General features: G+C 38.5%; 2 protein-coding genes across 7 annotated transcripts; one reads left to right on the forward strand and one right to left on the reverse strand.

Annotated features, from left to right (window-relative positions):
• Window positions 1-7,619: 7,619 nt before the first annotated feature.
• On the reverse strand, window positions 7,620-26,791 carry C4H9orf85 (chromosome 4 C9orf85 homolog). Of its 3 annotated transcripts, none has more exons than XM_014259120.2 (5): window positions 26,680-26,791; window positions 16,713-16,819; window positions 14,384-14,497; window positions 13,436-13,584; window positions 7,620-9,076 (listed from the first exon to the last, which is right to left on the reverse strand). In XM_014259120.2, exons 1-5 carry the CDS (start codon window positions 26,779-26,781, stop codon window positions 9,018-9,020), a joined length of 531 nt encoding a protein of 176 aa, XP_014114595.1. In that variant the 5' UTR covers window positions 26,782-26,791; the 3' UTR covers window positions 7,620-9,017. The 3 variants fall into 3 exon arrangements, with proteins under 3 accessions (XP_014114595.1, XP_087910685.1, XP_005530416.1); XM_088054559.1 differs by lacking the exon at window positions 26,680-26,791 and adding an exon at window positions 26,349-26,648; XM_005530359.3 differs by lacking the exon at window positions 7,620-9,076 and having other exon boundaries at window positions 13,145-13,584.
• A 250-nt stretch (window positions 26,792-27,041) lies between these two features.
• On the forward strand, window positions 27,042-46,358 carry ABHD17B (abhydrolase domain containing 17B, depalmitoylase). Of its 4 annotated transcripts, XM_088054267.1 has the most exons (5): window positions 27,123-27,139; window positions 27,611-27,763; window positions 32,699-33,173; window positions 44,211-44,390; window positions 44,854-46,358. In XM_088054267.1, the coding sequence occupies exons 3-5, from the start codon at window positions 32,707-32,709 to the stop codon at window positions 45,071-45,073; spliced, it is 867 nt and encodes a 288-aa protein (XP_087910393.1). In that variant the 5' UTR covers window positions 27,123-27,139; window positions 27,611-27,763; window positions 32,699-32,706; the 3' UTR covers window positions 45,074-46,358. The 4 variants fall into 4 exon arrangements, with proteins under 4 accessions (XP_014114585.1, XP_087910393.1, XP_014114584.1 ...); XM_014259110.2 differs by lacking the exon at window positions 27,611-27,763 and having other exon boundaries at window positions 27,042-27,139; XM_014259109.2 differs by lacking the exon at window positions 27,123-27,139 and having other exon boundaries at window positions 27,161-27,695.
• Window positions 46,359-62,506: the final 16,148 nt, after the last annotated feature.

The raw sequence follows: 62,506 nt of genomic DNA on the forward strand, positions 1-62,506 counted from the left end.
TCTCAAAGGCTGATCTCAGCCCTCATAATGATCCAAGACCAGCTAATCAGGTGGAACTCTTGCTGCTCCAGTTTTCTCAGACAGAGCTCCATGAAGTGATCTATCTCAGTGCACTTCCTGCAAGCAGAGCACCTCACTAGCAGAAATACCTTTATGGTAAGAATGATCTATGGACATACTCATTTTAAGCTAACACAGGTCATCTACTGATGAGATCTACCTGTCTTTATGAGTTTATAGTGAGATGGAAGATGTGGAGATCAGGCCATGATATTTCATGGCGGGACCATGCACAGTCCAGGTTGTTGTACATGCTGTAAATATCAGTCCTACAGAAGAACAATTCTTGGGGGATTATTTCTCAGTGTTAGGGTGACAGCTGATGGTGTTAGGGTGTTGGGGTGAAGACAGCTCATGGTGCAGCCCCAGACAAAATGAGATTCTGCCCCTCACTGAGCAGGGGCTGCTCAGGGTGGCTGGTGGTGCTGGCAGTGTTACAGCTTGATAGGGCTGGGGGAAAGGGGCTCCTTGCACCACCATTCTGTCTCCTCTGGGCACTGACTCCCTCCTGGCCTTTCCAAGCTGTGGTGATCCTGGAGACACTTCTCAGGTTGGGTACAGCCTTGCTGAGCTCTGGCTGATCCTGTGCCAGCTGGGTGAGCTGCACAGGCAACAACACTAAGCTTCACGTGTCAAGGAGTCAGCACAGACCAGGCTCCCCAGGCACAGGGGTGTTTTTGAAAGTCTTATCGTACATATGGAGAATGTCCTTTGGACTTCTTTGGTCAGCTTTTTTTCCCCAGTTTGTCATCAGAGCTGCCCTGTAGACAGGAGATTAGAGATAACCTGCTGTGTGATACAACAGCAGCAGTTTGGAGTTAGGCTGAACTGCAAGCTTTTCTATTGGCATCACTTTATGAAGCAATGAAGTTATTTTGGCAAGGTAATTCTTTTTGGGGGTTAAGAAGGGAATAAAGCTGTGAAAGGTGACAATCTCAGAATCTGTGCAGAAGTTAAGCTTTTCCAGTCACCATGGTAACTTGCTTCTAAGCCAGAAACAGGGAGGGAATGTATAATTTATATCTTCAAACTGGCCTGCCTTGTTGAAACTATATTGTGTGTTGAGTTGGACCCACTTCAGTAAAACTGTTCAAAGAAACAGGCCTGCATTTGATGTGAAATACCATAGACATTAATCAGAGTAATTAATTTCTGCACTCTGCAATTGTAAAAAATAAACTGACCAAGTCAGAGTCAAAGTGAGTTTGTTGGGGGTTTTTTAAGGTGGCACAAAAGATGGATTTGATATTTTTTCAGAAGGTGAATTAAGACTCCAGTTGTTTGCTAGTACAAGGCCATAAGGACTACTTACCTCTTAAAGCAAGTGTTTTGTGGTGCAAGGAATATTTTCTAGGCCTTCTGCATTGATCTGTTTGACCTTGTAACTGTTTTTGCATCAGGGAAAGAAATTGCTAATAATGAAGGCAGTGTCTGAAAAATATGATTAGGAAAATGTTATTGAAAACAGTAGGAAAGAACATGATTTCTCTCTTCTTGTCCATTGTCACTGTCCACTGTCTCATCCACTCACCCCTAATTAGGAAGAAAAAGAGCTGGTAGTTCTGGGAGAGGAAGGTGTCCCAGCCCACATTAGAGGGGTTGTAACTAGATGTTTTTTAAGGTCCCTTCCAACCCAAATCATTCTATCTGTGTAACTTTATGTATACCAGTAAGCGTTTCAGAAAGAGATTTTCCAGTGTAACATACAACTCCTAAAATGTTATATTAGACCTCTTTACAAAACATGTCTTGTTCCATATCTACCCACTTTACTTTGTTCCATATATAATTTACTTTACATGATGGCCTGTACCTTTTACTGCAGACTCTCTTGCAATTCAGGAAACACTGTGGGTCAAATTCAAATATTCTTCAGAAAAAAACCTGCTTTCAACTTTTAACAGAGATCTAGTCACTACCTTATCCATTTCAGAAAGCACTGGGGATATGCCTACTTAGATTAGGTGCCAAGAACGCTTAGATTTTTTTCTGCTATAACGAATATTAATTTTACCTCATTTAATTCAATATTGGTACTATTACTGAGAACAGTATTGTGAAAGTTGTGTCTTTCAAGTGTGTTTTCATTTCATGCTCTTGATTTGGTCTTTAATTATAAATGCTCACATTGTAATTCATGATTAAACTATGGTGAAGTCATCAGTTGTGATTGTGACCAGACATTTGATTTTGACACTTCTATGATTTACATTATTTAAAGGAAGAGTTCTTGACACCTGAACACTGCTGGTGCAGCTAATCCAGTCACCACATTTACTGCAGCCAAGGCAAGTGATTCGTGAGCTAAATTGTGAACAAAAATTAACTTTTTGACTGTTGTATCTGCCCTAAAAAGTAAAACAATAAAACAAAACATCATTTGTTTTAAGCAAATCTTAGACTTTACCTATAATGGTTCAATTGCAAATATCTTTCAGCAGAGAAGAGCACTGATGCCCACCCACAATGTGATGTTTTAAATTTAGAAACACTCTTCTTCTGTTACCATAGAAATCATTTAAGTTTCCAACAAAAAAATTATGGGGGAATTTAGGGAAGATTTAACAGATGCTGTTAAATTTCATCTATTTTGTTTTCAATGCACAAAATACCCTCAGAGTCAAAAAACAGTCAAGTTAGCAGAGGAAGGATGTTTTTGAAATCTTTAGCTCTGCCTGAGAAAAGTCTAGAAAAACAGAATTGCTGGTAGCTGTCTTATCCAACTCCTCTGTGTCCACCTGTCTTACACCATTGGAAGATGAATCATTCAGCTCCCAAGATTTGGGTTAGAGAATTCACTTTTGGGATGAACAGGGTAGAATTGGCCTGAAAAGAGTTTTACCCCCAAATCTACCTTATTTGATACCTTAAGACCTCTTTAAGTACAATGGCCTTTCCAGCAAGAAAAATTCACATCAGAAATATACACGGCTATAATAGCTTTTCAAAACAGCCTCTGTGTGACTAATTTGGATAAATAAGCATTTGTGGATATGCTTGTGATTCATCTCATTATAGTGAGATTCCATGTGAACCACAAGGTCTTCTCAGCAGGAGCAAGTTTTGATCTGAGTGCCTACAATGCAGAAGGCTTTGTATTCAAAATCACCTTTAGCACAGTAGAAATTTGAAAATGTCAGGTCCAGGCACCATTTTATCTAGTGCTAAGATTCCCACTGATTTTTGTACAGTCTGGATTTGATGCAGTACTTACATAGGACCAGGCTCTTTTCTGTTTCTCACCCCACCCAGCCAGAGAGGAGGCTGGGGAAAGGACACCACCAGGACAGCTGACCCCAGCTGACCCAAGAGATATTCCAGACCACATCAGTATGTGAAGTGGAGGCAGAAAGAGGAAGTGAGGGACATTTGGAGTGATGGAATTTGTCTTTCCAAGTCACCATCACCTGTAATAGGGCCCTGGTCTGCTGGAGAGGGATGAACACCTGCCTGCCCATGGGAAGCAGTAAACTAATTCCTTGTTTTTCTTTCCTTGTGTATGTGGCTTTTGCTTTACCTTTCTCTTTACCTTTTGCTGTACATTTTACATGGTCTTTATCTCTACCCATGCATTTATTTTTAACTCTGATTTCCTCCCTTATGCCACCAGAAAGTCAGGAAGGAAGAGGAGAAATGGGAAGAGCAGAATGAGCCAGTGGCTGTTGGGAGCTTCATTTCTGGCTGATTTGAAACCATTTAAACCCTTCTTTCTTTCAAAAGCATAAATCCAAACCACTGCACTGTACTAATAGCTAGGAAGAAAACTAACATTAATGCAGCCAAAAAAACAGGGCACCTGAGATAAATGAACAATTTCATATGCCTCAGAAAGTCCTTTAGTACTTCAGAAAGAAATCTGGTGCAGTGCTGCTCTATAAAGCTGCTCTACAGTAATAGAGATCTTTAATACTAAATAAAACAACATGCTGGCATGGATTTGAATGCTCTCATGCACATGGTTATCTGCTAGAGATCACCAGTCAAAGTCAGAAATCAATTGTGAAAGAAATAAGGAGCTCTGAAAACCTCTGAGGAGTAGTGGCTAATTAGTAGTTTTCAGGTCTCTATTCCTAAGCACTTATGATTGTACCTTGTCCCTCTCATGACCACTCTCAAACTCAACATTCTCCAGAACACACACACACACACACACACACACACATTCATTAAGTGAAAGGACTCAGAACCTCCCAAAGAGAAAGAGACAAACCACAAACTCAGATGCTGCTGCTGTTCTGAAACTTAAATTATTCTAAATAACCCAATCCTAAATATTCAGCACCTTACAGGTATTTTTTTGTTGACAGTCTTCCAATTACTGACTAACGAAGAAGGCATTCTTTTTAAAATACTTGTTCAAATCTGTCTTTCAAGGAAAGAACTGATTATCATGCATAATACCCCTTAGTGAACACAGCGATTTACTTTTAATGGGAGGCAAACATTTAATTAGATTGGTATATATGGATCCTCAGGTGTATAGTTGATACAGTTTCTTACAAACTTGTTCAGTGTGTGTCAACAAAGGTCTGCACTGAAAGTTTTACAATAATTTATATTTTTGGCACTCAGAGCTGAGTTTGCAGTGACATGGAAACAATTCAGAAAGCACAATCAGTATGTGAATGCATTGGGTCTGGTTGACATGGAGCTGACCTTCTTCACAGCAGCCCACAAGTATTACTCATGACAAAGCCCTGCTTTTCTGGAAGCAGCTAAACAGCTCCTGGAAGTCGCAAGTGAATTCCTCTTTTTGATTTGCACTGCCCCAACATCTGTTTTTTACTTAATATTTTACTTTAAGGCTTAGGTTTAGATTTATGGTTGGGTCACAATTTGCTGTCTCTATTAAGCTGTAATTATCTCACAAGTCTCCTTGCCTTTCTTCTTCCTCTTCCCATACTGCAGAGCAAGCAGCTAGCAAGCAGCTGTGTGAGCATTTGGTTCTTAGTTATAGCTGGTCCACCATGGTAAATGAGCAGGTGACTTTTGAGAAGGAATTCATTAGAGGAAGGCAGACTTTTCTTTTTTACCTACACCTTTTTTTTTTCTTTTTTTTTTTTTTTCCCTTTTTTGCTCACTAAAGAGAAAACTAAAAATTGTGTTGGTCATGACACACATCTCCATGTCCTCTCAACTAGCAGCAGGGGTGCAGGTGTGCTCCTGGGAAGCTGCTGTGGAAAATGAGAGCTCTCAGTTAAATGTCATTTGCTGGCAGTACTTTTTCATTTTCGGGCTTCTTTCTCTCTCAGCAACCCTACACCAGATTCTCCAAGATTTCTGGGGAAATTAATGAGTTGACCTTATTCTAACTAAATGTAATAATTTGATTTGTATAACTTATTGTTTGTGCAGTGTTCAGTTGGTTGGTTTGGGTTTTATTTTATTTGTGTGCACATGTTCTAATTAATAAAATATTCACATTACAAGAGGTCAACATACAGTATGAGGTCAGTAGCTCTGACTTTTGGAGACTCAGCACTTACCTACTTGTGTTACTGAAGCTGCAGGTGGGTTAGCCATGTTGGCAAGTACAGCCTTTTAAGCTTTTCCTAAAAACGGACTTCACATAAAAAAGCAGGATTTCCAGCTCAGGTATCTGTCCTTGATTCCAACCTCCTTCCCTCAGGAGCTCGCTAGAAGTGTAGATGGTCTGGGTGGCAGCTCAGTGCACAGATCAAGGGGAGCCTCATCCCTGTGAAATAAAAGCTGGGCAGACAGCTCTGGGGGCTGAAAGCAAAGCCCTTTCGAGATACCCAGCCTGGTGTATCACCGAGCAGTGTGAAGCTAACTTGCAAGCGAACTTTTTCACTTTGTTAGAGTGACACCTGGTGTTGCAAGGTAGCTTTTTCGAGAGAGAAACGTGAGGACGTCGGTACAAGCAGCAATAGAAAGGCCTGTACTTTGGCTCTGACAAACAAATGTTCCAGTTTGCAAACACAGGGGGTTTGCAAACACAGTACTGCTTTCTTCGTTCTACACTTAGTAAGTGAGAAAAAAAAAAAAAGTTCTGTGACTACGTGCATCTCTAGATGATTTATGATTGCATTATACTCTGGAGCAAAAACTATCACATAGATTTGGGGGCCTTCTCTACAATGAAACAGCAAAGCAGTCCTCTAAATGTAAATGAAAAAATTCAAACCTAATTCTTCATTAAAGTGTGTCAAACATGAAGACCATAGGGCTATCTTGATGTCAAATCAATCAGGGAAGATATATTTAACTACCAGTATAGTATACTCAAGATCAGTAAATCAAGCTCCCTTGTAACATCATTTACCTTTAAGAAGGAGCACAGCATTCTGTCCTAGTTTCAGCTGGGGTAGAATTAATTTTCTTTACAGTGGCTGTCATGGGGCTGATTTGGGTTTGTACTGAACATAGGGTTGATAACACAGAGATGATTGTCATTTCTGAGCAGAGGTTACACAGAGTCAAGGCCCCTTCTGCTCTTCATTCTGCCACAGTGGTAAGGTAGGGGTGCATGGAAGACTGGGAGGAAACATAGCCAGAACAGGTGGCACAAACTGACATCCCCAAAAGGGATGTTCCAGACCATCATCCTCAGTACATAAAGTAGGAGGAAGAAGGAGAAAGGCAGGATATTTGGATTGATGGTGTTTGTCTTCCTAAATCATCATCATAGGTGATGGGACCCTGCTCTCCTGGAGATGGCTGAACACTGGCCTGCCTGTGGGGAGCAGTCAAGTCATTCCTCACTTGGCTTTGCCTGTGTGTGTGAGTTTTGCTTTCCCTATCAAGCTGTCTTTATCTCACCCCACGAGTTTCCTAGCCTTTTGCCTTCTGTTTCTCTCCCCAGTCCTGTGGGTGGGGCAGTGAGTAAGCAGCTGCCTGGGGCTTGACTGCTGGCTCAGGTTGAGCCACAACACATTCCCCTGATGCAGACAAACAAAACACAGAGCTACGGCTATTAAGCAGTAGCTCTGTGCAGAACAACACTCAACGGGATAGCTAATGTTAAAATGCTTTAATATAAAGAAAACCAAAACACTTCCTGAACCCCCTGAAAAATCCCAAACAAAATCTCACTAAAAGGTTTATCAAATTACAAAGGTAAAGCAGTGATAATTGTGTTTTGTCACTGTGAAGGTCTAGCTTCAGTTCTACGAGTGGGTTTCTTAATCTGAATCACTCTTTTTTAGGAAGGAACAAGTACCAAATGGTAATTACCGTCCTTTGTAATGTCTCCTTTAAATTGCTTTCATTTCTACAAAAATTAAGCTATTTCAAACAGCAACAAGGTATTTAATTCCTTGGAACCTGCTGAAAACCACATTTGACATGCTGGGAGGCAAGAAACACCAACATGTTTTCAGGCTAATTATGATAAAGCTCTAGGTTTATTATACGGAATAATTTCCATGCACATTACAGTGGCAGCTGAAGACTACAGAGATGAAGAGAGGCAGGTGCAGGCTGTGTGAACTTCTGTACTTTCACACTTACAAAAAGTTGTTTTCTGCCACACCCTCTTCCCCTTCTTCCCACCTTCCCCCCACCCTCTGCCCCTAAATGGCATTTTGGACAAACTTGGCTGCACAGCCCTGCTTGACACCATCAGATATTTGACAGAGGCCCTTTTCTCCATTTAAAGACTAAACCATATGTATTACCATTCCTCTAGAACCACACACTGTTCTCATTAATGGCACACATTAGTGGCAAGGGAAAAGAATGCACAACAGGATTCATTCTGAGTGTCCTGGGTAAGTGCTACAGCAGGGGAGGGGGGGATGTTATTGTTTTGATTGCTTGTTTTTGGGTTTGTTTGGTTTTGTTTGGATTTTTTGTTTTGGTTTTGGTTTTGTTTGTTTGTTGTTTGTTTTGGGTTTCATTTTGTTTCATTTCAGGTATTGTTTTTTGGTTTTTTGGGTTTGTTTTTTTGGGGGGAGTGTGTATGATGTGATTTTTTTGAAGTAACATAGACAGCCTCTACCTGTACTTGGTCCTGTAGACCTTAGGTGCAATCATGAGGATGAGAAAGAAGCAACTAGTTAGATGTGGTGACCCAAAATGCAATTCTTTCTTGAAAGGAGAAGTCATAGTTTCAGAACTACTAATACCCAAATGCAACTCATATAGTTACAGAGTAACTATAGCAGTTAATAGTACAAAAACTGGAAATTGAGGAAAACTTCCTGCTGAAACACAGTAAAAAATCATAGCTCAGAGGTTCTGGTCACTGCACAGTTTTGTGATGGCTTAAACCTTAAGGTAACAATTTCCTAAAATGGGTAGATTATGGCAGTAGCTTTTTAGTCTTTCTAGACATTCTCTAGACAAATTTCTTGTAATCTTTTTAAAGCATAAGTTTTATAACATAAAGATTGTATTATGACTTTTCTCTAATTAATGCAGGTACAAGCTTGTTCCATTCTGGAAGGTTCCATCACTAACTCATTGTCAGAAAGACTAAGCTGCAACTTAAAGAGTTATTTTCTTTGGAGAATGAGATATTAGCTATTTTCAGAGAGATTTAAAAAATCTTTGTCATGTAGGCAATAGTAAATCTGCTGTTGCTTAAAAGAATAGAAGTTGTCTGGTTTCATGGGGCTTGTTTTTCCTTGGATACAGAAGGCTTGGGATTATTCCACCTTTCTCCAGTACTATAAAAATACATTGTAGGGCCTTTTCATCTTTTCTCACAAGACCCACGGCTTTATTTCATTTCACACACATCTCACAAGCATTACCACTTTGTGTTGGGTTTTCATGGCAGGGTTTTAGTAGTGGGGGTGTTATGGGGTTGTTGTTTCTGAGAAGCTGATCTACCAGCTTCCCCTGTGTCTGATGAAGCCCGTGCAGTCCAACCTCAAGGAGGACCCACAAAGCAGAGCAGTTTGTTTTACGGTTCTGGCATTGATTCTGTTCCTTCTACTGGGAATAACCTGGAGTAGTATCTTGTTGCTGACAGTCAGAGGCTGTATCAGCTCTCACGATGGCAAGGAACATCCACAGAGCTGTGGCTGTTGGAAGATGATATAAAATAACCCTAAAAGGAACAAAATAATCAAGAAGATTAAAAAAAATGGGGAAAAAAATTCAAACTGTTACACATGTAGCTTTGCCACTACATATTATTCAATAAATGCTACAAGTTTACATGCTGATACATTTTATAATAATTAAACTTTGGATACTTTTCATATTTAGTTTTGATACGTGTCATATTTGCTCACATAAATTAAGGAAACTCCCAGTCGAGTGCAAGAATTAGAGATAATACAATCTTGAGGCCCAGAAATGCAAGACGTGCTAAAAAGAGAGATTTCAAGTGAGTGCTGCCATTGTGTAACAGGCATAAACCCTTTTTTTTGCTTTGTTTTTGTATAAAACACGGTCTTCTCTGTTGCAGTTTGAAAACAAATTATTAAACTAAGTATTTGGTGCTGTTTCCAAAGCACTTACAAGAACACATCTGATCCCTTCAATCTGGGTTTCTGAAGTTATGTCAGAGGCAAATGCAAGGAGAGATCCAGGTAAAACCTTAATGCTTTTGTCTCCTGTTTTTATGTCCTCAATTCAAGTTTATCATTGATGACTGAATTAGGAGTATTGCCCCTATTATTACAAATTGGTGTTTTCTCATTGACTTCAGAAAAAAAAAATAAAAATCATGTTTATGTGATTTCATCTTGACTATTTTAGGGGCTCCAACAGAAAAGTCCGCTACCTGAAATAAGCCAAATATTTTATTTCTAGTCTGTTACAGGTAATTTGTCTGTGAATGTGTCACCAAGCCATAGAAAGAGCTCACTTCAGCCGTTTCAAAGTTCAGGAATCCTACTTTACAAACTCACTGTATGTGATGAGCAGAGTTCATACCTTCTTTTTTCACGAGGAGTTTTAAATTTTATTAGCTTTCAGATGCAAGGTAGGCAGGAGAATTAAGTGAAAGGCTGGCAGTTTTCGTGAGCAGCTCCCTAAAGAGCTGATAATGAAAAGCATCTCTCCGTGTCACTTACAAAGCTTTCCTCATTAACCCTCTAACTCAGACTGACGCTTCCAATAAACACTTAATTTTGCATTTTCTACCGGCATACATTTACTTACGAGAACTCCTAAACAAAGAAAACATACATAATTATAGGGCTAGAGGTTTACAAGGTGGCTCACATTCGATGACCTGCTACATTTTCTTCTATTTTCTTTGCTAATGCTATGATTTACATCTCAACATCCAAGTACATGCCCATTATAGGGAGAAAGCAAGCTGTATTTTTCTTAATTAACCGGTAGTCCTTTAAACCTTTAGAGGCTGGTATTATTAGAGTATTATAGAGGAATACAGATTAATCAGTAGCCAAGACAAGAAGAGCTCAACCCATGCAAAACTGGAAGTAAATCATGGGGCAAATGTTTTTTGCATTACCTGATCCTTCAAAACATTTGATGATAGGATGTCTCAGAGATGCCTGTGAACTTTGAGAGATCATTAAGGAATTGTGCTAGGATGTAACACTGTGTCCATATCAGACTCTTCTCATAATGCAATGAATCCAGGTTGTCTTAAGGAATTCTACTATGTGGCAATTTGATTTCCAGAAACGTGTACGAGTCAACCATGTTGAGTTCTGGCAGCACCAGCCCATGATGAGCATTTCCCTTTGTGGATTAAGAATCATCTGGCATGCTACCTCACACATACCGGCAGTCCACTATCTAACTAATTACTTCAGTGTTGAGTCATGACAAATGACACTCCTAAGGGCAATCTGGTAACAGGAACTCAACTGTCAGCAACATCACTGCATCACTAGTGATGCACCAAGTATTCTTCAGATGACTAATTAATATCTACCATTTTCTTCTTCAGTAATGTATTTGGTGAGGCACTGCAAGGTCTGGACAAACCCTCAACCATTCATACTGTTTAAACTGCAGCTCAGTACCCCACAGGCACTGTGGTATTTTTATTTCCTCTAATATTTAGACATCAATTCATTACAATTTGTGAAGGAAGAGGTAGAATGGTTTCAAAATCTCAATTAAAAATCTCTGAAAATTATTCCATTTATATGACTACCCTGAAGATCTAAAAAAACTTTGCTGACTTTTGATCTCCTTTCTTTTTAAAAAATATTCTCATTTTTTTATTTTACTGAAGATCAGCATTTAAAGAGGTCCCACTCCTGCATTATCCTCTGTTCAGTAAGTTCCCCAAAAAGATACAAGAAAACCAAACCCTGGCTATTCAGAACTCTTACGAGTTATAATAGCTTAATGCAGTTCCAAATATATCCTAATTTTCAATTGAAATTAAACAAGAAAATTACAATTGTTCCTTTTACTCATGTTAGAAGTGTCTTCAGTAAAATGCAAACTCCTTTTCCCTTGTGACGCTGCCATTTTGTAAGCTGACTCACAACCACCATGTTAAACGGTGTTTAACATGGAACAGAAATGACTTCCAGCAGTATATCCTTTAACCACAGTTACAAATAAAAACAGAAGGCTTGCCAGAACCAAAACCAGATAGTTCTTCAGAAGAAGATATAGCCTATCTTCAGATAGGCTGGACTAACACCAGCCAGCCACCTCTGTAATTGTGCTCACGCACAGCGAAGTGTCATCAGCTCTAGTACCAGCTCCAAACAGAGCAGCAGGAGTGTGGCACGAAGACCAGAGGACTTTCCCTCTGTACAAACATTTTTGCACTGTGTTGCAACACATCGTTTATCTCTGTTGCTCTGCTCACTCCTGGTACTGACAGGTTGTGTCATCACTATGAGAATTCTTCCCCTTATTTTTTCATTGTACAGCTCCTGCCAGCTCCCTCTTATTTTCCTACCATTCCAGGATTTCCTTTCACCTTCTGACAAAGGACAAGGCTGTTATAAATTTTTCCAAGTGGAAGAACACTTCCCATATATATGTAATTTTTAAAAGCCGAGTTCATTTTTGGTGACAGTCATGCTTTCCCCTTCAGAGAGACCCTTTCTGAAGCTAAATCCAGATTACTTATTAACTGCCTTCTACCCAGCCTCCTACCTGGTCATCTGCAGCATGTGTGTGCATGGGATATTCCTTGTTTACTCTGCCCTTGTTGACGTCAGCTGGCAGGACAACAGATGTGACACTAAGTCAGATGTCACTGCTGTCCTGTTGGGAGGACTTATCTGTCAGTGAAACATGACCTTCAGATTCAACACTTCTGAACACACCTGACAACCTCTTTTTCTGCCACTGAACCCCTCTAGGTGTTTTCCAGCTTCACAGGACAGACATGGGGTGCCTATCTGCACTTAAAGGATTAAGTTTCAGTATTTCTTTAATTCCAGTCCAGGGATGGGTAACAATCTCAGAGCTGAATTTCCTCACAGAGCACTTGAAAAACATAGTTTGAGAAACAAGTTTTTCCATGCTCACTACTGCAAATGAGGCAAAGTACCAAAGCATACGTGGCATAGCATACTGTCACAGGTTAATGTCTATATATACTGTCAGTTAGGTATAAAGAGCAAGAAGACAATATAGAAGGAATCAAACCATCCTGAACCCAGTAAAGACAGTTACTGCAACTTCAGTTAAGTTGTTTGTACAGCTTAATCAACAATGGAATAGAAACTGGGAAGGGAGTAATATAAACTCTATAAGCCATACTCCACTATGCAAGTCTTTTTATATCAGAGGAAACTACATCAGATCCAGGTGGATCTTGGAATTCTGAAAATGAAAAGAAAGCATGAGACCAGTTATGAGAAATTCTAAAGTCTGCAGGTTTTTTCTTTACAAAACATTGGTAGCAACAAGGTCACAAATCTGGAATGCATACTTATACATGGTAAATAAGCGTTAATTGTTCATGAACTGTATTGGTGATGGCATTTATGCACTCATTTCTTTTTCACAGAAAAAAAAAATGAAAACAACGAAACATCCCAGGCATAAGGGAAAGACCCCATTTGGAAACTCATTGACAGAATGTTGCAAGTTCTTCCTTCAGAAAACCATTACAGCTGCTTTAGCTCTTCCTACCTGTGTTTATTCTGGAATTCCATGTAGATTTCCAGGTAGCAATAGTATTTCCAATGGTCATATAATACTGAACTTCAAGCAATTACACAAAGAGGCTTTATTCCATAAAAACAGGAAGTTGTTACATGTATGAAATAAATAACTATGCTTACAAATTTCTGAATATTTTCAAAGAAATTCTGTTCCTAATACACAGAAATGTGTATTAATACAAATCCCCACATGCATCATCATCATACACAGTGCCAACATTTTCATACAAGGACCTTAGATGTCAAATCAGGGCTTGGAGCAGTTTAAGGCAGGCATTGGTTGCATATAATCTCTTGTATAAACACAACCTCTTAGATCTCTGTCGTTTCAAAATTCATACTTTTTAATTGTTCTTCAAGCACATCAGAATCTTCATCACTGTCTGCACTACTGAAATTTGTATCGAAATCCAGCTCATCCTTCAATTTACTGGTCTCCTGGCCATTTTTAGAAGTCTCACTCTCAGTTCTGTCTTGTCCTTTATCAATCCTGTAGAAAACAAAAGGGATGTTATCACCACCCACTTCTGGAATTAAAACAGAAATGGGACAGGGGATAGAATATCCTCCTGGCATTCCATCCCAATGTAGAATGGAAGATGGCAGGAGGTGGGAAGAAGGAAGAGAGGGGCAATAAAAGTCCGTAAAGTTACTTCACACTAAATAGGAAGGACACAAAACACAATAAAGTATGCATTAAAAACTACTGAGTACAGAAGAGACTGTAAAGAAAGAAAAATAAAATTTGAACAGCTTGACCAAGTAAGCAACTGCTGGACTGTTGTCACAAACTAGTGAATTAATGTTTTGTGTATCATGCTCAATAAAGAGAGAATGCCAGTAAAAAAAAGTCAAAAAGCCAGCTAAATATACTGTGGTAACTGTGCTCAATAGCAGTCCTTGTTTAGTCCTTCCGTTCACTAGTAACTGAATTATCAAGTGGCAGACAAAATGCAAACAGCTAAGTGGCTTGTGTATATTTTACGATGCTCTACACCAAGACCTGTTTTGAAGTGTTTTTTTCTTAAGAAGATACACAATTTACCCGTTGGTGTTAAAAAGTCTTATCCAAGTGGGATGTTTTTTGGCTCAGCCCCACTAACATCAATAAACATTTCACCCCTAGTTTCATCTGAACAAAGCAAAGCAAACAACTCCTACTGACTTACGCTGGGATTATTGAGAATGTGCATAAAGTACAACAACTTCTTGGCAGTTTCCAAACAAGGCTTATTACAAGGGGAATTATCAGTACAGGACTGAAATGATGTCCCCTATGAGCTACTTACGGAATTACTATTTCTTCTTGTTTCCCACACTTAGCACAAATTTCTAGTTTACCAGCACATGGTCGACAAATGATATGATAAGGATCTTTTACAGTCTTCTGGAGGCACTTCACACTGTGAAAAGAAAGAAAACATGAGTAAAAAAATATCGTGAACACTTACTAAACATTCTGTGTTCAAATACAATACACAAATATACAAAAGAGGAACAAATACTCCACGAAAGAGGAACAACACATTTTAGGCTGGTTTCAAATGAAACAGTATTTTATCAAGTAGCATTATCAAAATCATTGCAGTTCACCCTTCCCCCATACTTTTCTCAGGAAGAATCACTAAAACAAGTACCAAAAAAGAAACATTAAATTAAGAGTTTTATATTTAAGTTGACAAAAGAAACATTTCCATTCATTTTGCTAGGTAGTTTTTATTTTAAAAGTTGCATAACCTCTGGTTTAATGATAAAAGCAGCATATGGCATAAAAAAGTACATGAACTTCACAAATAAAAAGCTTTCAGTTCAAACACTGTAATGACTCCCTCTTGAACTTCTCAGAGTATAAACTAGTCGGTGCTAGACTTTGTTTTCTGTGAACACAAGTCTGCATGGAACAGGCTTCTCAACAAATAAATTCTCAATCTAATAAGGCAGAGGGCATGGGCTAGTCTTTTTCAAAATAAGATAAAATTCTGTAAACTTAGCAGTTTCCAAAATTCTGTGGATTAACATTCAGCTGACATTTCTAAAGCTTTGTATATCTGGAGAACATAACCCAGAACAATATACCCCATGTAATGCTGCTGTCTTGAAAGTAGTTTTCTTGGTTGTCATGCCCTCAAAATTCTTCCCAAACTTTTCATACCAAACAGGGGGACTACCAATGTGAGGCAAATTTATATATTTTTTAAAAAATAGTTTACCTTCTAATAATTAAATGCTCAAATTACAAGTAAGGTATGGAAAAATTGTGGTTGTACTAACACTGAATCTTAAAGATGTTTAAAAACTAAAAATAAGTTGAGGTACAGAGAAGTTCTCCATTCCCATCTTTTGTGATATAAAGAATTATTTTTCTTTCTTTTTTTTTTCTTTTTTTTTAATTGTCACATTTTTAATGTTTATTAAGCTTTTCCTTCATCCAGAAGCTTCATCTGCTGAAAATTTTCACAATCTTGTCATCTCAGAACAGTGGCTCACCCAGCCATTGTACTGATGGCCTAGAAATCATCACCTGTAAAGCTAGAATACTCTGAAGCACAGCTTCCTCATTTAAAAATATGAGGGAGAATATCACATATTCTGTTACAAGCTGCTGCTCTACAGTGCCACTTTTTCTACTTCCAGTGCTTCCATGATTTACATGGGAACTTTGCCTGCTTTCTTCCCTTTGGGAAAAAAAAAAACAGGATGCACACAGTAATTTGAGAAAGAGTTAAAAAACTACAAAATCCAACTTTGTCTGTGGTGCACAGAATGTGTATTTTTTATTCAGCAAGCCTTCTACACAATAAGGTACTTTTTACACAAAAGGGCGAAACACATCACTAATACCAAAATGAAAGCTACTGTGACAAACCTGGATGTATTGTGCACCACAACCCAGTTGTGAGTTTCTCTGAGTTCAATTTCTCTGTTTCATTGCTGAAGCACTGGCTGTGTCTGCTAGCACAAGAGGGTAAGGACTCCTGCAACCAATCAAATAAGAAGGAAGCAGAGAGCATCTCCTTCAGAAAACTAAAATAATTTGTATGTTTGTGATACGTTGAAATATTTATCATCTTTGTTATACAGTTATACAAAACCAGATATACATATATATTCTGTATATACAATACAGAACTCTGTGCAAACAATGCCAACGTTTACTATTTAGGATCATAATTTCCTACAGAAAAGGAGCAAACATGCTAAGAGGTAATGAAACGCATGTATTGCAAACATTACCAAAGCACAGAAGTCGAGAGATGTACAGATCCCTCCAATACAGACATGAAACAAGACCTTAGAAAATTGTGTTACAACAGGGTCAGGTTTGACTTTTTGCTCAGGAGGACACACTGATGGTCTTGGAAACTTACAGGTCCACAGTTCAACCAGTTTTAACAGCAGAGGGAAGCAGTTGCTTTTCCTCTGTGTCTTCATCCCAAAAGCTTAAGATAAAAGACTTACGAATTAGAAAATTAACATTGCCTTTAAGTTGTCATTGCAGACTCCACATTTGAAAAATGTTGCATAATAGCAGCTTCTTCTTGTGAGTTTCCAAAGTCAGAATATTTTCCCAAAGCTCACAATCTACACAATCAAAAATTAAAAAGTATCTTCACTCACCATTTTTTAGGTTTTGTCAGTAGTTTGTACTTTCTGAATTTTACTCGCCACTCCAAGATACCTTTGCAATGCTGACACACTCCATCATGAAGCTTAGCATTTATTTTCTGAATAAGTAAAAAAAAAATAAATTGAAGATTGCCTGCAGTCAAGAGTAAAATCTTGCTTAGAAAGATTTATTATATAATTTATACAGTACTATAAATATGTTTGCTTGATATTAACATTAAGCCTTTCATATACATTTGTCTAGAAATTTTATTCAATAGAAAGAGTATCTTGAGGTTAAAGACTAGATGATGATAATTGACGATGATTTTAATGTTCTTAATAGTGGTACTTCTTTTTGTTATTATATTGTTGATAATTGATTACTGTAGGTATTTTATTCTTTTCATCTCTAGACATTTTACAAAATGGATTTAAGGAGAGATAAGCCCTGAAATACACAGGTTTTGTCTAAAGAACTTACAAGATTTAGCATTTAACTTACTATTGCTCAAGCTATCTCTACACTGCATAGTTTAAATAGTCTCAGGATTTCTCCTCAGAGAACAATAAAGTAGAATCCACACACTATATGCATTCAAATTATTCAGTCTCTCTTTAATCCTAGCCTTCCTTTAAGAGAAACATTTTTCTTCTCTGCACCTAAGATAAAATCTTTAAAATGGTAATTTAACCATGCTATATTTTTGAGACAATGAAAAATTTACCTTACTATCTCCTACAACATTTTGTGTTTAGCTTTCTCAGAAATATAAAATATCAATTGGCCAGCAGTATTTGCACAAGAGACATTATTCTGAGATGGGAAACAGTACCAAACCACACTCTTATTTTAAATAACAAGCTATAACCTTGTATGCTCAATCTAATTTTATTTCTTCTCTATTTAAGAATGCCAGCAGTACTGTTGTCTACCACATGGGTGTTCATATTCGTTCAGAAATTTAAAATCAGAAATTTAATGGTTTAAAAAGGCATATAATAAAAAATGTATTCTTTCAGATAGTTTAAAAATGGCTACCAAATCAACATTGCATTAATAAATCCACATCTACTTCTTAGCATACCTAGAAGGACTGATTCTGAATTAATTTGGATTAAAATTTATGTTATTCTTTCACAAGTGAACAGGACAAAAAAGTTATTCTACGAATACAGCATCTTCTGAAGTAATTTCCTGCTTTTGTGACCCCCCAAGAGCTTCTTACTATTCCACAAAGCTCGACTTCAATACACAAGACCAAAAACCCAAGCTTTAAAAGGACAACATCTTATTCTATTCCAAAAAATGTGTATGGCAGAGGAGATGCTACTTTCAAGTGAAACTATACTCTGGGACTAGTGTTCCATTGTCTCCTTTTTTATTAAACTTCCACATCCAGTATGAGGTTTTCTGTGGTGTGGTTAACTGAATGTGTGGTGCTTTCTGGCTGTTTCAGTTAAAAGAAAATTATTTTCTAAATTATCAAATACAGACTTGGCATATTAAGAAGCCAACCAAGCAATGTTTTGCAAACTGCTTGAATACTGAATACAGAAAGCTGTGGTTCTGACGCATCATGAATATATTTTCAAAAATATACAAACAATTGCTTAATGTGCAAAACTTCTCAGAGAAGAAAATCACCAGTAAGCTCCCATCAGATGTCTCTTAAAGGCAGTTCAGTACCCCACAATTCAGTATCTTGCAATTCAAATTGCTCTGAGCAGTACCTGTGTTCAGTCTTTCAAAATTCACGCAGTTCAAAGACAAGCCTTGTTTTCATCACTTGACCAGCACCAAGTAAGGCTCCAAGCACTTTAGCCCACATGAGCTTCCAACAACAACCTGCCTGAACTTCCCAGTGCTCCCCCTCGCTCCCCTTACTCGCACTGATTGGTAATGCAGGAGGGCAGTAAGATACAAACAGTGTAATTTATTTTTCCAGGTAGAGATACATTCATTGTTAACAGCTAGTTCTAGTGTTGCTAAGGCAGAAGCCAGAGAATGTAAAAAGGACTGCAGTAGCTTAAGCTGAAGGCGGATGGTTGTCTTTCCAAAGAAGTAGTTTGCTTCCTGGATGAAAAGGACAGTGTTTCCCTTAACACATCCTGACATCAGGCTGGAGCTGGGGTCAGGAGCCGTGCCACAGAGCGATGCAGAGGCAGGCTCAGCAAAGCCTAAGGCACCTGGGACACAAGAGCCTGTGCTCAGGACTGCACGCCCTGAAGAATGAAACAGAAACTACTTCAGAAACTTCTCATCTGAAGCAAATCCAAAGTTCATCAAACAGGCAGCCTATTACAAATTCTGCTAAATGTTTGCTATGGAACAAGGAAATATGCATCGTTATTATTTATGGAGCTTTATAAAGCTCTTCCCCACCCCAATACTCTTTTATCATCTGGCTCCTAAGAATACCACAATCACATAGTGATGCATTTCATTTTTATTTTTCTTTTTCCAATCAAACTGAAACACTGACCACCCCAAAAGCTGAAGATGCCAGAGAGGAAGGGGCAGTACAGCAGGGCACAGGAAATCCAGGAGCTTTCTAGCATGCACTGATGACAGCTGCCTTCTCTGAGTGATAGAAGAGCCAACAAGGAGAGGTGCCGTGCTGGATTTTGTTCTTACCAACAAGGAGGGGCTGGTGAATGTGAAGCTCAAGGGCAGCCTGGGCTGCAGTGATCATGAAGTGGTGGATTTTCAGGTCCTTGGGGCAGTGAGGAGTACGGGAAGAAGATCACTACCCTGGACTACAAAGACAGCAGACTTTGTCATCTTCAAGGAACTCCTTAGAAGAGTGCCATGGGATAGAACTGTGGAGGGAAGAGTGGCCTAAAAGAGCTGGACGATATTGAAGAGTAGTCTCCTTCAGGTTCAAGTGCAATGCATCCCTACAAAGAGAAAGAAAATTGAGAGGCCTGCATGGATGGACAAGGAGCTCCTGGAGAAACTTAAACAGGTAGCTTTCAGAGGGTATAAGCAGGGAAAAGCAGTCTGGGAGGAATACAGGGAAATTGTCCAAAAAGTCCAAAGGGAAATGGTTTCCAAAGGGAAAGCCAAAGTACAGGCAGAAATAAATCTGGCAAAAGACATCAAGGATAAGGAAGAAGAGGTTCATTAGGTATGGCAGCCATCAAAGACAGACTCGGGAAAATATGTATCCTTTCGAAGGGAGATACAGGATACAGAAGACCTGTTTACCCAGGACATGGAGAAGGCATTTAGACAGTGGGATTGAGCGTACCCTCAGAAAGGCTGCCAATGACACCAATCTGTATGATGTGATCAACACACTGGAGGGAAGAGATGCTGAAAAGAGGGACCTGGACAGGTTTGAGAGGTGAAACTGTACAAATCTCATGAAGTTCAACAAGGCCAAGAGCAAGGTCCTGAACCTGGGTTGTGGCAATCCCAAGCACAAATACAAGGTTGGTGGAGAATGGACAGAGTACTCTTAGGAAAAGGACTTTGTGTTTTGGTGGATGAGAAGCTCAACCTGAGCTGACAGTGTGTGCTTGCAGCCCACAAATCTGGCCAGCAGGGCAAGGGAGGTGATTCTGCCCCTTCACATTGCTCTTGTGAGACACCACACAAACATTCAGCTCTGAGACCCCCAACACAAGAAAGACATGGACTTGTTGGGACAAGTCCAAAGAAGGGCCACTAAGTAGATCACAGGACTAGAGCACCTCTCCTATGAAGGCAGGCTGAGAGTTGGAGCTGTTCAGCCTGGAGAAGAGAGGCTCTGGGGAGACCTTAGAACACCTCTCAGTACCAAAGGGCTACAAGAGAGCTGGAGAGGGAGTTTTACAACAGGATGTAGTCACAGGCCAAGGGGGAATGGCCTCAAACTGAAATATTGTAGGTTTAAATCAGATCTTAGGAGAAAAATTCTTTACTGTCAGAGTGGTGAGACACTGGAATAGGTTCCCCAGTAAAGCTGTGGATGTCCCACCATTGGCAGTGTTCAAGACCACTTGATGAGACTGTGAGCACCCTGGTCTAGAGGAAGGTGTCTCTGCTCCTGACTGGGGGTTTGGAACTAGATGGACTTTAAGGTCCCTTTCTTTTCAAGCCTTTATATGATTCTATCATCCCATTTATGTGTGTCAGAAATCACTTTAAGCATCCTGATCCAGGCATAAAGAAGCCTGGACTTTTCAACATGTTAAGACCACAAATCTTACACAGCTACTCAAAATGAAATCACATTGCATCTGCTCAGAAGGTCACAAAGTGGAAGAAAGACAACAGCTTTGAAGTTCTAGTTTCCTCCTTCTAAGATGCACATATACATCTTCCTCCTCTTCAGCAATTTTCTGTATTTTTTACTCCATTTTGATAACTCAAGTATGGGGCATTGTAATTAATCATTGGCTCAGCACATCTAATCAAAGAGATGCTAAAACTCTACAACCCTATCAGGCAGCTGGTTTAGAAAATCAACAGAGAATGATGGATTGATGTAAAGAAAGCAGAGAGTTTAATTTGTGTTTTAGATTTATTTTGCTCAGGAAAAAAAAAAAGTCATGATATTTAAATGCTGCTATTACTAAAACAGGTTGCTAATTCACTGTGTTCTTTTACACTTAATTCAGCATCTCCTCTGACCACAAAAACCCACAAAACACCTCTCTCAAAAGCAATGCAGACTTGAAGAAGTAAAGAAAGCTGTCCCTAATGAAAGATTTGAACAGTCTGTTTTTTCAGATTTTTGAAATTGCTAAAAAAACATGTGAAAGGAGTTCTGATAATAAATCAGAGACAAACTGTTTCTCAGTTCCCAGTCAAAATGGGGAAGTAATTATTAAAATCCAATAAATCCCTCTGGTGCTTACCTTTCCTATTAATATTTACTTTCTAATATATTTTGTATATTAATTAAACTTTCACAAATTGTATTTTCTTTCTTTTGCCCATTTAATAGCTTGCTTTCCCTTAAGGGTTTTAGAAAACCCAACAACCCACACGAAACCCTGAAAAAGGCTCGTAAACTTCATTATTCTTTTCCAACTTTTCTACACAGCTTTTACAGGTAGTCAGGCCGTCACACACAAATAGGAGGTAGTGCTTGAAATTAATTTCTCGGTGTCAAATCAATTTCTTGGTGTGAAAACTACTTCAACATGTTAGATTAAGTTTCCGTTGTGGTGGTTTCTCTGTGGTTTTCTTTATGCTCACTTCCACGTTTCAGTCAATAGCTCTCTCTTTAGCGTACTTTGCTCCAAGGACAAGTGCAACTCATCCAGTGCTTACATATGTCTATATATTCTGCAGGGAAATTACAGTTAAGCAATACAAACACACCTAAGCAGTCTTAGGGTATGAGGCCACAAAATATGCCATGTACATGCTATATGCACAGTCAGTGTACGTCAGTACATTAATGAACCAACATCCTCTGCTCATGTAACCTAATATTAGATCACCTAACAACTTGCCCAAAGCAGTTCAGAATGTATTAAACTAATGCACCTACACCTACTAACTTGGCACACAAAATAATCCCTAGCTAAAACTAGCATTAAAGTGTTCACAGGTAAGATGTAATGACAGGGCTTCAAAGAAGCTTCACCATCTGTTTGTAATCTTCTAATTATGAGTGAATCTATGGGTATTTTTATTTCCTCTACTAAAAGCAGATGCCTGCTACAGAGCACACATCAGTGGTCTATTCTGTTGTAAATGAGTGTAATGCTAATGCCACCCATAAACTTCCTTACCAGAAACACAGGTGATGCTGCTTCAATCAGTAAGGAAGGACCAATGCAGCACAAGGATGAATGCAGCACATGGATGAATGCAAGATTTTCTGAACTGAACTGAGAAAAACAAAACTCCACAGGACCTCCAGTGCATGACTGTAAAGCAGTTAGAGTAGTCAGAGCAGACTGACAAATGTAAAACTGATGCCAGATTTCAGGGTTCCAATATACATTACACAGGCTGAAACTGTCCCCCACAGTTATTGCATCAGCATTACTTGAAATTCCTTTCTCTACAGATATTTTCTCATCAAGTGTATTTCAAAATTTAAGCAACCTATGGAGATAGCATTTAAGCGAGCACTGAAGGACTCTCGCCATCTCCCCCAGAAAGAATGGAAAATACACAAAGACACATAAACACACACACACCAGAAACATTTCCTGCACTCACCCACACATTCTTTCTCTCACTCTCTGCCCCACCTCCAGAGATGGGTTAGTCCTGAGCAGATGTTATATTTGCTCCTGTCCTCCCTACATTAAGGGCTACAACCCAAGACTGAATGTACTTCTGAACCCAGAGTGACAGCAGTGGCTAGAGAGTAGACTTCAGCCTACCAAGCTACTCTACATTGCAGCAAGAACATTATCTAAAAAAACTGCAATACGGTTATCTAACATTTCCAGTCAGCCACTGGTTTATCTTTATCTCCCTTCTGCGCTTCAAAATATGATTACTGACTCAGCATTTAAGCTCTGTATTCAGTTGTTCCCTTTCTATTGCTCTCCCACAGTCTCAACCAGTGTTTCCACTAAAACAAGTGATTTATCCATGCACCTAGCTGAAAAAGTAACTGACATTAACACTGTGGTAAAGCTGAGGTTCAGAGGTAATAAAGTTTAGGGAAATGTGGATTATCATCTTAGATGTACTTAATGAAAGGAGAGAAATGTAGAAACTAATCAGTCATTCGAGTGTAAATATGAATCACTTTGTGGTTTACCATCTTACTACAATGGGATTCTAAATGTTCTCATTAAATTATATTTGCTTTCATTTCTAGAACTACTGCAGCTTCCATGAAGACTTATGTAATATACTTTACATAAAATGTATATTCATATAACATAATGTATATTCCTCAGCTTGGTGCTGCAAAGAGCTATTTTGGAATATACCGTGTAATGCAAACACCCATAAACAATTCCAAGATTCAATAACTAACAAGACAGTGTCTTACCCTGTCCTGGCTACTCCTTCTTCAGGTCATCCTAAGATGCAAACTCTTCCAGCACTGTTGTAGACTGTTCCCCAAATACAGTAGGGAGGCAGTGTATTTTGTTGCAAGGATATTTCACCACAACAAGCCTATCTCAGAGCAATGCTCTAGTAATGCTGTAGTAAAGACTGATCATTAGAGAAAAGACAGATGGATCTTCTAGCATGTTCTCAAGTAATCAGATCTGTGGCCTTTAAGATTAGAAAATGGATTACATGGTCAGTGTCAGACAAAGAGCACAAAACAATTCAAAAAAACAACAAACCAACTGGATAATGACTGCCAGCAGAGAAAACTCAAAATACTATAGATCGATTTCCTCTGCAGATACTGCTTCACTGAGAGAAACAGCAACAACACTATAATTAACTACCTCAACTCCACCCACTGTACAACCTCAATCTATTGTAGTAAATATTCAACGTTGCTAATGCAGTGCACAATCGCAGCAGGATTCAAATTTTCAGCTGATAAGCATTTTGCAGCCTTTCAAGATAATATTGCATTGGACAGTGTACAACAGTAGACAGGCCAAATACGAAACCTCCCATATGTTTAACAGTGATTTACAGGAGATCCACCCTGTTTGAGAAGCTTTAAGTATTCTTTTGATCTACTGAAGTAATGAGAGGTAGAAAAGAGTAAGCCCCACTCCTGTATCAGTCTCTGTGGTAGAATTTCGGATTTCTTCCTTTTCCTCATCACACATTGAACATCCGTGACACATCTGATCATCCAGGACTATAAAAGACAGAGATGCAAAACTGACAGTATTCAGCATAGTCCATATCTAAACTATGACATTATTCACCACTTAATCTTTGTTAGTCTAACTTCTTTAAAATTTCAAAAACAGCAGAAATGGGGCTAGTCATTATTATAATGACCCCTGTGTATTCCTGTTCCAGTTCTGGCGAAGCCAGGGTTAATTTTTCCAGGCTAGGACACTAAGGTTATTCTATACCACCTCACATAATTTTCCAAGAATGGGGGGAGGCATCCCTTCCAGGTCAAATAGCATGGTGTGGTCTGGTACTGCCAGGGGTCCCACAAAGTGAAGGCTTGTGTGTGAATCATCTCTTCTACACTACTGCTGTTACTGTTTGCTTTCTTATTTCATTTGCTGTTTCCAGTAAATTTTCCTTATCTGAACCTGTGATCTTTGCCTTTTGTGCCTCCAATTCTCTTCTCTGAGGCTGTACAGGCAGAGAGGTAGGGCGGGGGGTGGGTGAGTGAGTGAGGAGTGAGTGAGTGGTGCATGGTTTAGAGTGTTTCGTTTGGAACTGGGGAATGTAATTCCTAAAACATGGCAATACCTTAGGACTTGAATTTGTACATGACAGTATGCCCTAAGAAAAAGGAATGAATCCTTTGCACTTACCTAACATTACCTAACTTTATCTAAGCCCAGAACAGGAAATGTGTTCTTCAGGATGCTACTGCCACATGCTCAGCCCTCTCCATGAGCCAGCAGGTATAGAGATAAAAAAAAATAATTTGCTTGAAATAGAAATAAAATAAAACACAAGTTGATGTCCACAGGAAATCTTGGCTATATAGTAAAAATATATATATTTATTTGAGCGCATGATATTGTGTAGCCAGAGCTATAGGACATAAATTATTCTCAAAGGGAAGAAAAACAGAAAAACAGCCATGTGGGTATTAAAGCAATTATTTCCATTACAAAACTGATACCAGAATTCAGTTTCTCTTTGAAAACTTTTTTGATAGACCAGCTCTCTACTGGTTATTTTTCAGAGGTCATTCAGTGACTCACACAACAAATAATACTGCTTAGAATCCCAGGAAAGCAGCCTGTTCAACTTGCAGAACCAGTCCTTAAAAAAAATCTCAAAACCCAACAAAAACAAACTGACAAAAAACCCAAACTTCCCTCTTTGGCATCAAGGCTTTAACTTACTAGTTTTTCCCTTCCTCCCAGCTCTTTTTGACAACCCAGTCAGGGATACTGATATGACAGTCAATAGCACCACATGAACTCTCCTAGATTATTCATCCTCTGTTTTGCTTTAGTCACCTTCTTGGTTTAGCCTGCAAGATGAAACATCCCACTTTTATGTTGTTACTATTCAGACACACCGTGTGTTCTTCAGCCCCTTCCACATATTATGTTATCAAAGCTACAAGCACAGATCTTATTTCAAGAATATATTGTAGACCCTTTCCCTTTGCCCGCTTAGAATCAAAAAGAGACAAAACAGTCTTCTGAAACAGAGTGAAGATGATAACTTTTGTAGCAAAAGTGCTGATAGACTAGCTGAAGACACCTTTCTATCTAACTAACCAGAAGAGACCCCTTTTTTTTTTTAAAGAAATTAAAGTACACATGAAAGTTATCTCAAAAGTAGACAGATAAAAGCTGGTTATTTATGTGTGATGGGAGAAAATTGTTCAAACTAAGATCTCAAAACAGCAAGATTTCTGAGTTATGACCACATAATCACCAGCCTTGAGAAGGCTTTTCAAGAAGTCATAAGGGTAATGCGCCATAGAACATTTAATTACTGCACTTACTGCACAAATGCAAGCACTTTATTTCAGTTCTCCTCTTAATAATTTTTTGGCTTAACTTAGTTCCTTTTATGTCATAAGTATGATTGAAGTTTCACACTACGCATTTGCTTACAGTGACAACTGTCTGAAAGGTCGTGCTACGACTCTCTCTCAGCAGCGCTGTGCCTGGTGCGGGTGGACCCGGGCCAGAGCTGTCCCCATCGCTCAAACCGTGCCTCGGCATCCCCTCTGCCGCCTGACCTCATTTGCCATCCCGAAGGCTTTTAGGACCTCACAAGGACCAGGGCATGGCTTCAGAGCCAGAGGGGAACCTGCCCCTGCCTTCGGCAAGAAACCTTTCCCGCCGCTCCGGCCTCAGGCGCTGCGTGGCCCGTAGAGGGGCGGCCTCTGGCGCCGGGAGAGCTGCGCGCCCCCCGGGCCGGCCCGGGCCCGCTCCCGCCTACCTTTCGCCGGGCGCTGGTGTCGTACTTGTCGTTCTTGAAGGCGCGCGCGTTCTGGTGGCGCTGGGGCCGCGTGCGCGACACGTTCCCCCGCTCCGAGCTCATCGCCGCCCGGCGCCGCCTGCCCCGGAACCGCTCCCCGGGCCCGCCCGCGCTGGGCGGCGCCGCCGCTGCTGCTCCCCCATTGGCGCTGGGGCCCGCCGGACCCGCCCCGCCCCCCCCCGCCCGCCCCGGCAGCCGCCGCGCCGGTGCAGTCTGCGGGCGAGACGAGGCCGGCGCCGCTCCGGAGGCTGCGCGGGGCGGGCTCAGCGCTGCCAGGGCCGCGCGTTCTCCGGCCGGGGCCGGGGCCGGGGCGCCGGGGGCCGCCTCCCCCCGCCGTAACTCAGCCCACCCGGCGCCCCCACACCTCACCGACCCGGCAGTCGGGAGAGCGCGGGGCCGCCGAGCGGAGCGCCAGGTGCAGGTAGGGGCTGTCCTCCGCCGGCGCGGCGGGGATGGACGGTGTGCGGGTGACCCGCTGCCGCGGTGTGTGGGCGAGTTGTTTCCTCCTCGCAGGTCCGTCCGTGTCTCTTCCCCCGCTCGGACCCGCGGCCCGTCCGCACCGCCTGGCGCGGGCGTGTGTCGGCCCCTGGGGCGAGCGGAAGGGCCCGCGGCAGCCACCGGCGTTTCCTCAGAGAGGCGGGCGGCGCGGCTTCGGTCTCGGGCGCGAACCGGGCGGGGAGCTGCCGGCCCCGGCCACCTTCCTGGCCGCGTCCCTGTGCCGCTGGGCTCGGGGGTGTCTGGGGGTGTCGCCTGCCTCAGGGTGCCCGGGTGCTGTGGGCGATCTGTCCCGGCGCTCCCGTCTCCGTGGTCTTGCCCTGGACTCCTTTGTTGGCAACGGGCGCCTTGACTTGTACACGCTTGCTAAAGTCCGGCTTTTCGCGGCTCCGAACAGTGCCTTTGAGTCACTGCTGAGGACTTCTGCGGAACCCTCTTCAGTTGCGGACGCCTGAGGAGCTAATTTAGCTCCCGCCAGCCTGGTTAAGTTTATTCCTTCAGCTTCTGCTTTTGAGGGTGGGAGTGACAGTGGCCTCAACATTGCTCTCAGGTATTACTGATATAAAAATTTGGAGTATTTGTTCAGTAATTAAGGAGGAAGTTGGCGGCTGCGGAAATCAGAGTAGAACCACCTGAGCGCGGAGCGGTGTGCAGGGCGGAGCTCCTCGCTGGTGGCCGGCCGGGCTGGAACACAGCGGGGCTTCAGCGCCCACGGCTTTAGCCGGGCAGGTCCGGGCTGTATGTCCAAGGCCTTATGTAATCGACTTAATCCTGCAGTAGTCTATCTGGAACCTTTAGAGGTTTAGTTTGTTCTTCGGATGATAAAGGACATCTGGATTTTTCAGTGGGAGTTTCCTGTATTCCCCCTTTTTTTTTTTTTTTTTTTTTCAGCTGTGCCTCTAGGTTTTGATATATACAAAGTAACCAGCAGAGGATGTATAATGTCTCTCTTTGAGATAGCTAGAATTTGTAAGACTAGCAATGGTGTTTATTTGTTTAGAATCAAATTAACCAAAGTTTTCGTTCCACCAGGCTTCTCTGTTTTCATGCAGTATACTTTGTCCGTTGAAAACTACCTTGAATAGTTACTTCACAGTAATTTCTTAAGTATAGCTTTTTCATAATTTAATTGACTTTCTTTTGTGTTGTTTTCTGGACTTACTATGTATTCTTTCTTAATGTTCTCTTAATCAGACACTTAATGACACTATCAGACATTCTTTCTTACTGAATATTTTATTGCTTTAACTGTTGGACTAGTTAAAGGATATTCATATCCTTCTGTTCCATTTTTAATATAACACAGGTGTAGAAATAAGTATTGGTACTTCAGTAGTGGCTTGAACTCAAATTTTCATTGTATTGTGTTCAGTCAAAGTGTGAGGGAAAATACTTCAGAATTTCTTGTTTCAGCAGTATATAATGGACACTAACGATGAAAAAAAACCCAATCAAACAACAAATCCACAACCAAAATACACACAAATAGCAACCAAGCAAAAAAATCCCCAGCAATTTTAATATCTTGCCCGTTATGGTTCGAACAACACTTAAAGTTCCAAACCAGCAGCTATATTTATGAGTTTGGCTTTGTTCTTGTGAATAGTTCGCATGAAATAGGCACTTTAATTTAAATAAACAATTAGAATAATTTATATTTAATGTAAATATAAGATTTCTAGATAAGTGTTTGCAAGGGTTGGGCTGCTTTTGAGACTAATACATACTAAAGTATTCAAAGGTTCCACTTTCTTGTTATTATGTACAGAGATAAGAGGACAGGAATAATTGCTTATATGAAAAAAATACATTTGTGTTATCCTAGGATTCGCAAGATAAATACTTGATCTTAATCTTTAAGATTAAATAGACATTTTTTTCCCCTTTTGTCAGCCTTTATGAGAAGGCTAATTGCCACAGAATGAATTAAAATCACTGTGTGTGGGCAGTTTTACATTTGTAATTTTATATGTTAGGTCTTTATTTGTAAGAAAGTTAAACAAATAAAATTGATAAAATGCTCTGGCTTTCCTTTTAAAAGCTATCCCAGAAGGGTTAAGTAATACAACTTGGGTCTGTTTTATTTCTTAGCCTCTATTGCTGCAATAGAAGAGTTTCCTGCAGTTTCTTACACAGAATTTTCATACTTAATTGCTATGAAAAATGCAATATAATTTTAAAGAGGATGTATGTTTCTTTATTGTATTCTTTTTGTGGTTAGTATATTTTACCAGCTGTTGGAACTGTGTTTGCAGAATAGCACTGATATTTTTATTACTACTGAAAAGTCAAGTAGAAGGTGAGATAGTTGTGTTGTTGGGATGTGTTGATCTCAGGATCTGATGATGCTGTAATGAGCACAGAGATTTACATCATACATGCTCAGAAAGTGTTTGACTATACCTTAGGTATTCACAACATCTCTTAGTCAAATGAGTCCCATTGAAGTTACTCATCTATACTTGTGGAACCATATGCTTAAAGTAATCTGGACAGAGTTGTTTTTGCCTCAGCTTCACTAAGAATCCAGATAAAGCACACATCCAGCTTATTCACACTCTCATGTGAATACAATCCATCACAGTGAGTGACAGAGCAGTTCCAGCAGAATAAAAACATTGTTTGCATTTAGTTGGAACTATTTGCCTGTGAATGTTCAGTACATGTTTCGTGTCAGATTGGTTCAGTTAGTGACCTGCTGTTTTTCTTGGGTCTTCTGAGTGAAGAAAATAGCATGTATTCGTTTTAAAGGAAAGAGTTGTTGTTAGCCATGATTTAATTGGAGAGCGATTCTGGAATCAGAATCTTTTGTTTTTAGTAGGCATATTTTCCATTGGATTAAAAGATCAATATATAAAACCTGCATTAGTCTAGCATAGGAGAGGAATAATACTTCATCTGTGGTCTTCAGCGTGTCATTTGACATATCTAGTGATTGCCAGATTTAAGCTGTTTTAGGGGACAGTACCACCACATCAGCTGATTCACTGTGGTTTACTTCAGTACTGCACTGTGTGTGAAGCCTTGCAGGCTAGTTTCCAGTCTTCTGAAATTACTTTGGCAAATAACAAATGTTTTCTGAGTGAGATCATATTTGTAGTGTTGCTGGGCTCTTTATACTTAGAAATAATGTAAACTCCTGTTCTAATTCTTTCTGACAAGTGGATTTGTAAGAAATAAGAAATTCTGTAGCTACTGATGTATGCTGGTGTAGAGTGCAATATGCTGTTCCTGGGCAGAACAAATTATTTATGTCTCACTTTTGGACGTACAAATTCTTTTAAATTTTTCACAAAAAAAAAAATAATCAGCCGGTAGAACAAAGTGTAATATCTAACTTTACCTTCAGCGTTTCTGTAAAGGCGGGAAAACTCAGAACAGATCCATAATAGTCTTTGATCAAAATAGGAGTGATTTTGAGTATTGGGTCATAAGTACTTGGGGAAAAAAGCGTGTTGAGGCATCACAGGAGCTTCTCTGGACTGTGAAGATGAACTCATTAAGTGAAGGTGAAATAAGTTGTTTCTTTGGTGCTCATATTTATAAGAGAAGTAAAGAAAAAACCGATTCACACCACCGCCGCCCACTCTCCCCAAAACAATAGGATTTTTACTTTGCATAACACAATCCAAACGTTTTACTAAGGCTTTCTCCATAGACTTCTTCCATTTATCCTGACTTGTGGGTATAACTGAAACTTAATGTTCACATAATCTTATCTGACAGGGATAAGTTATTCCAAATTTGAATGACTAATTGTGCTGATAAATAAAAAGATTATTGTTACTTCTGCTGGCAGGAATATGGTCTTTTATTTAGGATCTTCTTTAAAAGCCTACCTACCTTCTTATGGGAGCTGATCAGTACTTCCTGCCATATCCTCTAAATGGTGTTGATCTCCCATGTTTAAGCATCTGTGGTTTCCCTGTTTTGAGTAAAACTAGGTACAAAACCAGGGGTGAAAACTCTAAGCTGGAAGGAAAGGAAGAGACAACTTACACATCCAAAAATACAGATAGTTGTTCTGTGATATATGTTAAAGTGTTTTTGTAGCACTGTTCTTAAAGCTTACTTTGAAAGAAATTTACATATGTAAACTACACTTCTGTACAGATTTAAGGGAAAAAATTTGAAATATCTAAATATTGTTAGGTATTAAAGTTAGCAGTAAGATCTTCTTGTTTTATTGGATGACCCAAATACTTCTGGAACAGCATGGTACTGTTGACAACTGAAATCTGCTTGTTTTGTAGCTTGACTCAAAGCCAGCATGTGAAACTGTGTTTATGTTATAGGGAACAGTGAGGAGATGAACTTGGGACCTGTAGGTAGATTTGGTATGAAAAAGTTGTTTAAGTTGAGATGAGATGCCTTAACACAGGGAAAGTAGTGTAAACGCTTATCTTTGGGGTGCTGCTTTCCAGCACTGTACTTGTCAAATTTCATTGCCCTTCTTATCTCTGAGAAGTATTGCAGCAACAAAGGATTCCACCCACCCCCCTTCTCACTGCTCTAAATTAAGGGAACACAATATCTGCTTTAAGAGCAACTGTATCTTTACCAAGCTTGCTTTAGGTGTAGGGGTTTTTTAGGTGTTTACTTTTTTTTCTCCTCCCCACCCACTGTTAAAACCTATGCATTGGTATTATAGATTATATTATATATTATATTATATTGCTTTAACAAATATCTGTGATAGAGTGTTTAGTTTGGATGTGTTTCTTAAAGCATGAAAAGAAACCCCAATTGTGTCTTTTATACAATCCAAATTCCTGTGTGCAATACAGCTAAGAATTTCTATGAAGGTTTTCAAAACATTTAGGTCAGCAGGTATGAGGAGCAAAGATAAGTTTATGGCTACATTTTCCTGTATCAAAGCTCTACAGTGTTTGTTAAGCCAGAAGCATCATCATGTTTTGTCTTCTAAATTTTGACCTTCATGCAGCCTTCATACATCTGATAGTGCTTGCAGGAGCCCATACCTCATGACTGCAATACGTATTCATTGTATTTAGGAATTGCTGTAGTGATTTTTAGCTGCAGAAATCTGCATAATCTTAGTATGCTGCAACTCTGGAACAACTTTTGATTGTTCTTTATCACATACGTATTTGTGAGTGGGAAAAACACTTTTTTTAATGTCTTAAGATGAGGAACTTAATTTCCTACAAAGAGAATCCAAAACTCATTTTTGTTCTTTCCGTGGGTAATCATGTTTTACTTTTGATATCTGGCAGGGCTTTAGAGTTGTCACTCCTCTTTAATAATACACTCATTATGAAATAACTAATAATATTAAATTAGATATTATATGGAAATACACATATATGTATTTAAGTCTGTGTTTTGTTCAAAAATTATACATGAATGTTCAAAAGTTATGCATTATTTTCTAGAGATGTTATGTTTATATTTTTTTAAAGTTGGAGTTTTTTAATGTCAGATTGTATCTGGAAACTGATACTATTCTCTCTTCCCATTTCAGACTAGAAGATGAATAATCTTTCCTTTAGTGAACTGTGTTGCCTGTTCTGTTGTCCACCATGTCCAGGGAAAATTGCCTCCAAACTGGCATTCTTACCTCCTGATCCCACATACACACTGATGTGTGATGAGAGTGGTAGTCGCTGGACTTTACATCTCTCAGAGCGAGCAGACTGGCAATATTCTTCTAGAGAAAAAGATGCCATTGAGTGCTTCATGACTAGAACATGTAAAGGCAACAGGATTGCCTGTATGTTTGTGCGTTGCTCACCTAATGCCAAGTACACTTTGCTCTTCTCACATGGAAATGCTGTTGACCTGGGTCAGATGAGCAGCTTTTATATAGGACTGGGTTCACGGATCAATTGCAACATATTCTCCTATGATTATTCTGGATATGGTGCAAGTTCTGGGAAGCCGACAGAGAAGAATTTGTATGCTGATATTGATGCTGCTTGGGTGGCTCTTAGGACAAGGTAAGACATTAGCTACTATTTTTTTTTTTACAGTATGCTTGTCAAATGGTTTTATTTCACATGCATCAGTAGCTGAAACAGCAGTGCTGTGATTTAGAATTAGTGGGTTCATATCCAAGCTGACTGGTGGTGCCTGCTGGTGAAGGCACTGTCAGTATTAAGCAGGCTCAGTGTATGTTGTTTACATACTGGAAAAATAGAAATGGATTTAAATTTAGTAAGTTGTGCTTTAGTCTTGAATGATTAGAGGATCATCCTTATTGTCATAGTTTGGAGAATTTTTCTCAGCTGCAAAAATTAAAAAGGTGGTAAAAATCCATAATAATTGATACCCAGTAATTAACCCACTGTTGTGATGTGGATGTGAGAAAATGCAAGTTGTTTCTTCAGATAGTTTCCATCACCTACTTTTTTTTGAAGGGAGGGGCAGAGTAAAAGCTGGTACAAGAGAATTTGGTGAGACTCTATTTCTGTATGGTGTTGAGATCACCTTGGTTTCAGAATTTTGACTAGCAACTACAGCATTTCCAAAGAGAGAAACATCTTTTTGCTTTATATAGAAAGCTATCTTCACAAAATATAATGTGTGGGAGAGGTTGTAATGGATCTGTGTAAATACCTTATGGTGGGAACAAAAAAGGAGGAATTTGGAGCAGTGGTGTTAACTCAAGCAGAATAAAATGGACAGGAAAAATATGCAAATGGAAAGATGTTATTTCAGCAATTTCTGCGTTCTATGCCTCTGTTTTTGTGGGAGATGAAATAGCAACATGAAAGACTCTGAATGCATTCACTGATACAGGTGAGAACCCGTGAGAATCCTGCACCAAATAAGTACAGCTTCTCTAATTTGAGTGCAATTTTCACCATATTTTTTTCATTTAGCTCAATATTTTTCTCATGTTACAAATACCCAGACTACAAAGACTATTTTTTAAAATAGTATACAATCATAAGAATAACTGCTCACCAAAAAAATCCCAGCACACAGCATATTTTACACCAAAAAGGTATAAAAACCTGAAGTGTGTTGTTATGACTTGAGCATCCTGTTTAATATAGTATCAGGGATATGACTTAAGTGTAAGGGCATGTGGACTTTAAATCCTGGATCCTGATAATTGTCACAGTGAGTTCAGAACTTCATCAATGTAGTATTAATGAGCAGATTACCCCTTTTCAGTGTTTTAAATACGCATTTAGTCTTGCATTTCTTTTATAACAGTATGATACTTCTTTTCAAATAAGCATATGTTATCCATGTATTAAATAGGGAAAAGCTTACTATCCTAAACCTCATTCAACCACAGGAGACAGATTTTCAGCTTAATCTATTAAAAAACATGCATACTAGGTTGTTAGATTAGCTCTTGGTATTTATTTTTATTACAGTGGAAAGTTGAGATATAACTGTTCCATAAGCCAAGAGCCTGCCATAGGTGCACTGTTGACTGTGGCTTGTTGCTGGTAGGTGTAGGTGCTTGTGGGTGATCTAGACATTGGCTACTCAGTGAAGGACCCAGTAATGGTTACCAAAAGCACGATGTGGCTTTTGAACAATGTGAAAGACAGTCTGAATTATTAAAATGTAACAGAAAATGGAAGAGAATTAGATGGTGAAATGTAATACTTTACAGACTGTCAGTTTACAGACTCTGTTTAATAAACTAATTTGTAATTATTCTCTTCTTCCTCATAATGAATGAATAGAAAATCTGCAAGGAAATGGGACTGCAGTTTGAAGTCTCACCTCAATTCTTAAGCAATGAAGTCTACTTTCTCTAAACAAATGAGATTGTTCATAATTGATAGGACACAGTTTAAATGGCTTTAAACTGAAAGAGGGTAGATTGAGATATTATAAGAAAGAAATTCTTCTCTGTGAGTGTGGTGAAGCACTAGAAGAGGTTGCCCAAAAATGTTGCCAAGAGAAGAACTGGTTGCCCAGAGAAATTGTGGGCGACTTCCTCATCCCTGTAAGTGTTCAAGGCCAGGTTGAATGGAACTTTCAGCAGATTGGTGTAGTGGAAAGTATCCTTGCCCATGGCAGGGAAGGTGGAATTACAGGATCTTTAAAGGGATCCCTTCCAACCCAAACTATTCTATGATTGTAATGCCCCATCTAAGCATGCTGTTTCATGAGCAGATGTTGTTGGGTAGACCTCTAAATATATTTTGTAAGATATGTTCAGGAATGACCTCACTTTAGTCCCTTTTTTTGTCCGCTATTTTTTTATTTTTATTATTGCAACTCCTGTAGAAATTAGGTAATTCTGTAGACTGTAGAAAGTTTACATTGGTCTGCCCAACTTGTGAATTTCACACATGGGAACTGAATTTGGTCTACTGCTGAGAAAGAGGTTGGTGTTGCCAGTTACACCTGTAGTATTTAGAACGGCTTTCCAATTGGCCAGCCTGGTCTCATCCTTGTATCTGAATGCTGGATGTATCAGGGAGAAACTCAGCGCATGGCTCTGGATATTCTGGCTCAAAGTTTGGTTATCCAGCTATAGTATTTTCTTGAGCCCTGAGACATTGCTCAGCTGTGTTAAAATTCTCAATGAATATCTGGATTAGAACAGAGCCTTTGAGCATTTGCTGCAGCCCTGATTCACTTTCATAGCATAGCCCGTTCTGTCAGTTTCACACTGGCACTATCTTTAACATTTATAACTAATTCTGAAAAAAACAAATTAATTCAACAGATTGTTTGCAGGATAAATTGAGTATAGCTGCAATTCCTTGTTGATAAGAGAGGGACTTTAGAGTTTTAAACTGTGCCTCACAGTTTGTGATGTGATGAAGAAAAGAATGGAGAAATCACCTTTGGAGATTGATCACAGTCACCCATAGCTCCCTGCATTCCCTGTTCTGAAAAATGGAATCATAGAACCCAGCACTGAATGGTATTTCTGAGGTGATTGAAATGCTGATGCAGGTTTAATTCTACAGTCAACAAAACTGCTTGTGGTAAAGATTTGCTAGCATCCTAATTTTTGTGTCTTGGAAAGACAATCCACATACTCACCTGTAAAACAGCACAGGTGTTCAATGGGGACTGGGCACCTGGGATGAAATAGTCTGGAACTCATACTGAGGGTGATGATGAGATTTTGCTGTGAATATTAATATTAATATAAATTAATAAAGAAAACGAATTTGACAGTCTATCAAAACAGGTAAATAGCAGATGTAGATGCTGAGTTGTGTCTCTATTCTTTACCTTCTTTGAGTATGTTAATAGGAAGCAGTAGCTACTACCTATATGCATGACAGCCATGAAAGAGGGTGCTGTGATTCACTTCCTTCATTGGGTTTGGAAAAGTTGTCCGTTGTTGCATATTCATGTGCATGGGACTATATAAAAGCTGCAAGCGAGGACATTCTTTTTCCAGCTGTCATAGCTAAACTAGCAAGTGTTGAAATACCAGGAGTCATTTTGGGATACGCCTATTTTCTGCTGTTCTCATCTCTGAAGGCCTTTGATGACACCCTAGCAAGGGTGGAAAGGTTTAACCAGCCCCAGGCAAATGCAGGGCAAGTGGTGCTCATTCAGAAACCTCTGAAGATGTGCCAGATTGCCTCATGACCAGATTTACCTGTAAGAAGGCAAACAGTCCTTTCATTGTTGCTTATCATGGACTGCAAAATAATTGAAAAATTTAAGGGTAAATCTCAAAATCAGATGTTGTGTCAAAGTGGACAGGATGTCCATAAATTGAACAGCCAGACATAGGAATAATACTGAACCTCTTCAGATGTTGGCCAAAAGTGTTCATTTGACAATTCACAAATTACCTTTTTATTCAGAAGTAGAATAGGTGAGGGTGGCTCAGCTAGAAGCTGAAGTACTGTAACTTTGTACAGTACTATACAAATTTGGAGAGAAATTGAGTTTTTGTTTAAATTCATAGGGAATAGTAGCTCAATTATCAAGGAAGAGAAATCTTGACAACAGAACAAGTGTAATGGTAGCATTTTGAAGTTTAGAAAAGGCCAAACTCTCATGAAAGAGGCAGAGAAGGTGCAGTTTGTTGATTATAATAGGGACAGTGGGCTTGCTTCTCATAAAACAGTTTCTTTTTTCTTCTCCTAATGTAAAATATTGTATGCTGTCATGGTTTTGGAAGACAGGTGTCTGGTAGGGAGGGCAGGGGCCTCCCTTGGAATGGAAATATAGACCCCCTCCCTCCAAATTATTATAGTTTTGAAATCAAGGGGCTCTCAGGCAGAAATCTGGGGATAGGAATAACAGTTCTTTACTAGTATAACCAGGCAAACAAACAACAATAACTACAGCATTAGCAAGAAAACAGAACCAGGGGCCCGTGACAGCTTTCTCGGCTGAGATGGGATGGAGGAGAGGTTTTGTTTTTCACAAACCCCTCGGGCAGTCAGTCCCGGTGCTCCTGCAGGGCTCCGAGGAACAGTCGGCTGGAACAGCAGGGATGAGCTGAGATCTTGGGCTGGTGGCTGAGGTGTATCAGCAGCTCCGCGGCGGTGCCTGGCACTGCCACACGTCCCGGCAGGACAGGGGCTGTGAGGCCACCAACAAAGAGGGAAGAAGGAGAAAAAGCAGCAGCTCCGTCTGGGTGATGGCGAATTCCCTTCTCCAAGCCGCAACAACTCGGAAAGAGTGTCTCGCTCTCAAGCCCAAGAAACCAGCCAGCCCTCAGCCACCCCGCCCTCCTCATCCCCTGCTCCCCTTCCCCCCTGGGCCCAGCTGAACTCCCCGTGTTTCTCAAGCACCCAACAAGTACCAGCAATCAGGTTTCCCCGCAATTAATGGGCAAAAAGTTCCATTAGTGAGACGGAACAAAAGGAAGGACACTCAACCCTCAACATATGCACAAGAAGGGGAATGTGCACATCAGTTGAGGAAGAGCTGTATGCTCCTGAATTTTATCTGTGGCCTGGAATGTTGATAGTTACAGGTGTGGATAATGTTCATGCCCTTCATGTTCTGCAACTTGCAGTTTAATTTCATGTGTTATGTCCATGATGACAAAAGATTCTGGATGTGCATTGAAAATGCCCTCAGGATGTTCCCCCTTGTTCTATGTGCCTCTAGTGCTTCCTCTGTAAATGTGTGTGTGCAATAGCTTGACAAGCTGTAGCTTCTCTACATCTAGTGTAAGCCTAAACAGGTACTATGGAAAATGCACCCTTCTTGTGCATTTTCTAAGCTTGATCTCATCGATACTTAAGAACAGTAGTTGTTTTGTGTCCTTTATGTATATCTAGATCAAAATGGCAGGTATTTTTTAAGAACTTGACAGTGTAGCATGGTAATTGCTGCTGGAATTTGTTTCTTAAAGGTAACTGAAGTTAAAAAAACAAAACAAACAAAAAAGAAAAAATCAAAAACCCAAAGAAAAAAAACTCTACCTACCTTGTTACAGGCAGACATGCATTTTGTAGTTTGCTTATTGCACATCATGGTAGCCTGATACATATCCAGTGAATATATAAAATAAGGTGAATATCCAATGTAAGTGATGTACTTCTAATTGAAGTGTTCGAGGAAAGGTCAGACAGCACTTTGAGCAACTTGATTCAGTGAAATATTACCTCCCTATGGCAGGGGCCTGAACTATTTCACATTCCAACCTAAATTGTTCTATGATTCCATGAAGAAGAAAAAAAGAGAATGGAGGGACAGAGAAAAGGTGGTCCACCAGTAAGATAAGTGTTTAGAAAAGTGCAGAAAATGTCTTGTTACAAAGACAGCAATATCAAGGAAATAGTGAAACAGTTTCTCCTTATCACATGAAGTTCATTATTAATGGAAATAAAAAGAATATTTCATTGCTGTTTAGCAGTTCTTTTTCTACCAGAGGCTGAAAAGATCAGGCCAAGAGTGTTTAGGGTTGCTTCTTTTAAAGGAGACCATCCATATCTGGTCAGCATATGTAAGGCCACAGAAAAGATTCTGGCTTTCTTAGTGTTATGTTGGGCCCTGGTTCCAGGCAGTGGAACAGTTGGGACAGTTACAACAACTTATTGGCTTGCTCCTTCCTTAGCCTACCAGTGGCATGCTGTTTCCAGCCTGTCCCTGAACACAGGCAGCACAAAAGAGCACAAAAGCAGTTGCTCCACTACTCCCAGACAAGATTTATGTAGTTCCTTTTCATGAGCTGTTAAAGCTAATGAGGGGGAACACATTGCTGAACCTGCAAATAGGAAAGTGATTTTTTTTTTTCTGTTTGGCAGTAGCTTAGCTTTGTAGTGACATCAACCTGTGCCTTTAGTGTGGTCATGAGACAGAAATTTGTGAGTGCTCAGACACTCTGTGAGGAGGTTAGGAAGCTTACATGAACACAGGTTCTGTGTCAAAAATGCTCTTTAAACTCCATCTGATTTCTGGGCAGGTAAGCTTTAAGAGTGTGAACGTAGAGGATGAATTGGATGTTGAAAGGAATTGAAATCTCAGTTGCTCTGGGAAAGAGAAAGATGTTGCAGTTGGCCTTTAAACTGCAGAAAATATCTATCAAGTCTTGCACTAGATTTTGCCCAGAATAACTTGTCCACAGGAATAGCGCTTTCTCTAAGAAGGTACATCTGTGCATTGCTAGTTTTAAGGTTTTTCTGCCAAGGTTGGTGATTATGGCTTAAAAAAAATTCCCAAACCTAAAAACACCCTCTATTACCTTCAACCCCATACTGAAGGTCTGTCTATGCTGACCCAAGTTATCTAATATTACCTGAGTGGACAACAGTGTTTACATTAGTCCTATTATCAACATAATGAGCTTCCAAAGATACCAAGTCTTTACAGCATGTCTTTGACCTCTTGTAACCAGAGGAGCTAATTGAAACATATGGCTCTGTAAATGTCATGTTCCCCTTCCTCAGAATGGCTTGTACTTAAAAGGCACTGATTAAGAGAACAATGTTAATGTGACTTTTTCTCTTGATCTGACACTCCTCCTTTGGGAGACCAGGTATGTAGTCGTCAGATAATTTGATACAAAACTTCTTGGAGTTTAACAGGCTATGAGTCTATCAAAAAAAGTAAATAAATTTCAGTTCAGTAGGGAACTTAAAAACAGTTGTCTTTTTAAGAGATTTTCCTGTTTTAAGTTGATACTTCTGAAAGACAGTAATAGTTATTGCTATATATATATATATAGTGTATATATATATATATGCTTATTTATTTATTTTTTGCTATATAAATAAAAGACAGTTAAGCTCTTATTTTTTCCAAACATTTCAGAAGTCCATTCTATTTGGCTTGCAAGGCTAAGCTTTGGTAGCAGGGGGCTACAGGGGTGCCTTCTGTAAGAAGCAGTCAGAGGCGTCCTCCATTTCTGACAGAGCCAATCTCTATCAGCTCTGAAGATGGATGTACCACTGGCAAAGGCTGGGCCAATCAGAAATTATGGTAGTGCCTCTGGGATAACATATTTAAGAAGAAGAGCAGGGGAAAAAAAAATATTGCGCATTGCATTTCAGCCAGAAAAGAGTCAGAAGATGTGATGGTAACATCCTCCAGACACCAGGGTCAGTGGGGAAGGAGGAGCAGGAGGTGCTTCAGGGATTGGGGCTGAGATTCTCCTGCAGCCTGTGGTGCAGACCATGGTGTGAAGCAGCTGCACCCCTGCAGCCCTTGGAGATCCACAGGGATGCAGAGATCCACCCACAGCCCAGGGAGGATTTCTGAAGGGGATCATCAGAGGGATGCCTGAAGGGAAGCTGTGACCCCATGGGAGAGCTGTGGAGAGAGGAGCCCACACTGGGGCAGCCTATCCTTGAAGGACAGCACCCCATGGGAGAGCAACCCACACTGCAGCAGTTTGAGGGGGACTGTTGCCTGTGGGACAGACTCACATCAGAGAAGTTCATGGAGAACTGTCTCCATGAGAGGGATGCCGTGGTGAGCAGGGGAAGGACTCCTCACCCTGAGCAGTGAGAGAACATGTAATGAACTGACCACAACCCCCATTCCCTGTCTCCCTGCACTGCTGGGGCAGGTGGTAGAGCTGGGAAGGAGAGGGAGTGGGGGGGAGGTGTTTTTAAGGTCTGTTTTACTTCTCATTATCCTGCTTTGATTCTGTTAGTAATAAAATCAATTAATATCTCTAAATCTAGCCTGTTCTGCCCATGATGATATTTGGTGAGAGATCCCTCACAGTCCTTATCTCAGCCCACAAACCCTTCACTAAATTTTCTCTCCCCTTTCCAGCTGTGGAGCAGAGTGAGAGAGATGCATTGGTGGGTGCCTGGCACCCAGGCAGGGGTAGCCCACTAAACTTTTTCAACAGAAAAGGGAAGACTGGAATGGGTAGATGTAATCTCTGCTTTCCAAGCTTCTTGGAGTTTGTTATTGGGGAGGTGGGGGATGATTATTTAGGTTTTTATCCTCTTCAAGCCAGAATATTCAGAAGTCTACTTGGAGCCACCACTTCTGGCTATTGACCTCTTTATTTCAGTTTACAGATTGCAAAGTATGTAGCTTCTGCTGGGCATTGTGAGGCAATCTATTTGACTGATGGAATAAGGATTAATCCAGATATCGTAAATACTTTTCTTGGTTTATTTTTTTGTAGCCAAAAATCTATCTTCAGACTGAAGGAATTTGATCAAAAAATATGAGAAAGAATAATGAGAAAGAGGAGAATATATGTTTCAAAATATACTTTTTAGGTTGTCCTAGGGCGACCCCTGAACTAGGACAGTAGTGCTTTAAATTCCTGTGTAATGGCCTGTATATCTTGTAAAACTCAACATTCTAGGAAACATAAGTGTGGTAATTGGCAAGGCCTGTTTGAAATTATTTATCATAATGTGCTGTGCAAACTGCATGCCATACTAGTGATGAAATGTGTCAGGTATTAATGCAAGTTTTGTTTCGGAAGAAAGGAAGGTGGCACAGTACTTTCAGAATAGACAAATATGATGTGAATTGGGAGGTGAATTTAAAAGGATGAGTGCTAAGTTGTCAGGTATTTCAGAAGAGATGCAGAAATAGTGAAGACATTAGATTTGTTTTTTGTTTGAAAGCTTTAATTTATTGTATTTATGTGTGCTGGAATTCTCAGAAAGTCTTGTTAATGATTGAAATTGCTTATTCTTTGAGAACTGTCATGAGGTGAAGGGCCTGCTAATAGTTCCAGGCTGATGATGAAGACTTAGAGTTTTAGAAGTCTTAATTTGGTCATGATCTGATTATGACTAGAAACTCTTTCTAGGAAACACTGACAGTATTTAAGTAGTCATGATGTAGCAAGATTCCTGTGTCAGGCAGTCTGTCTCTGTGCTAATACTTTAAAAGCTTTTACATTTCACTCTATCAGAACCCATTTAAATAAATAGGTGAGTATTAACTAGACAATGTTAGATGTGAACAGTGGGTTTTAAACCAAATTTAGCAAGTTATTGACATGCCTAATGAATTCAGCTACTGATACATAACATATAAGTAATACTACAATTACTTACATGTTATTGAAATCTTCCTAGATACATTTTTTTAAACTGTTTATTATATACTGATGCAACTTAGATGACATTTTTTTCCAGCTTATTAAGAAGGACTTGGGGATTTGGGGGAAGCTGCTTTGTTGGCTGGTATTTTGAATGTCTTGATACACATGAAGCATTTTTTTCCTAATGTTTCTGATTTTTTAGTCTCTTAGACTTTATTGATTTTAGTGTTTGATTACCTATACAGTTATTTACTCGTGTTTATAAGATACTGGAGAATATTTTTGTTACTTCTGCTGTTGTGACTTTACTGGAGGCATTCAAAATATATTAATTTGATAACTTCTTTACGGGTCTGGGTGCCGTTATACAGTGTTGGCAGAAAATATGCATACCTTTATTGTAGACAAGGTAACAGGTGCACTTTTCTCACTTGATTTTCATTCCTTTTAAAGTGGCAAGAATCAAACTTACCTCATGCTGTTCCACAGTGACATTAGGCTATGCTGCTCTTACTTAAAAAGTTGAACAAGTTTTTAATAATGCATGACAACAATGGTTTGGGTTTGGGTTTTTTGGTTTAGTTTTGGGGTTTTGAGTTTTGCTTTGGAGGTGATGTGGAGGAGTTGGTTTGTTTTATGGGGCTTTGGGGAAGGTGGTTGTTGTTTTGGGTTTTTTGCATGTGGGGTTTTCTTAGGTTTGGTATTGATGCAATGAAGTGCCTCTTCCCGTTCAAAGTTCTTCCTTTCCCAAGTTTAGAGACACTGTTGCAATGTGACCTGTTCTAAGAGTACAGGCAATGGATCAGCAGCTCACTTTGTTGCAGGCACTGTTCTTGGCCGACTTACCATTCTCTTCAGAGGCTTTTCCCTTGTAATGGATAGCAATTGCTTTTTTTATTCACACTAATGCTGAGAAATATATTAAACTGACTTGTGTAAGTGTTAACTAGATGTTTCTTTTGTTTACTCCTGTTAACTGCACTAGGAGGGAAGCTTTTACTTCAGTTCTGTATTCCCTGTTGGGCTGTCTTGTTTGTGGATTAGGTTGATAAGAACAAGCTTCTTGGCTATTTCATGGAATGCTCAATATTATTATACTGATCACTGTCAGTATGGGCATGCCTTTAGTCTCACTAAATTTATAAACAATGTTACCAGCTTGCAGGTTTTATCAGGTATCAGAAGAGTAAAGCTGACCAAATTTTTGCAGGCTTGATTATGTTTCATGTGATGAAAACCAAAGAGCTATTAAGGCTCTAATCAGTTTTGTGTTTTAGGTCCACTGGAGTTAATAGTAAAGACTTTAAACTAGTATATAAGCTACACTACATTCAAAAATCCATATTTTAAAAATTAATTCAGTATTTCAATACCATTCAGGCATAAGGAAAGAAAGTACTGCAAACAGAGAGTAAACGTAATTGTGTGGTTTAGTCAGGAATGCCATAGAACAGATTTGGTTGTTCTTCTACCAGCTCCTGTTTCATAGTTGATGCCCTTCTGAAAATTTTCATCTTCAGAAATGCTTTTTTTGCCTTGCTCTGTAGATTTTTTTTTTGTCTGTTTCACTTTATATGACACTTTTTAAACATTTCTAATTTTCTAGATATGGAATTCGCCCTGAAAATGTGATTATATATGGCCAGAGTATAGGAACAGTGCCATCTGTGGATCTCGCTGCTAGGTATGAAAGTGCTGCTGTAATTCTTCATTCTCCACTGACCTCAGGAATGAGAGTAGCTTTTCCTGATACGAAGAGGACGTACTGCTTTGATGCATTCCCAAAGTAAGTTGAAGGATTTTTTTTTTTTTAATTTAGCATACATTTTCTCTATTGCAGAAGTTTTCAGTTAGAAAAACAGTCTGGAAAATTCTCTGAATTTTTTTTCAAAGGCTTAATAAAACAATTGAAGAAAAATTAGTGAATAACATCAAAGAGGAACATTTGATTTGAAGAAGTTTACAAAACTTTATAAACCTTCTAGGCACTTTGCATCTCTAATCATTTTAGTGGATATCTCTAAAGAAGTAATTAATTCTCCTATACATTACATGTAAATACCTAGTTCTAATAAGTAGTTCTATCCAGTGAATTGTTAGTCTGGATAACTGTGAACAAAGTAATTTGCAATATGTTTCTGTAAGACTGAAAAGCTAAGTAGATCTTAGTTTAGATCTTAGAAGAAAATTCCTGTCATGTATTTCAGAACTGTGCCATCGTTTTCATGGATATAATCTTTTCCTTACAGCATTGACAAAATTTCTAAAATAACATCTCCTGTCTTAATAATCCATGGAACTGAAGATGAAGTCATTGACTTTTCACATGGCCTGGCATTATTTGAGCGCTGCCAGAGACCTGTAGAACCACTGTGGGTAGAAGGAGCGGGCCATAATGATGTGGAACTCTATGGACAGTACCTTGAAAGATTAAAACAATTTGTGTCACAGGAACTGGTGAACTTGTAACTTTCGTTGTGTATTTATATGTTTTTTTCATTTCACTGCAGAACTGCACGCCTTGATAAATATGTAACTTAAAACCTGAATGTTGTGTTTTCAAATCATCTCGGTTGCCTTCATTAAATTTACAGGTAATGATTTGTTAACATAATTAATGAAGGTTTTAATGCCAGCATTATAAACTGGAATTACATCATCATACAGTCAGACTTGGCAGTTCATATTTCTTTGTGTCAGGTTTTTTTCTTCTTAGATGTTAAGGAAAAAAATCACAATGAGTACTGTAAGAAAATTTAATTATATAAAACCAAATGCTTTCAAAGTGTTGCCAAGTGCTTTAGCATATCAAACACAAGTTTATAAATATTTTTTAAACATCTCAAGGTGTACTGTGACTTACTCTGTTGCACAGGTGTAATTAAAATACAAACTTTAAAGTAGTTCTTCTGTGAAAACGTAATAGCCATGAAATTTGAGCAAATACTAATGTATGTAATAAGAATAAACAGTCACTGGAAATTACTCATGCCCTGTTATAGGGAGAAGCAGACAAAATAGATATCTTTTTCCATATTTTTAATTTCTTTTGTGCTTAGTTTTCCTTGAATTGTTTTGTACTCATGTTGTCCCTTAGCTTTCAGAATAGTAAAATGTACCCACTCATGTGCTCAGGAGTCCTAATCTTGCCAAAATAGTGCCACAAGTTATCATTGTTGTAATGCAAATATCATTCACACGATTGCTACTGGGGCCACAAAATACCTCTTTGAAACCAGTAAGACTTTTAAAACCTAGAAGACTTCTTGAACACTGATTTTCTAGACCCACAATGTGTCTTTAAGAACAACTTTGAAGTTCATTGTAATAAACCGTTTGCAACTTAGCAATTAACTGATTTGGCTTAATTTTGGATGTTTAGTCAAAAAGCTTATTTTTTTGAGTATTGTATTGATATTTTACTAATCAGGCCTGGGTGGGAGGAGTGGCAAGAAGAGAATATTGACATTTTTCTATTAACTCATGGTAAAACAAAACTTAAGTTGCCTTTCCCTTGAATGCATTTTGCGTGAATGACACTATGAAAAATAAACTTAATTATATGTAGCCTAATTGTAAACAAAATAATATTCAAAAAATACACACTGTGCTTTTAAGGCCTTATGTAGTTTAATTGTTCTGCTTGTTATTTTTTGTGATAGAGACTCTTGTATACTTAAATGTAGCTTTGAGTATTATGAAAACTTTGGTTAAGATGTGTTGATTAACAGTAAATAATATTCACAAACTTGCATTTCTTCCTTTTTCTTTTTATTCAAAGAAATAGCAGCAGTTGCTTGTAGTATCAAAATACTTAGCAACTCCCCATTTTTTAAAGAAATCTGACATCTAAAGCAATAACCCATTGTTCTGAATTTCTTTATCAGCAGCTACTGTTCTGATCACCCTCCCACCCTAATGCCTCACCTTACTACACTTGAGCTTCCTGCTGCAAAGCTGCTTGTAAACTTTTTTTCTGTAATGAATTCTACTGTCTTCTTTGACATGAAAAGGAATTCTTGTCTTGTGCACATTGGTGAGTTAATTGAGCAGAAAGAAATTTGTTCTCAAGCAGCTTGGTTAATGTCTGATTTTTTGATCAATGATGCTTTAGAGAGAGCTCTAAAATTCAGAGTATATTCAGGAACAACAACATTACACTTGTAGATTTTCTTCCTAGTTCAAGACTTGTGGATACAGATGTGTCAGTCAGCTTTATTACATCATATTTAATGATGTAATAGTTTGATTTCCTTTTCTTACTACCTTCTAGCCACTATCTCCGATGGAAATCATTATGGTTAAATGTTTAAGTGCTTTCTTTGTGATAAATGAAGCCTGTTTTGAGATTCACCTTCAGGAATTCACAAATAAAGAGTGTGGAAGTGCAATGTTAAGTGATACACATTGGGTGTATTTTGGTTGCCTGCCCATTGCAGGCAAATGATCAGCTGCCATCACAAGAACTGATTGTGCTTGGGGATATTATGGCACTCTGCAATTGAAAAAGACAGAAAAGGTGTCATAGCAGTTTTGCTGCTTTTGTTTCTGTGTTTTGTTGAAGCAGAACAAAAGATCTAACAGTGTTTTGTCTTCAGTATGTGCAGCTGTGCTGTATTGCACTGATGAGTAGAGATTCTGGTCTCTTTTGCACCATTTATGCAGGGTTAATTATTGCCGGTGGTGATTTATGTTTTATACCTGTATTTTTTCCGATGATTTGGATATGTGAAGGAATTTAAAAGGGTTTTAGGCATAGCCTAGCCTGGTAGTGCAAACTTGTTAGTAACAGAAAGCCACTCTAGGCTGTTGCAATGATGAGGAAAACATTTGACATCCTGATTGTCTTATCCTTATACCATAGTTTTAGTGAAATTGACAATGGGCTGTTGTTTAATGTTACAGATGTAATTGTCTTCTGATAAATAAAGCTGATTCAGCATTCATTGAAAAGACAATGCCTGTATTTTAAGGGAAAAGAAAAGAGTGGTTTGTGAGCCTTGTGGTGTCATTCCTGGTTTGTTTGGTTTTTTTACTTTGAGACGTATTTGACAGTAAACTGTCCTTTTGAGTTCTGAAAATCTTGACAAATCAGCTTTCAAAACAAGTTCATATATGCAAAATATGTGATTACCTTCTAAAGGTAGGATCTGTTTGGGACATGTTTTCCTTTTTACATTCACAGCTTCATAAAACTCCCCTCTCTTTACTGTCCACCTCTGGCTGCAAAGAATTCTAGTGTATGTTCAGTTTGCTACTCTTATTGATGGATTTTAAACTTACTTTCCTTTTCAAGATTTTTTTTTTTATTTATTGGGGGAAAATATTGCTTGTTTATTTTTGGGCTCCTTTAACTGGGAGACATTGACATATTCCATGTCCTACAGATACTAATTTTTTTCACTACACTGTTAATATCTTCAGGTTAGAAATAAGGAAAATAATATGTAAGTAGCATGCTGATTGGTTGAAAACATAGCAGAAAAGGAGTTGGGAACTCTGCTGGGACAGGCTGCACAAGAGCCAGCAATGTACCCTTATGCCAAAGTGGGGAGCAAGAGCATTCTGGGCCTCATATGCAAAGATTTGCCAGCAGGTGAGGGGAAGTGATCCTACCCCTCTTGAGTGAGTGCAGACGTGTGTGAAATGCTGTGTCTGACTCTGGGCTTTTGCATGAGGAAGACATGAATATACTGGAGAAAGTCTAGCGTAGGGTCACAGCCATGACTGAGGGACTGGTGCATCCAGCATGGGAAGAGATGCTGAGGGGGCTGCAGCTGTTCGTCCTGGGGAAGAAAAGTTTTGGGACGATATCTGTGGGATATGGGATTATAATTGTCAGAGATGTTAAGGCTTATGCTCACTAGACCACCCTGTGGGAAGGCAGAGCTGCAGGCTGGGCTGTTGAGGGGTGAGAGATAGCTGTGAATCGTGGACAGCAGCACTGCAGCTGAGCCAGCCAATGGTGCCCTTCCTCTGCCAAGTTTGGGCTGAGATTTAAGGTGTAAAAGGGGGGTGATTTCTACAATAAAGTGATCTCTTTTGGCTGCATAAGGGGGTCTGTGTCTCTTTGTTGCCCATTGCTAAAGATATTAACTGTTGTGTGTGAATATTGGAGGGAGGGACTGGAGAGAGCTGGACATTGCTCCGTACTGCCCTCTGCGAGGCAAGAGTCAATGATGGCACACTAAAAACCAGAAAATGTAATCCAAAATTATAAAGCATATATATTTTTTCTGAGGCAAATCAAACATTGTGACTGACTGTGGAGTTCTCATATTTACGTATAGTCAGAATTTAGCTGAGCACAGCTTTAGGTAACCTGCTGTAGCAGACCCTGCTCTGAGCATACAAGTAGATGATCTCAAGGGATTCCCTTCAGCCACTGTCATGCTGCGTATACCAGCTCAGAAGTGTAGACTCTTTATTTAAAATAATTGTCTTAATTTGGTGTTCTCTATTTTTGATGTTTTATTTTAAAGCAACAGAAAGCAACAAAAGAGCCCTTTTTCTCTTAGTCCTGAGACCCATCGCTGTTTGATGCACTACTGCTGAGTCAGACTGATACCATATTTTATACCATAGTGTCATCAAAGATCAGAGATTGCTACAGTGTACTTCAAAAGGGAAGTTGAAAAGCTAGAAGGAAAGTATAAGCATACTTAAAAAGATATCTTAAACATTGTCAAAGATGAAAATGTATTCACAGCTACTATTAAGTTATGAGATACAGTTGTTTTGGGTTGTTTCAATAAAATCAGGTAATAAAGTTGGTTCTACATCACCTGATTAGTGTTTGTAAAACAGAAATGAAAAATTGTTTGTGGGGAAGTTTGTCATAAACTAGTAACTGTGTCAGTCTTGCTCACCATCACTTTTCATCACCATCACAGTTTAGATAACTCTAATTGTTAAAATCCATTCAGCTTGAGTACCACCAGACTGAAATGCTAGCATGATACAACCTTAGAACCCTTGACATATGGAACTTCATAACCAATCTGAGTTGTGAGATTATAAAAAGAAACAATGACTCCCTAATAAATTATATTGTATGATGATAATAATTTTTACATTGTATCTTCTTTTTTTCTTTTTTTTCTTTTTTTTTTTTTTGCTTCAGGTGTCTTCTTTCAGTGAAAGGAAATAAAATCCTAGCAAACTTCTGGTTAAATAGCAAGGGAAATATTTTAAGAATGAAGACAATTTAAAGGAAATGGTCTTCAAAACAGATTACTCTTCCAGTGAGGAAGAGCCAACCATAATTAACTTATCTCAGCATTAACTTTTTCCCCAGAGCATTAGTAAGGTGTCTTGTCTAATAATGTCTTTCGAAATGGTTGCTTAGAAGAGGTTTGGTGGTTGGTAAAAGGAGTATGGCTTGATAAACCATACAAGTGGTTGTCATTTTAGTGTTTAATTTTCAATTTTTTTTTTCTTAAAGAGGGCAAATAGCTTTCTAACCTTCAATGAGCACTGCAGAGAAGACATGAGATGTTGATGAGAAAGTCAGTATAGATCGATATTAGGTTGGAAGCTGTGTGCACCTCAAATAGGTAACTGCCTTGTCTCCTAGAGCTTTGGGTGAATGTAATGTGAATGTAATGAGGCTATCATACTGAGACATTTGTAACTTCCAAAGACACAAAAGTTTTTGCTAGAAGTTTTCTTCTGTAGTCAGGTAAATGATGGCTTTAGTAAAACTCTGAAACTGAACTATGCCAAAGATCCGAACAAGTCTTAAACTAGAACATTTCAAGTAATTTGAACAGTAACTCATCTAATAGCTCAAGGGCATGTAATGGCACTGCAACTTTTCTCCAGCACCTGAAGTATTGCAAAAGTGCTTCATTGGCCAAGTCATCTGCTTTTAACGATTATATGGTCTAAGAACACATTAAATGTAAATGTTGTCTGCTTATGTAAGTCAATGTAAGTCATTCTAAGGAGAGCTAGGATAAAAATGTGTGGATAAAAATCACCAGCAGCTTTGTGAGAGAATTACAGATTTGGAGACACATATGATGCATTCCAGTTTATCCCCAGGTATTTCTTAAAATAAGTTTGCAAGGTCCATTTGGTAGATGCTGCACACTCTTCCAAACAGGAACAGAAATTTCTGGTCTCTGGTTTAAAACAGCCTCCCAGAATGGTTCTGTTTTGTTGCATTGATGGCAGTGCTTTAATTCATTAGAAACACATTAATGAAAGATTTGTGTGGTAAAATCTAGGTGCTGATGAAGCATTGCAGTTTTCAGCCCTTCTTTGCTTCTCAAGATGTACTAGTTAAATATTAGTTTATTTCTATATTTTGTATTTAGCCAAGTGTATCATAGTGTGCTGCACAGAGAAAAGCAAAGTAATGCATGCCTTACTTATTAGAATTCTCTTTGTGTTGTAGTATCATTCATAGTTAGAAACAAGATTTAATAAAAGTTACTTCCTGTCAGAGATTTTGTCGCCACCGAAGTGGTGGAACACAAACTACATGCTTGGAGCCAGAACAGGAGGGTAGACCAAAAAATACAGACTTGATAAAATGTTCCTCTTCTGCTGCTATTTGTAGAGCCCAGCACTGCCTCAGTTTGCTCTTCAAAGCACGTGTGTAATAGATGCTCTGTCATTATGTTACTTGGGATTCCTAAACAAAAAGAATTTGTGTCTTGATTTAAGACAACTTGAAAAACACTCTGGAATGAGCTGCCTCCGTTTATAGGTTCAACCAATCCCTTTCCACCAATTAGTGATGAATACAAGTAGATGTAAGTGAAAAGGTAAGTTTACTGACAATGGGGACAGCAACACTGAAGAAATAACAGCAAATACCCACCAGATACAAAACTGCTAAACCTCGTAGACTCCACAGAACAGAGAGACCCAAAATGCTGTGGACAGCCCCTCAGGATGACGTTCCACAGCTGAGTGTGTGTGAAGGACAAAGGGAGAGGTGGTGCCAGTCTTCCCTCACCATTCCCCTGCGCCCTGCTCGTCTCCAGCTGGAGCTTTGGCTGGTGTTCCGTGGACCAAGGGCTGGAAACTTATGGAAGGGCTCTCCCTTTCTCTTGGTAGGAGCAGTAAAGGCAAGGTGTCTGGGCTGGGGTGACTCCGTAGTCTTCTCTCCTGGAGCAGGGACTGATGGATCCAGAGCAGATTGCTGGAGATTGGCTGCCCCGCTTGGTGCAGCAGTACTGGCGACGCGTGGAATTCACCTCCATGTCAGCTCAGAACTGCCAGCTGGAGACTCCTCAAGATGAGACAAAAAAGCCGAACAAGAATCCCGAAAGGAAATGGCTTTGCCTGGGCAAACACCAGTTAGTGAGCCAAAACCCACATGGAGACAGGGCATGGGCTGCTTGTGAGAGCCAACTTTAAAATCACTGATAGCACCCCCCCAGCCCAGCTTTCTGGCTTCAGGGTCAGAGGAACAATTTTGGACACAAATAGATATGGAATGCAACAACATTTTGGGTTACCGATGACAATTTGAGTTATCTAGAAGTTAGGATGATATGTATTTTATCTGTTTCTCTGAAGTAACAAAATCTTGAGGGTTCAGTTTCAAAGTTGAGATTCACTTGTCAGTAACTAGACCTCTTCAGGGACATACAATAGCATACGGACTGGCAAATCTGAATATGCAGTCCTGGAGGCAAGTCCAGAAAAATGCAGGTAAGGTAAACATTAAATTTAATCCATGGTCATTTCAGACTGCTGGTACAATGCATTATTGTCCCACTATATATTCTCTTTCTAATGTAAGGAAATGGATTTTATGCGAGGCATTGTTCATGCATTACAAAATCACATTGTGTTTTCCCATGTGTGTCTGATCTGTGACATTTAGGGTTGCTTTCCACAGAAGTTTGCATCAACAGGTTTTTTTTTTTTTACACAGTGCAGTGTCTCTTTTGAAGTAGTAAGTGATATAAAAAGACAAAATGGCCTCATATTGCACCAGGGTGGGTGTGGATCGGATATTAGCAAAAATACTGTCACCGAAGAGACTGTCAGGGATTGGAAGAGGCTGCGTAGGGAAGTGATTGAGTCACCTTCCTGGGGGGTATTTAAAAGACAAGTAGACAAGCGCTTGGGACATGGCTTGGTGGGAGACCTAGCAGTGCTGTGTTAGTGCTTGGACTTGCTGACCTTAAAGGTCTTTTCTAGCTTTAGCAATTTGATGAATTCTATGGGGCATAGCTATTTTAAAAAGCAATCATATATAAACAATAGCATTCATGTGTGAATAAAGCATTTTTACTCACTTTTGATTATTACTTTGTCAGTGCTCCAACAGCTGTTCTGAGTAAAATTGTCTCTGTGGCATGTGAGGATGTGGCCATAAGAATGTGTGTGTTTAATGGTAATTTTTTTGTCCTTTTATTTATTTATTTTACCACTTGTTCAGAATTGTATTTAGTACTGTATGACTTCAGTAAAAAACAGGATTTTAAAACTAACCAGGAATCACAAAGGTGTGTTTGTTTATGAATTAATGTTTTGAAATATGTCCTGACTCTGATAGATATACAGTTATTCAATAATTGTATAGTTTCATTGTAGTCAATCATATGATCATTCATGATAGCAAAAAATTAGATTTTTTTTTTTATTAGTGAATCATTTGGCTGGCTGCAGTGATTTTCCATGCTTCCCTTTTATGGTTCATAGAAGTTTTTCCCTGTTACAAAAGTCTAATTAAAGAGCCAATTTGGTTATGGTGGTGGGAGCTGATCCGCTACAGGAAACATGGAGACAGTATGTTTCCACATTGTTAATTGTATCACATTTTCACTTGGTTTAGAATATGCAAACAGATTAGGAGCTAATGCACAGAAAATGCTTTTCTTGTAGTAAATTCTCTTTGAAAGTGCTGTAGTATGTCAAGTAAGTTATCCATCTGTCCCAGTGCTCTGTCTGCAACACTGCTAGTCAGAAATGTGATTTAGAAAGAGCTTTTAGACTGGATACTCTGTGTTGTCAGATCTTGTTCTCCACTGATGTCCTAAATTAGGGAACTAGAAATGTTAAAGACTACATTCAAACCTATTCTCTTTAAAATCTGTAGTGTATGATAGCGTTTATTGCCTTTTTGTACTTTTGATACTCTTGTTCCATGGCTACAAATCCAACAATTTCTCACTCTAAAAGAAATACTTTCTTTTCTCTGTTTTTAAATCCATCTCCTTAAATTTTCACTCCTAAATGAATGTCCTTCCTTTTGTGTTTGCAGGATTTGGTGAACTGTTCTGCTGTCATCTTGCCCAACTGTTCTCCAGTAGATTTCATTATTTTTCTTGGTAAAGGAAGGGCTTCCTCTCCTTAGTCATTTAGTTGTCCCAAGGTATGTCTTGTTTGGGAAGTAGTGCACACTTTCTCATTCTTTAGGGTACACTGAGAAACTGCATTACTGAAAATATGTGTTCATGTTTTCAACTAAGCTGATAAAAAAAGACACAATATGTATTATCTATAGAAAAATATAGTGTAAAAATATATAATCTAGCCATTACTATATTTTATGGAGCAGTATTTCTATAGATACTTTTATTGACTTTTGACACCATTGGTGTAGAATAGGGTATGGTATTTATGGGATAGTGGGTAGGTGCTGATACTGTTTCTGTGATAGAATATTTTTAGAAAAAGTGTTATTAGAAGAAACCATATCTCCAAAGCACTTAGATATTTTTTAGCATAGTTAAAGCAGTGAAATTAGGTACCAGCAAATACCTTGAAAACTAATTTAAATGGTCATCTTTAACTTGTTAGTAAGGTTTTCTGATATGTACTGTAATACTTTGACATGGTATTTTTGACCAAAAAAAAAGTGCATATACATTGATAATTCCTGTACTGATCCTTTCTTTTAACTCTAGTAAATTTCTAGGAGGAAAAAACATTAAGTGTCATAGGTATCTACATTACCTTTTTTGAATATTCTGCCGCTGTGTGTTTTGAAACACCTAGGTTAATTATTTTTTGAAAAGTGCAGCTGTGGAGAACCAACTAAATTAATAATGTCAGACTTCAAAGGCTCTTGATCATTAAATCATAATGCCAAGCATATTGCCAAATTGCTTATTGTGATGTTTGCTGCTCTGAGAGTCTGGAATTGCAGCAATCACCACCTGCTGATGTGGCCAGTCTTCCCTTGACTTTAGATTGTTCCTCAGCTTCACACACCCATTTCTTCCTGCAAGCTCTTTGTTGTCCATGGCACTGCCTATCTGCCCCTGTCCTAGTCTCAATGCTTCCCAAGCCCATCTCAGAAATCTTGCAACCTGCAGCCAGAAATGGATGAGGCTCCATGGACTGCATGCCACAGTGGCACAGAGGAGCGCAGATGAGAAGGGACTTGCTGCAGCAAATGTTCAGCTATTCCTGCTTTCATAAGCAGAGGCTGGTTGACAGGTAGCCAGAAGGCCAGAGGAAACAGAACACTATAAAAGCATGTATCTGCTCCTAAGTATTTCTCTTCCATCTTTTTGCAGGAAAAGAAAATACAGGAAAGGGAGGATGTGGAAAAGAGGACATTCCACTGGGGAAAAAGAAAAAAGGTTAAGGTAAATCTTTGACCTGGTGAAAGGCCAAAGATGGATCTGCAGATCAGATGAAAGGAGTCTGTGGTTAGGTAGTGGAAAGCAAAACCAATAGACTGAGACAGAAAAAGGGGAGATGCTGGGAGAAGTGAGAGATTTTAATAGAACTAGGCAAAATGAGGAAAAAGAAAAATTAAAAGAAAGATACAAAGGGAACTCAAAGCTTTTGTCTTTCCAAGATAAAATATTTTTTGAAAGAAAAATGTAACTAATCCAAATGAGAGTGGAGCAATTAGTAGATGGAGAAGTGCCAAATATAATGAAACATAGTGAAGAAGAAGGAAAATGTAAAAATGAAAGGAAGCGGAAAAGGGGAGGGGGGGGCACCCTACATTACTTCTATTTTTCCAATTCCTTTGTTTTATCATATGTCCTTGGGAAACCAGTTTATCGTGGTAAAAGAATTTATGTCTAACAATGGCATATCCTCTGCTTTTACTCACTGATGCTATTATTGTACTTGGGCTAGACCAGTGACCTCCAAAAGTTTTTGATCATGCACCTCTATCAGTAAGATCTTTTGGAGCATGCACCCATAATAGAGGCATATATATTTGTTCATAAATTGTATACACATACAATTCTCTTAATGTATTATGTACATTATAAAACATTTACTAAAATAGGAATTAAAACAATGTGAGATAAAAATGAAACAAACACCCACTATTTTGAAAAAAAATATTTTATTTTATTTTTTTATTTATTTTTATTTTATTTTATTTTATTTTATTTTATTTTATTTTATTTTATTTTATTTTATTTTATTTTATTTTATTTTATTTTATATTTTATTTTATTTTTAATTTTATTTTTAATTTAATTTATTTGTTAATGCTAGAACCCATATTTCTTCACTCCAGCAGATTGTCTGGCACACATCCTGAGCTGTACATTTCCCTGCCACACATATACTTTGGAGAGCACTGGACTAGACCCTAATGCAAAGTCTAAAGCTTTGTGATGAGCTCTCTCTAAAGCTGTTGTTAGATTTCTGATGGCCTTGGTGAGGAGGCTATCCTCCTCATGATAAGGAGGCAGCCTTATCATGAGGTGCAAACTGCCTCAGCTCTTCAGAAGTGTTTTACAGTACTGCACAAAAACAGATTCAGAAACAGCTGAAATAGTAGGACAATATACCTGAAATAGTCAAAATCATTGATAGAAATAATCATTCAGCCAGACCACACTTGATTTTTCTACATTCTGTTGTCTTATGTTTCCCAGCTACAAGGAAAAAAATTAGAGTTTCCACAAATAAAAGCACAACTTACTGAAAGCAGTGGGCATGACTTTAGAAGCTTCTAGTCCAGTTACAGCTGAAGTAGGCCTATAGCTATTTGATAAAGACATTGAGAATTCAATTTAGTTTTTTATATTTTTCTAAGTTTCTTCTCAAAGTTAGACCAGTGAGTTGTGTGCATCCTATGACTTAGATCAGCAATCATGCTTTCAGTTGCACAGATAAGATTAGACCCATTTCTTCAAGCACAACTTTTTTTATATATGCTGGCTCTTAGTTTTCAAATGTGTTTGACATAATACATTTGAAAATAGTGTGGCATTCAGAATTTCAATAATAAATTACACTGGGCTTTCTTGAGAAGGGAAAGCCCACAGAAAAACCATTTGTTTTGCTGTTTTCCCATGTGCTTTCCTGTGGAAATTCTTATAACAAAGGTTTTGGGAAGGTAAGAGCTGTAAGAATATAAGCATAGACTTTGTATTTAAAGAATATTTCTTTACACCTGTTTAGCAACACTTATACTTAATATTTGTATAACTAATTTTCTTATGTCTAGAAGAAGCAATTTGAAGCAACAACAAAAGGCAAATGCTGATAGTGAAACAAAACTGTGATAAAACTTTGGATTATTTATAGGTATTTTCAGGTTAGTTTACACTTGAATGCTTTCTGACCTTCTTTATGCCCTCTGCTGATGTATACCTGAATTACCAGACATTGTTACATTTAACATCCTAGCCTATTATCTAATGCAGTCTGCAGTTCAGTGGAAAGGCTGGTCATGAGCGCTCTAGAAATGTAGGAATTTATGCCAGCACAAAAACTGGCAAATTATCTTAACCCCTTTAGTCAAATTTATACTTCTATTTCAAATATGTAATTGGATTTTAGTGTCTGAGGGGAGGTTTCTGGCTTTATATGTTTCCTTGTAAGAGTCCATCAGTGCTATTGACTGGTCATGTTAATAGCCAGAATGGATAGATCCCAAAAAAAGTGTGTTTAATCTTCCTGGGCCTGACCTTCCTGCTGGGAATATTAGAAAAGACAGTAATGGTTACAAAACAGACACGGTTTTGCATTGACTTGGACTGAAAAGATTGCTTGTCTTCAGTGTGCTTCCCCACAGTGGCATCAGGCAATTCCTCTGTACTTTGTTTTCAGCTCACTTCATAAACACAAATCCATCATTCTTTTAATCTGCTGGAGTGTTGGTTGAAGTTGACTCAAACATAAAAGGGTCTGTATCCTGTGTTGGGTCTTTGCTAGCCTTTAAGTAGTATTTAATGACTGTACTGTTTGTGAGACAATACTGGCAGAATTGTAGGAAGATCCTACTGCATTGTGACCTAGATCATTATCAATCAGATAAAAAGGAAAAAGAGGCCTACAGAGCTGTTTTTTAGATTTAGTTGTAAATAGAATGCATTCTATAAAGTTTTGTACAAGATCTGTTTTACAGAGGATGTTTGAGTCTTTTCAGCAAGGAAGGGCCAGTAAACTCTTTAATATACCAATCCAATATATCGAAAACATATGTTGGACCACAAAAAGTCAAGTTTATCCATCTCCCACAGCACAAACTAACCTAAGCCTGGTCCTTTTAATTTATCTCCTGTGTTTTGAACTGTCAGTGGACACAAAAGTTAAATTTCAACTCCAGCTTCAAAACAGAAGCTAAACTACTTCGTTATAAAAGAAATCTTAGATTCTGATGTAACTATAACATTCTAAAGAGAGTAAGAGGATATAGAGCCCGTAAGGCAGATGTTATTAAACTTCAAGCTAATGAAAGAGTCATGAGAGCTGACAACATTAAATAACTTTGAGTTTCCACATTGGTTTATGGTGCTGCTCCTTGCAGGACCAATATGAGATTCTGCAAGCTGGGTCTTAAGGATTATATTTTATCTCCTGAAGGGTGTATGATTTAAAACAGTAACGTAAAAAGTGTTAATTATATAACAAATGAAGTAAAATAGCAACCTATAACCATAAAATAGTCCTTTCTGCATAGCAAGAAATTTGACTTAAGGCATCCATAGGTTTGGGAAATGACTGTATCCTGCTCTTTTCTTTTTGGTTAGCCAAAATGTAAATGTCTAAGAGTTTATGTCCAATTGCTGAGTGCTTCAAGGAGAGGACACAAATTTTCCCAGTCTCATACAGCTTTTTGTTCTGACCAAGCTGTCCAGCATGAATCTGGTCCATGTACATATGGAGGTTTAGTCCAAAGCCTACACAAATCTCACCCCTGCATCAGGGGCTGATGAAAGGTGCTGCATTGTTTTGACCTCATATGAATTTTAGTCTGGACCCATGAAAAGGTCTAATCACTGTATAAGTCAGCACTATTGGTGATTCCTTATGCTTGTAAAAAGAGTAAATATATGGTGAGAAACACCAGGCTTTATGAAAATATTGTCCAAGTGAGTCTTTCAGACAGCCTCCATCATACATGAAGTCAGCAAGAGCTTTTCTGTGCCGTCATTTCCTCAGAGTCTCTAGAGGCTTGTTTCTGATTTTTTTCTTTTAGACGCCCTTCCCCAGCTCTGGCATTTTTTTCTCCCAGGAGTTGACTTCAGTTAAATTTTTAATATCTATTGAGTCTGTGCTCTAATTCAGAATGGAGAAAATTGCTTGGACAGATATTAAACCTTCATTATGCTCAGCTTGAAGTTTCAGCTGAGAAATCATTGTCTAAGTTATTTTTCCTGTCTGAGTTTGTTGTACAAACATGAAGCATGTTTCTATCTGTAGTTTTTTTCTTTCTTTTTTTCCTGTGCTCTCTTTTCCATGCAGCTAAAATTCCATGGAATTTTGCAGAGGTAGGACTTAACTATAAAATGTTGGTGTCAGTCCAACATGTACATCTGCCTAGCTTAGTAAATATGCTTCTACTGCAAAAAAATAGGAAGTAGTCTAAGGGAGTGGAACCAGAAAGCAAGAGAGAAACATTAGATTGGTAGCAAGAGAACTTAAAGGAAAATTAAAGGGTCAGCAGAAAAGAACTTCCCTGACTGAGTAGCCTTATGTATACAAAGAATGGCAAGCTTGCGCTGAGAACATTTTCTTGCCTTCAGCATGTTATATACTGTGTTAGGTATTTTTTTTCCTGTTTTTTTTGTCCCTCATTACTTACCTAAAATCAAATGATAGTGTTTGAGAAGACAATAGGGAACTGACAGCCTATTTTTTTCAAAGGTCTAGTTTATGGCAAAGGTTATAATTTTTGCGTGGCTCCTGTTTTGCAATTGACACAGAACAGGAACTTGCTGTTCAGAACAGAACATGAACAATCTGAAATGCAGCTCCTTCTTAAAAGCTTGCTGATGTTATTGTGATAGCATATGGTACTTGCAGGTTGTTGGGAAATCCAAAGTAAAGTTTATGTACACAATTACAGGCTCTAAAGAGTTACCGTTCAGAAATGCTAAGGAAACATCAACTCAATATTCAATGATGACCAACAAAGCAAAAATATTTTAGGTATGATTTAGGGAGAAAATACAATGAAAAGAAAGCACTTTTTTTAATCTAAGGTACCCATATTCTGGAGGATACTTCAATTGTCTTCCTGTCTTCTTTAAATAAATGGTCAGCAAAATTGGCAAAAGGAAAATAAAGATGTTGAAATATGAAACAGTTTCCATGAAAGTGACAAATAAATATATTCCATTAATATATTTATTATTATCTCAAAAGAGATGAGCATGAGAGAACTTTGGTGGAGTGTCATGGAAAAGCTGAATAAGGACTAACTTTATTTCAATGTAAGAACTATGGGGTATCATTTGAGGTAAGTGGAACCTCTGAAAGAGGTATTTCTTGTTGCAGGATGTGCTTCTTGCAACTCGTATGCATGGTGTAGTTGCTACAGAGGTCCTTGTCACAAGACATCATGGATGTTAAGAACTTACATGGTTCAGAAAGCAACAGATTCTTTAATAGAAGCTGGTAAAAATAAGCATATCAATGGTGACACAGAGCTGCAAGTCACTTAAAGAAGAGGAAGTAGTCTATCAAGTTTTGATGTACCTTTACTCAATTTTTAAAATACATTCTTGTAATCAACAACTGTTGGAAAGAGGCTACTTTGCTAGATGAATTTCTGCTTTAGTACAGAGTGTCCTATTTTAATGTTAATTTACATTTTTTGTAAAGAAACATCTGCAAAATTATCACTGTGCTTTCACCTCAAGCTCTTGTTTAAAGAATTGATTTTTAAAAAGTAGCATGGTTTTTGGGATTATTGAATATCTCAACCTGAACGAAATCTTTAAGGACCGTGTTCTGTAGGATTGCAAATGCATCTCAGAGAATCAAAGTATTCACTTCTCTTGGGCAAACAAATACTTCTTGTTTTTACATTTGGCTGTCATTCATATTAGACACTTCAGTTCCTGAGCTTTTTTGTAAATAAAACCCAAAAGGTCAGGATGATATACTATGCATGGAATCCAACAGACAACTTTTCCTGTAAGTGTGATTTGCATTTGTATTTGTTCTTCCAAAAAGGAAAAAGGTTCAGTTCATCATTTGGTGACACACTGTGTTGGCAAAAAACTGAAAATTTACTGGAAACATTCCCCCCCCTGATTTTACATATGCATGTTATTGCTTTGTTGCAAAACAAGGTACGCATAAGTGCCTCATTCTACAATATTACTTAAACATGTGTCAAATGTGTTTCTGCTGAGTTTTGCACAAGTTTTTATAGAAGAATGAAATTTTGAGGATTATGGTCTAAATGTGAATTGACAAGCTCAAAGCTTTGTAACAAGGTTTGCATTAGCAAATCATCATGTGCAAGAAATGTATCTTGTTGTGTTTGATGGAGAGTTCTGTTCTGAACTTGGTTTTAATGCCATGAAAAACAATGTTATCTTAGTGTCCTAATGTTGCAGTTTGCCTTTTATATGTTCAAATACACGAAGTGTTCCTACCTACATATGCCTCTTCTGGGATGAAAAGAGGTACCAGGGAATACAGGTTTTTAGAACTTCCCATATCTGCTTTTGGCACTAATTCAGAAGTATTACAGTTTTATAATTTTCCAAATGTTTTAATGCTTTTTGAATAAGTATTATTTCTGATCATTTCACCGTGTGAAAGAATTTATATTTCTCTTCAATCAGATATATAATAAATAACCATAAATAATAATATATACATGCAGATGTTATGTATTATACATAATAAATTAACCATAAGAGCAGATCACTTAAAAGGCATTTCTCTACAGTGGAAGTCAGTCTCTGACTCTCAAAAATTAAAGGAACACAATTTTGTCATGTTTCTGGCTTACTAGTATGTGAATGCAAATCAGAAATCTGTGCTTTAAGCTCTGCTCTTCTTCTTGTAAAATTCACAGCGTTTTAACCAAAATAATTCTCTGTTATGATAAAAAACCAAAAAATTCAGGACTTAAATTAATCACACAAAAACATTTTGTGATGAATTTAAAAGCAATTACACCAGGCATATGAAATGAAAAGCAAATGATCACAGATACTTCGAAGAGTCTCAACCAAAGTCTAGCAGGCAATTTGTAGAAAATTATGCATTTAACAATTTTTTGTCTGCCTTATGGATTATGGAATGCCTCATAATAAAAAATTTCTGAAAGATGTTAAAAGGTCTGTAGACTGTGGCTTGTCTCATGAGCACAGCACTCCAAATTCGACTCTCATGGATCTGACTAGCCTAACAGTATATGTGCTTATATATTACTTATGTTTATTGACCAAACAAGCAACTAGAACCAGTAGTCCTTACGACTGTGTTTCTGGTCACTCATTTACCGATCAGTTTCCATCAATATCTACCTTAAATGCAAGGCAAATTTACTGTTGCACTTAGCTTGTAAAATCGACATAAATGTCAACCCAATTCATATTAAAATAAATATTGAAGTGGCTTGGAAGGTGGACACCTGCCATGAGAACCTTTCCCAATGAAAAATTTTTTTAAATATGGAAGATGATCACAATCAAATGTTTTTAATAATGTTGAACTAAAATCTAAACACAATGAGAAAATAGTATCTGTGTTTCTTAA

Source organism: Pseudopodoces humilis, chromosome 4 (assembly GCF_049639895.1).
Source record: "Pseudopodoces humilis isolate 2021_Gansu_Grassland_sample_001 chromosome 4, ASM4963989v1, whole genome shotgun sequence".
Lineage (NCBI taxonomy): Eukaryota > Metazoa > Chordata > Aves > Passeriformes > Paridae > Pseudopodoces > Pseudopodoces humilis.

Excerpts from the sequence above, each read along its gene's own strand:
- C4H9orf85 (XM_088054559.1), bottom strand. The coding sequence starts at position 26,459 with ATGCCGAGGCACGGTTTGAGCGATGGGGACAGCTCTGGCCCGGGTCCA. Across the intron at positions 14,498-16,712 it reads CTGACAAAACCTAAAAAATG|TGTGAAGTGCCTCCAGAAGA; the intron begins GTGAGTGAAGAT and ends TTCTTTTCACAG. Across the intron at positions 9,077-13,435 it reads GCTTGAAGAACAATTAAAAA|GGTTATTTTATATCATCTTC; the intron begins GTATGAATTTTG and ends TGTTCCTTTTAG.
- ABHD17B (XM_014259110.2), top strand. The coding sequence starts at position 32,707 with ATGAATAATCTTTCCTTTAGTGAACTGTGTTGCCTGTTCTGTTGTCCA. Across the intron at positions 33,174-44,210 it reads TGGGTGGCTCTTAGGACAAG|ATATGGAATTCGCCCTGAAA; the intron begins GTAAGACATTAG and ends CTAATTTTCTAG. Across the intron at positions 44,391-44,853 it reads TGCTTTGATGCATTCCCAAA|CATTGACAAAATTTCTAAAA; the intron begins GTAAGTTGAAGG and ends TTTTCCTTACAG.